The 72089-nt window shown below is 37.2% G+C and overlaps 5 protein-coding genes and 2 long non-coding RNA genes across 11 annotated transcripts in view; 3 read left to right on the top strand and 4 right to left on the bottom strand.

The window, feature by feature from the left end:
* Positions 1 to 2389: 2389 nt before the first annotated feature.
* On the top strand, positions 2390 to 5453 carry LOC131537481 (uncharacterized). Of its 2 annotated transcripts, none has more exons than XR_009270295.1 (5): positions 2390 to 3081; positions 3380 to 3557; positions 3639 to 3806; positions 4572 to 4667; positions 4770 to 5453. It is a non-coding gene; the product is annotated as an uncharacterized LOC131537481 (long non-coding RNA). The 2 variants fall into 2 exon arrangements; XR_009270294.1 differs by having other exon boundaries at positions 2396 to 3081; positions 3470 to 3557.
* Positions 5454 to 9609: 4156 nt separating this feature from the next.
* LOC131537789 (uncharacterized) lies at positions 9610 to 11761 on the top strand. 2 transcript variants are annotated; one of them, XR_009270386.1, is made up of 4 exons: positions 9610 to 9895; positions 11129 to 11198; positions 11311 to 11462; positions 11635 to 11716. It is a non-coding gene; the product is annotated as an uncharacterized LOC131537789 (long non-coding RNA). The 2 variants fall into 2 exon arrangements; XR_009270385.1 differs by having other exon boundaries at positions 11311 to 11761.
* A 5843-nt stretch (positions 11762 to 17604) lies between these two features.
* Positions 17605 to 20133, bottom strand: natd1 (protein NATD1). Its single transcript, XM_058770217.1, has 3 exons — positions 19843 to 20133; positions 18923 to 19041; positions 17605 to 18814 (listed from the first exon to the last, which is right to left on the bottom strand). Exons 1-3 carry the CDS (start codon positions 19937 to 19939, stop codon positions 18698 to 18700), a joined length of 333 nt encoding a protein of 110 aa, XP_058626200.1. The 5' UTR covers positions 19940 to 20133; the 3' UTR covers positions 17605 to 18697.
* Positions 20134 to 21744: 1611 nt separating this feature from the next.
* On the bottom strand, positions 21745 to 25723 carry phospho1 (phosphoethanolamine/phosphocholine phosphatase 1). The gene is made up of 3 exons (XM_058770281.1): positions 24372 to 25723; positions 23850 to 23887; positions 21745 to 23393 (listed from the first exon to the last, which is right to left on the bottom strand). The coding sequence occupies exon 3, from the start codon at positions 23331 to 23333 to the stop codon at positions 22482 to 22484; it is 852 nt and encodes a 283-aa protein (XP_058626264.1). The 5' UTR covers positions 23334 to 23393; positions 23850 to 23887; positions 24372 to 25723; the 3' UTR covers positions 21745 to 22481.
* Positions 25724 to 26065: 342 nt separating this feature from the next.
* Positions 26066 to 48547, bottom strand: znf652 (zinc finger protein 652). The gene is given in 8 exon segments (XM_058770207.1): positions 26066 to 28188; positions 28191 to 28591; positions 29911 to 30055; positions 31900 to 32015; positions 32173 to 32320; positions 35095 to 36323; positions 39795 to 40030; positions 47852 to 48547. Coding segments are annotated over 6 exon segments (2025 nt in total). The 5' UTR covers positions 36127 to 36323; positions 39795 to 40030; positions 47852 to 48547; the 3' UTR covers positions 26066 to 28005.
* A 4626-nt stretch (positions 48548 to 53173) lies between these two features.
* Positions 53174 to 59960, bottom strand: phb (prohibitin). Of its 2 annotated transcripts, none has more exons than XM_058771844.1 (7): positions 59822 to 59960; positions 59215 to 59317; positions 58908 to 59069; positions 58601 to 58743; positions 57404 to 57520; positions 57232 to 57327; positions 53174 to 54698 (listed from the first exon to the last, which is right to left on the bottom strand). In XM_058771844.1, the coding sequence occupies exons 2-7, from the start codon at positions 59297 to 59299 to the stop codon at positions 54486 to 54488; spliced, it is 816 nt and encodes a 271-aa protein (XP_058627827.1). In that variant the 5' UTR covers positions 59300 to 59317; positions 59822 to 59960; the 3' UTR covers positions 53174 to 54485. The 2 variants fall into 2 exon arrangements, with proteins under 2 accessions (XP_058627827.1, XP_058627828.1); XM_058771845.1 differs by lacking the exon at positions 59822 to 59960 and adding an exon at positions 59452 to 59472.
* A 1793-nt stretch (positions 59961 to 61753) lies between these two features.
* The window catches only part of mvp (major vault protein), a 13618-nt gene continuing 3282 nt past the window's right edge, over positions 61754 to 72089 (top strand). The window contains exons 1-12 of one of the 2 annotated variants that reach the window (XM_058771962.1): positions 61754 to 61912; positions 64406 to 64572; positions 65452 to 65647; positions 65929 to 66052; positions 67314 to 67445; positions 67683 to 67777; positions 68014 to 68250; positions 68732 to 68857; positions 69628 to 69831; positions 70758 to 70999; positions 71229 to 71426; positions 71548 to 71692. In XM_058771962.1, the coding sequence (XP_058627945.1) occupies positions 64436 to 64572; positions 65452 to 65647; positions 65929 to 66052; positions 67314 to 67445; positions 67683 to 67777; positions 68014 to 68250; positions 68732 to 68857; positions 69628 to 69831; positions 70758 to 70999; positions 71229 to 71426; positions 71548 to 71692 (1836 nt within the window). In that variant the 5' untranslated portion in view covers positions 61754 to 61912; positions 64406 to 64435. The remainder of the gene's footprint in view (positions 61913 to 64405; positions 64573 to 65451; positions 65648 to 65928; positions 66053 to 67313; positions 67446 to 67682; positions 67778 to 68013; positions 68251 to 68731; positions 68858 to 69627; positions 69832 to 70757; positions 71000 to 71228; positions 71427 to 71547; positions 71693 to 72089) is intronic. The other variant, XM_058771963.1, reaches the window with a different exon arrangement.

Genomic DNA, 72089 nt, shown 5'->3' on the forward strand with positions numbered 1-72089 from the left:
CCAGTTTAGCAGCTCTAAATGTTCTCCTATAATGCCTGATGAGGTTAGAGAACACCTGACAAGAGATCAGAGATCATTCCTTCATCCAGAATCACTCCAGACCCTTTAGATTCACAGCTCCATGATGGTGCTTCTTCTCTTCAGTTCACCACTCATTTTCTACAGGGTTCAGGTCAGAGGACTGGAATGGCCAGCAGAAGCTTGGTTTTGTGCTCAGTGACCCATTTTTGTGTTGTTTTTGAGGTTTGTGTTTGGATTATTGTACGGTTGATCCAAACATGGCCCATTATAAGATTTCTAACAGAGTCAGTCACTTATTGATTTTTTATCTGTTGGTATTTGATAGAATCCACGATGGCATGTGTCTAAACAAGATGTCCAGGACCTCCAGCAGAAATATAGGCCCACAACATCAAAAATACAGCAGTATATTTCATTGTACACATGGGTTACTTTTTATCCCTGTGTTCACCAAACCCATCTTGAGTGATTGCTGCTAAAAAGCTCATTTGTTTAGTTTCATCTGACCATAGAAGTCAGTCCCATTTGAAGTTCCAGTCGTGTCTGATAACTGAATATGCTGGAGTTTGTTTTTGGATGAGCGAGGAGAATTTTTCTTGAAACCCTCCCAAACAACATGTGGTGATGTAGGTGCTGTTTGACAAGTTTTTTAAAGGTTTTCTGACCCCGAGACTCAGCTATTTTCTGCAATTCTCCAGCTGTGGTCCTTCGAGAGTCTTTAGCCACTCAAACTCTCCTCCTCACCGTGTATTAGGACGATATAGACACACGTCCTCTTCCAGGCAGTTTCGTAACATTTTATGTTGATTGGAAATTCTTAATTATTGTCCTAATGGTGGAAATGAGAATTGTCACTGCTCTAGCTCTTTTCTTAAAGCCACTTCACTAATTTGTGAAGCTCAATTATCTTTTGCTGCACATCAGAAATATATTCTTTGGTTTTTCTCATTGTGATGGATGATTAAGGGAATTTGGGCTTTGTTTGCCCTCCTATTTATATTTCTGTGAAACAGGAAGCCATGGCTGGATAATTTCATGTTCATAATCACCCTGGAGTGCTCAAAATTGTGAATATACTTCAGAGATATTTTACTCATAAGAATTTCTAGGGGTGCCAATAATTGTCCAATGTGTATTTGAGAAAAACATTTATTTCATAATGATATTTCCCCCCATTTTAAATTCTTATTATCCAATGAAAGGTTAGATTTTTGTGATTTTTTTAAATAAAAGATCAAAAGGATCAACAATACAGATTAATTTTCACAGCCTTCTTTGATCATATTTACCAAGGGTGCCGATATTTTTGGCAATGAGTGTATAGATGTTTGTGTTTCTATGAATTCCTACTCACATGCAATACATTTTAACGTATTCAAACATTATGAAATGTCATACTTATTATCTTTGCCTTACTGTAATATTATGAATTTCAGTTATATTTGTGTGTATTCAGCATAGGCTGCATTTTATTGAGGGTTACAAGTACACACATGCAGTGTTAATCTTAAAAAGTAATTAATTAACAAAATCAAATAAGATCTTACAGGACAAATTTTAAATCCCATTAAATCAAACACAATGTCCAATAAGATTCTAAGCATCAAATAAAATCCTACAGGACAAAGTGAAATTCCATTAAAATCAATCAGAATGTCCAATAGGATTCTAAGAATCCAGTAAAGCCGGGCTCACACTGTGCGATTTTTTAAAAGTCCTTTAGGACTGTACTTGTCAGACTGTACGAACATGATGATCATGTCACACTGTGGGATCTCAGTTGTCATTAATGTCAGACTGTACGACAGTCAAGACGCGTTAAAAACGGCTGCGCGCAAGAAAACTTGTCTGGAGTTTTACATTATCAACCCATACACGTCCAGTGACCGCGAACTGCACTGCATGCGGGACCGAAATGTTGGCTGTCATGAAAAGTGTACGAACGGCGGTAATACCGGCGTGTTTAAGAAGAATAGTGTATGTATTCATACACATGCACATGAAAACAGCGGCGCAGTGTTTATATAAAAAAGAAACATATCAGATGAATTCCGTGAGCGGAGGACGGGAGCGCCGGAATTTATAGCTGAGAGAATAATTCTCTAGCATTAATTCTGCTCATAGCTTGCCTTGAAAAACGGAGACAGATTGACATCCATCGTACGGGTAGTCACACTGCAGGACTGTTTGCCAAATCTTCTGACACTGCCAGAATTTCGTCGGAGGTGAAATTTGATCGCAACGGCCATTAATCGGCTGTCGGTGAACATGTCAAACCAGCAATCAAAGACTACACTGTAAACCCAAACAGTATAACTAACTTATAATGGAAAGTACCTGGTACTCAAAATGTGCCAAAAAGTTTAGCTAACTATTATTTTTGAGTTCATTCAACATCTATCAGAGATTTAAGTTAACAGTAAATATTGTTTTGAGTTTTTACAACTACACTAAAGTTAAGAGTTTATGGAACTTGAAAAATAGATTAAACCATAATCAAATATTTTAATGTCAAACATACGCCCTCTAGTGGCGGTTTTTACCCAAGAGTGACGTCATCGCTGAACGTGCACGCGCGTGTTTCCACAGATACCCAGATGTTCGCGCATGCAGGGCAGTTGGATTCGAGAGCTGTCCAAATACATGTATTTTTATTTCGATGGCTACAAAAATATGCAAGTATTCAGCTGTTTCAAATAATGTTGCAGTCTAATTATAGTCGATATCGGCTACACTCACACCATCCACACACGTTAGGTTTTCCAGTTAATACAATGTGTACAGTTTTTCAGAATATTTAGAATTAGCTACCAGTTAAAGTGTACAAACATATCTAAATGTCTCTAACGTTAGGATATTAAATGATGCAGCGCACATGCATTATTTATGTTAACGTTAGGTCTTTCTGAACATTTCGTCGTGTATTTTTTCTATACGTGAAGTCAGCTGCAGGTTATCTGATGAAAGTACCTGTTCTATCTGTTTAAAAGTCATATAAAAGTCATCTGAACCTAACAGGCCTGTCGAGTCCACGTTGTTCCCGCAATTCCAGTTCCTAAGGTGAGCCAAGAACGTTATTGTAAATATAATCTTATTAGACTAACATTAAAAAACTGTTATTAAAAATTGCCTCACTGATGTAATTTTTGTAAATTTGAAGTTAAATGTTATTTCATTTTAATAAGGCCTATATGTCTTTAGGATTGTCACTGCCTGTTAAAATTCAAATTTTTTTGAAAAGTGCCAAATAAGGTTGTCTTTTGTTTTGAAAGATTGTTGAAAAAGGATATTAAATGATGCAGTGCATATGCAGTCTTACAGTTTTGGCTTTCTGAAAATGTTTGTATTTTTTGTATAGGTGGAGTCAGCTGCAGATCATTTGATGAAAATCCATGTTCAATCTGTTTTATTTGTGTTATCATTTCTTCGACCTTTTGCTGCATAAAAGTAACTTACGCAGGAATGAGATCATTACCAGTCCATCACCAGTGAAAGAGATCCTTGGACGCTGGCCAGCTCTACGTTTGAAATCACAGGTATAATTAAGTGTGTGTTTAAAAAGCGTCTTTAATATTTCAGTCGATTTGTTGACGTGCTTTTCTTGTCTTCTGTTTCAGGTATGTGCTGAATTTCAGCGCATTACCAACCAGAATTTGACAAACACATTTTACGCAGAGCTAGACCGCCACAGTTTTCGCCTGATGACTTTATATCGACAGAGAGCAGCGAAGACTGGAAAAACTGCTGATGCACTTGCTGAATTTCTTCGGGGTCATGACTTAAAGGTATCATCGCCAATTGTTGTTTAATGCTTCAACAGACAATGTTTTGACTTTATATATTGAATATTATCACTTGATCTAAATATATGTCTAACTATGACTTGGATTTATCATGTACTAAGTGATGAGTAAACATTTTCAGCATTTTTAGTATTTAATTTAGAATACACTTTATTAAGACTTTTTAAAAACTTCACTTAATTAAAAACTTCTGATGTGTCTTTGTGTACTTTTAAAGAGATAGTTCACCAAAAAATGAAAATTCTGTCATGAATTACTCGCTCGTTATGGAAGAATGCTTGTAACCAAACAGTTTTTGGCCCCCCCATTGACTACCATAGAAGGAAAAACTACAATGGTGGTCAAAAGTGCCCCAGAACTATTTGCTGTCCTACATTCTTCCAAATATCTTGTTTTGTGTTCAACAGAACAACAAAATATAAAGCATTTTTTCCTACTATGGTAGTCAAAGGGGTCCAAGAATTGTTTGGTTAGAAACATTCTTCCAAATATCTTTCTCTGTGTTCATCAGAACAAAGACATGTATACAGATTTGGGACAATTCAAAGGTGAGTAAATGATGACAGAATTTTTATTTTTGGGTGAAGTATCCCTTTAAGAGTCAGGGCTCTTACTGTGATCACTTGTTTTATGTATGCATTGATCAACTTTTTGGCATTCATTCCGTGTCAAGTTAGCGTTGTTTGGTTTTGTGCTGGCTAAAACGTGTGTGTTCCACTTTTAACATTGTTTTCAATGAACTGTAAGGATCAACATGATGTACACACAAGCTGAACAACAGTGCTCTGTGTGCTTCCTGTGTATCTGAGAGAAGACGCCTCAAAATTCTTTAAAACATGCACGGTAAATCGCTTATTCTGCATATTTCTTAGGATTATATTTCAGCATTTTTTTCACACCAGTAAGATAGCATTTGGTAATTGTTTCAATACTTTTTGCATCCAGATTGAAGATGAATTAGAAGAGCCAGATGTTGATTCATCAGTTGCCCTTTTGACCTTCGTCCGAGAACTCCCAGACATTGCTCTTCAGCACAATCAAGAGAAGATTTCGATCATCCTTGAGAATGAAGTTGTCATAACAGGCCTGCAGAGACTCTCTGATGCTTTCCTTTTGATGTTTGGCTTAATCTATGCATTGGATCTTTCATATCCAAAAGAGATGGCCAACACATTTGAGTTTATTCAGAAGGTTCTTTTGGGTCTTGATGATGGCAAACTTAAGCCAAGGGTGCTGGCTCTAAAGAATGACTTGCTGATTCATGCACAGTAATTTTATACTGTTTGCCTGTGTTGTGTTGTTTTCTTTGATATCAGGCATATGTGCAAGATTTCAACAAGAGTTCTTATTAAAAGAATGGTGCTTTGCCTAAAATGTAAACAAAAACAAAAATAGCAATTTCTTCTGTCACAAAGTTCAATAAAATTTGTAGACAGCAGATCAAGAAAGCTTATTCCTGTTTTGTATTCATTAAGGTAATATTTTAATTGATTTTCTTTGACCAGGTGTGCCTTTTTTTGTAGCACAGAACTGTTTTCACTGTTTTTGTTGGCATAATGGCTGTTTAGGTAATATTTAAATGTATTTTCTTTGACCTGGTGTGCCTTTTTGTTGCACAGAACTGTTTAATGTCTCATGTTTTATAATAAATTTTTGTACTTTGTTTAATGATTTTCAGATTTGTAATTTGTACTAAGTTGTAAAATTTAGATATTTGAGTACAGGGAACTTAGGAAAAACAAGGCAATCAGTTGCTACAAAATATTTAAGTAACATTACTACTACAATTTAAGTAACATAAATTATATAATTTAATTGAATAACATTTAAAGTTCCTTAAACTAAGTTTAGATAAATGAAAAATGTTGATATATATATGAGGGATATTTTAATTAAGTGAAGTAATTAAAGTTGTCAGTACTCAAAACTTTGAGTTGAACTAAAATAAAAATGAACAAAACCCTAAATATATATTTTGATTTAAATTAATGTTTATTTATAATTAACATTTACTCCAAATATCTTTCTCTGTGTTCATCAGAACAAAGACATGTATACAGATTTGGGACAATTCAAAGGTGAGTAAATGATGACAGAATTTTTATTTTTGGGTGAAGTATCCCTTTAAGAGTCAGGGCTCTTACTGTGATCACTTGTTTTATGTATGCATTGATCAACTTTTGGCATTCATTCCGTGTCAAGTTAGCGTTGTTTGGTTTTGTGCTGGCTAAAACGTGTGTGTTCCACTTTTAACATTGTTTTCAATGAACTGTAAGGATCAACATGATGTACACACAAGCTGAACAACAGTGCTCTGTGTGCTTCCTGTGTATCTGAGAGAAGACGCCTCAAAATTCTTTAAAACATGCACGGTAAATCGCTTATTCTGCATATTTCTTAGGATTATATTTCAGCATTTTTTTCACACCAGTAAGATAGCATTTGGTAATTGTTTCAATACTTTTTGCATCCAGATTGAAGATGAATTAGAAGAGCCAGATGTTGATTCATCAGTTGCCCTTTTGACCTTCGTCCGAGAACTCCCAGACATTGCTCTTCAGCACAATCAAGAGAAGATTTCGATCATCCTTGAGAATGAAGTTGTCATAACAGGCCTGCAGAGACTCTCTGATGCTTTCCTTTTGATGTTTGGCTTAATCTATGCATTGGATCTTTCATATCCAAAAGAGATGGCCAACACATTTGAGTTTATTCAGAAGGTTCTTTTGGGTCTTGATGATGGCAAACTTAAGCCAAGGGTGCTGGCTCTAAAGAATGACTTGCTGATTCATGCACAGTAATTTTATACTGTTTGCCTGTGTTGTGTTGTTTTCTTTGATATCAGGCATATGTGCAAGATTTCAACAAGAGTTCTTATTAAAAGAATGGTGCTTTGCCTAAAATGTAAACAAAAACAAAAATAGCAATTTCTTCTGTCACAAAGTTCAATAAAATTTGTAGACAGCAGATCAAGAAAGCTTATTCCTGTTTTGTATTCATTAAGGTAATATTTTAATTGATTTTCTTTGACCAGGTGTGCCTTTTTTTGTAGCACAGAACTGTTTTCACTGTTTTTGTTGGCATAATGGCTGTTTAGGTAATATTTAAATGTATTTTCTTTGACCTGGTGTGCCTTTTTGTTGCACAGAACTGTTTAATGTCTCATGTTTTATAATAAATTTTTGTACTTTGTTTAATGATTTTCAGATTTGTAATTTGTACTAAGTTGTAAAATTTAGATATTTGAGTACAGGGAACTTAGGAAAAACAAGGCAATCAGTTGCTACAAAATATTTAAGTAACATTACTACTACAATTTAAGTAACATAAATTATATAATTTAATTGAATAACATTTAAAGTTCCTTAAACTAAGTTTAGATAAATGAAAAATGTTGATATATATATGAGGGATATTTTAATTAAGTGAAGTAATTAAAGTTGTCAGTACTCAAAACTTTGAGTTGAACTAAAATAAAAATGAACAAAACCCTAAATATATATTTTGATTTAAATTAATGTTTATTTATAATTAACATTTACTCAAAATAACTAGCTATATGCTTACTAATGATATTTAAGTTTGCAAACTTAAAAAAATAGCAGCAATCAGTTGCCTTAATTTTTTTGAGTTAGCAGAATTTATCCGGGTTTACAGTGTACGGATTTTAGCCTAGGATTATAGGAATCTTTTAGGATTTTCAAAATTTGTCCCAGACGACCAAATCGTGGCCAAAATCGCACAGTGTGAGCCGGGCTTAAGATTCCTAAAGGATAAACTGAAATTCCAATAGGATTTTTTGACAAGGGGCAGGTTTCATTAGTCTGTCCGTTTAAACGTCTGCATTTAGCTTCAAATGGCGTTTTTGACGACAGTAAAAATGATTTGCATTTCGCTTCTGACATCCAAAGGCACAACAGTACATTTTATCTCTTATTCTGTGGATTTTTCCCGTTTCACTCTGCTTGTTACCGTGTGTTTCTGTCGGGGCCAAAAGTCTTCAAACGGAACGCGTGAAATTTAACCATGTCTACACGCACAATTTGTCCGCGTTAACACGGCAAATTTAAACGCGTTTCTTTTGTACATATAGACACGCACATTTTGGCCGTGTTAAGGCGGCGATTTTTGCCGCGTTTATTTGGTGCGTGTAAAGACGCACAGTTTGTATGGCAAGCCAAAAGGGTCAGATTTACGCTATAGATAAATCGCGTTAACATACAAACGCCGTCAAATACGGCGTTTTAAACAGTATTTGCGGCGCAAAATATGCAGTTGTGATTACAAACGCCGTAAAAACCGCGCGAAAATACGTCAATGGCTCGGTATCTGCCGGCCTTTTAGTGCACATGAAAAGCGCAGCTTTTTACAACGTTCATATTACCATATGAAGCCATAAAAAACGCCGTTTTAGTTGCACAGAGCGCTCGTCACTTATGGCGTTTTGCTTATAGTATAATGAGCCACGCCCATTGATTTCCACAGCCAGTAATATTGAACAGTTCTCACCCAATCAATGATGCACAGAACCAGACCAGAACAATTCAGCACAGATCATTTGTGGTAATCCAATTTGCATGAGTTATTTGCCATTAAATAAGCAGAAACCTCATATCATTGATATTACCTAAAAAGTTAAAGTAAATACATTAGAAAACTGCACGCTCTCAAAGACGTGCATTTAATACATGCGCGGAATAGTCACACACTGGACGAGAAGCACAGCGCTCACAGGTACAACTTACAGGTATTGCACCCAATTCAAGACAGCAGTCAAACAGCTCATATAAAATCCCACTTCAGGAATGAACAAAGTTGCATCGATGAGTTTGAAGTACGGTGTTTGTTTTTCAAAACGGAGCAAACGGAAAGAGAAAGGCGATCTATTAGCTCCCTATATAAAGCATATGGACAGAAAGACAAAGGTTTATGTCCCCACCTATCTCGAAAGCAAACCTACGCCCTTGTTACTAACTACAGTTTGCGAATTGGATTACCACAAATGATCTGTGCTGAATTGTTCTGGTCTGGTTCTGTGCATCATTGATTGGGTGAGAACTGTTCAATATTACTGGCTGTGGAAATCAATGGGCGTGGCTCATTATACTATAAGCAAAACGCCATAAGTGACGAGGGCTCTGTGCAACTAAAACGGCGTTTTTTACAGCGTCATATGGTAATATGAACGTTGTAAAAAGCGGCGCTTTTCATGTGGACTAAAAGGCTGGCAGATACGGCGCCATTGACTTATTTTCGCGCGGTTTTTACGGCGTTTGTAATCACAACGGCATATTTTGAGCCGCAAATACTATTTAAAACGCCGTATTTGACGGCGTTTGTATGTTAACGCGATTTATCTATAGCGTAAATCTGACCCTTTTGGCTTGCCATAAGTTTGACCGCATTAAGACGACATATTTGAACTTGTTTCTCAACGCGCACATTCTGGCCGTGTTAAGGTGGCAATTTTGAACTTAAGGCATTACAATCTATATTACCCTCATATTAATGCTTGCTTTAGTTTATGGCGTCATTAAGTAGGCCGAATAAATGTAATGAGATGTAAAGAGTTTTGTTGTTTATTTTATTTTTATAGGATACTCTCCCAGGTCCGTGTACCTTCTGGTCATTTTAACAGAAATTAAGCTAGATTTGTCTCTTTTTGTCATGGGTTAAAAATTGGAATATGTTTTAATATTAATTGTTTTATCCTTAAACATGTTTTGAATGTGTGAGCGGCTCTGAAACACCTTGTACACTGTAAAAAATTGGTGTAGTTTCTACAGCAAAATTTTACAGAATTTTACTGTTTAAACATTTTACAAGATGTAGCTGTAATTCGCAATGCATTATGGGTCAAATAAGGTTTTACAGTTGTTAACTGTATATTTCCATGTCAACTGTAATTAATTTACAAGAAGCAGGTGTTATCACTGTAGCTCCTGCTTTTTACACTACTTTACTGTAGTGTGGCATTATGGGATTGCTTGCGCATCGTTCAAATCTGAAATCCAGCCGACTGGAGCAGTGCCAGAACGATTGAAGATTAGAGGCTTTATTCATAATTCCTGGTAAATTCACTTAATTTTACTTAATAAATATATCCTTTTATATTTATTTAAGTTAATGTATAAGTGGTATCATGTCACAATAGCCTGCTATCACACTTTTAGACAAGCGGCCTTGGTATGTGCAGCCTTGGTAAACTGGAAATTGCTATCATAGCATAGTTAGGCTAATGCTGCATTTTTCTCATTGTGGCAGTTTAATTTTCTTATTGAGAGCATTTAAAGTAGTGTTTACCCAACTTTTAACGTAATGCCCAGCTCGAACGATTGTCATAGTAACGTTAACTTCTATCTGTCGAAATAACTGACCAACAGCAAAATATGTGAAATTTCATTTGTTTATGTGTTCAACTGTCCCATACTGACGTGACATCTTACTATAATTAGAAAAAACATGTAAATTATAAATTGTGTCTATTGCCACTAGTAGTTGTACTCTACATTAAAGCTTTTTTTTGTGAAATACATCTTTACATGCCCGATTGGACAAGTTAGCCTGATTAAAACTTGAGTGAAAAAAAAAAAACTAGGGAAGCATGGAAACGCGAGACTGATTCTGATTTTGCTAATGTTACATTCAACAAACAAATAACCTTAACAGCACACAAACTCACGGAAGAAACATGAGGTAAATGTTCAAACTGTTGAGTTTATTTATAACACATGATATTGTTAAGTAGCATAAGTGATCTGTTGCTGATTATCACGATTGCAAATGTTACCTAGTTCAATAAACAATTAGTTAACATTAAGTTACTTACTTTTTAGACACAATATTGACTGTTGTTTTATTTCACCAACGAAAATCGTTCCAAACGAAGATCAAAAGCAAAACTCAGCGGTGTTTTTACTGAATGATTCAGCATTCTGAACGAATCGGTATGATGAATGACTCAATTGACTCACTCATTAAATTATTTGCTGCCACCTAATGGTGGTTTAGTTTCACGTTTAAAAAATATCATTGCATTTTTACAACGTTTCTTATTTGTAATTTCAAAAATTAATGTAAAACCTTAATGTCATAACACAGTTGTAATTTTGCATTATAAATTATTTAATTTGATTGGTGGTATAGTTCTACAATGTATTGTTATAATTGAATTTATTAATCAAATGTAAAAGTTTATTTTAAAATATATGCCTTTTTGGCATATGTTCATTTTGGTCTCATTTATGTAAATGCATTTTATTTATTTTTTTAAACCACAAGATAATTTTCATTATTTCTTGTAGGTGCAAAGAATAGCAGATGATGTGGAGAAATGTTTGATGTTTCAAGACTCTCTGAAGCTGATTATATTAGGTAATGTATTAATTCTGTTGTAAATCATTTGATAAACTTGTATTTTAGATTACATTTTATATTGAAATACTGTATTGTAAGTTATATTATTGCTTCTATTTATTCATTTCAGGTGCACCCAGTGGTTTTTGACTAGGCCTATTCGAGGGTCACATGGTTGTGAATTCACACCTCAACTTTGCGGCTGGATTTTCAATCTTATTACAACTTCAGCCTGGCGTCCCGGGAGCAGGCGTCTTTTGCACACTTGAATTAATTTCAAAGGTAACATGTTTTACTTGAGTAATTTCATTTGTGAAAAAGATTACTTATTTAGTTTAAGCACTGGTAAATGCTGATTGTATTGTAAAAGTGGCATTTTTACATTTATTTTATTGAGCTAGTTTCATTCAATACTGAACTTTATTCTAAAGCTTCTGCTTGTTTTTATGTGCAGATGTTTTGTTGGAATCACAACACTCACTGGATACAAGACGGATACATAGAGGCAAAACAAGTGGAAAGGTCTCAGAGAAGAGGAACAACCCTCGTGTGTGCTCATCTCAGAAAGTTGATGGACTTTCAGTATGTATTTATTAAATTGTCTTTTGCAGGAATATTCTAAATTTAATATAACATAGCTCAAACAACAGAATTTGTGGTATAATGTTGATTCCAGCATTTTATTTTAATCCTTTAACCAAAATTATACAAATTCTGTTGATTGACCTTAATTTTTTTTATAGAAAGTAAATGTTCTACTCAGAATATGGCTTATTTTTTGTGATATAACAGTTATTTGTAGTTATTTTGCGATGCTATGTTATTTTTATGATAAGATTTTAACTGTTGAAAGACTGACATTTTTATTTTTACCAGTAAAAGCCTTGCAATGTCTTTGTGCCAGTTTTAATAAATATTTATTTGCAACATCTTTGACTTGGTTTTTATTCATTTGTAAATGTATTACGATAGTTCTCATGATAATTCATTTAAATCAGTATTTTACTGTTTACTGTTAAAATTATTATTTGCAGCATTTTCATTGTTAAATTATTACAACATCATCTTGGATTTAGGGGTATTTACAGGATTTTATTGGCAACTTTTGTTGCCAGGTAAATACTGTACTTTCGTGAGATTACAAAATATTGCTGTAAAATATATTTACAGGATTTTATTGGCAACTTTTGTTGCCAGGTAAATACTGTACTTTCGTGAGATTACAAAATATTGCCGTAATATAAATTACAAGTTTAATTCAATGTTACTGTAAAAAATACTACAAATTACTGTATTTCACATACAGCAATTAACTGTGATTTGCTTTGCAGTATTATACTGTAATCCATTTTACAGCAATTAACATCATTTTTACAAGATTTTATTGGCAACTTTTTTGCCAGTAACATCCTGTAAATTCTACAGTACGTTTTTTACAGTGTATGCATGTACATCCCTTCAGTTCATAATTCCAAAGTATAGCCTATAATTGGGACTTAAGACATTGCAGTAGACTAATTATTACTGTGAAAACTTAAGTAGGCCTAAAGTTTTATTATAAATTATTAATAAAAATAAATATTAGTTATTTTAACGTGGGGTTTGGGTTTTTCCCATGAAACACAAACTGTTATTATGTAGCCTAAATCTTTTTTTAAATAATAACAGTTAAAAGTGTTATATTTAATCTAAATGTGTAAATATAAAGCATTGTTTACTTTATCTATTACACAGTAATGAGTGCTGCTGCGCTCATAGTCTAATTACAACGTTTACTGTTAAATCCTGTTAGGTGCATGACAAGATTTATAGATCTGGGCCTGTAAGAATTAAATTACGAAGAACCACTGATTGGAGATGATTTTACTTTTACTTTGCCTCATAAGCCTTCTGCATGCTATATTTTTTCAGCGGCTTTGAAAAAGCGGTGGGGGGGACAGAATCGACTTTGGTGGGGGCATGTCTCACCCCCCTGCAAATTACGCCTATGATTATTATTATTAATGTTATTATTAATTATAAAACTTTGCTTATGTTTTTACTGCATTTTGAAGTCGCGCATGGATTCTGTTTTCCACGCTTACATACAGTAATGGACTTAAACCATCAGCTTTGAACCCGCAAGGGTAAACTGCACATCTACATTTGGGTTTTATTCTCTGTAGTCCGATCAGGCAAACACAGCCCGTGTGAAATGGTTCTGTGAGTGGGCTGTGGGTTTGTTGTCTCTGCAGTGTTAAAGCAGGCAAATCTGTCGAGCAAAAGGAATTTAAGTGGATATAATAAATATTTGCTAAAACTCACGTGGTCCTGTGTTGAAAATCTATGACGTTTCTTAAAAACTATGAACAGGATTGCCGCTAGCAACTGGGGCTATAGATAAAGTTAAGCAAAACAAGCAACATGCACTGATGTAGTATGACAAATCATGACATAAGACTGACATCACACACAACGTAGCAATGCATTATCCTCACGAACAAATATCACGTCTGACGTTTACATACGTATACGGCAGTGTACCATTACGACATTCTTCGCGAACAAACTTGACGTCTGACGTTTGTATACGTTGGGGGTATACGTATACAAACGTCAGACGTAATATTTGTTCGTGAGGATAATGCATTGCTACGTTGTGTGTGATGTCAGTCTTATGTCATGATTTTTTCCCCTCTCTTTAGTTTAACGGTCTTTCGCGGGTAGAAAAACCAACAGTTTATGGCTCTTTTAAAAATGTTTTAGCACACTGTCAAAGGACCTTTTCTGACTGCGTGCAGCTGGCTTCTTCTAACCACACTGATGAAGATTTGAATGTTGTGAATGTGATAATAAGTATGTCCAAAATATGCTGCGTTTAGCCTATATGAACGATGGCTGACTTGATGCAACTTGAAATTAGATGATATGGAAAAAAATTCCTCTTACAATAGCGATCAGTGGATGTTGAATGGATGGCTAATAAAACGTATGTAATGATGAATTTAATTCCATTATCTGTAAGTGAAAATTTAGGCCTATTTATAGTCCTAATTTATAGTCCTATATGCACTTTAGTTTGTCTGAATCACATGCACATTTAAAAAATGATTGCTTATAAATGATGCCCCAGGTGTCTCTTAGAAACATTATTTCCTACAGTAAAGAAGAAAATATGGTCAACGTATTTAGTGTATTGATGTTAATTTTTCGAACTGAGTAGGCCTACATCAAAAAATAAACTATCATTTGTTATAAATAAATATAAAACTTTCGTTCTATATTAGTACTACAATTATAATAAAAATTATAATTATACATATACATAAAAAAATATCTAAATATTAACACATATACAATTATAAAAAATGCAATAATACAATTCTGCTTAGGGCACCCATTTGGCCAGCAGCGGCCCTGCTAGATTGACCAAACTTGTCATATCCTCCGTGATCGACTGCAATGACAGAACATACAAAAAACGGGAGTTTAATCGTAATAAATATAATGCAAGAATAAGCTAAATAATATCAAAAATAAATGTAAATCAGTCCGATTATTCCTCTGGGAGCAATTTGTATTTTGAATCTTTTTAAAGGGGTGGTTTACTGCGATTTCACTTTTTTCATTTTAAATAGTGTGTAATGTTGCTGTTGGTGCATGAACAGTATCTGCAAAGTTGCTGCGCTGAAAGTTCAACGTAAGCGGAGATATCGTCTTTTAAAAATCAGGAAGTTTAATGCATACAAAAACGACTCATATGGGACTACAACGAGATACTTCCCAGGTTGCATACGTAAAAAACCCATAAATTTGCATCAACCCCTCCCTCCAGAACATGCAAAAGAGGGGGCAAGGCCATGTTCTGCGGCTTTGTCGAAGAGGAAGAGTTATAGTGGAGAGTTGTAGCCATGCCGTCGAAACGGTGTTATTTTCACCCAGCTGTCAGGTCTTCTGTGTTCGGGCTTCCTACGGATGCTGTAGTTCGTCAACAATGGTTAAAATTTATGTTTGATTATGTTCCTGACAATTACAATCCTAATTTAGCTCTCTGTGCTGCGCATTTTACGGAAGACAGCTTCCAGAATCAAGAGAGTTCAGAGTTCAATGCCGGATTCACACAGAAACTATTACTAAAACATGGAGCAGTTCCAACTTTAAAACCAGAGGCAGCAGTTGTTGGGCCACAACCTGTAAGTAAGATTTCATAATTGTAAATGTGTTTGCATGTATAATTTCAGATGTAATGTTTTAGTTTTATCAAGGACGTAAACAAATGCCAACGCTGGCTTTAGAAAGGGAATTTAGAAAGAAAATTTAGATGGGTTTAGAAAGCGGCTTACAATAAAGGTGAAATATATTAAAAATAAGGCGTTTTTTAACAAACGAAACACGAAGACATGTTATATTGCACCCCATAAACACAATCAAACAAAGAAAAAAAGCAGTAAACCACCCCTTTAAAGCTTGTTGTTTTGTAGAACATTACAGTTATATATGATATGAGAACAGTAAGCCCTGTAGAAAGAGAGTAGCCTATAGCCTACGTGTTATTTAAGAAAAGTATAATTATATTTTCAGAATGACATATTTTTTTTCCTCAAACATAGTCAGTGGGGTAAAATGCCCCCAGGGAGCAATGAAAAATTACTGTAGTTATTCTGTTTTGTACATCAAATCCTGTTTTTCCATCAAATGCATTCTAACTAGTTGGTTGAATAGAAATATTTGGATTTTATATTTAAAAATTACCTCAAGCTAGCATCAGGTAGCTAGTTAGCAAGCAGTTAGCATCAGCTAACAAAATGTTTCAGATAGGCTATTATAATTTTGCAGTAAATATTTAAAGCAAATTGCTTTGTCAGACTGGGGGACATTTTACCTTTAATCTGCATTTAATCTAATAACATGACAACTCTGGACATTTTTCATACTTTTAACTGTTATTATGTAAAAAATAAATAAATAAATAAAATAAAATAATAGCAGTTTGTGTTTCATGGGAAAAACCCAAACCCCACGTAAAAATAACTAATATTTATTTTTATTAATAATTTATAATAAAACTTTAGGCCTACTTAAGTTTTCACAGTAATAATTAGTCTACTGTAATGTCTTAAGTCCCAATTATAGGCCATACTTTGGAATTATGAACTGAAGGGATGTACATGCATACAAGGTGTTTCAGAGCCGCTCACACATTCAAAACATGTTTAAGGATAAAACAATTAATATTAAAGCATATTCCAATTTTTAACCCATGACAAAAAGAGACAAATCTAGCTTAATTTCTGTTAAAATGACCAGAAGGTACACGGACCTGGGAGAGTATCCTATAAAAATAAAATAAACAACAAAACTCTTTACATCTCATTACATTTATTCGGCCTACTTAATGACGCCATAAACTAAAGCAAGCATTAATATGAGGGTAATATAGATTGTAATGCCTTAAGTTCAAAATTGCCACCTTAAACACGGCCAGAATGTGCGCGTTGACAAATAAGTTCAAATATGTCGTCTTAATGCGGTCAAACTGTGCATCTTTACACGCACCAAATAAACGCGGCAAAAATCGCCGCCTTAACACGGCCAAAATGTGCGTGTCTATAGGTACAAAAGAAAGGCGTTTAAATTTGCCGCGTTAACGCGGACAAATTGTGCGTGTAAACACGGTTAAATTTCACGCGTTCCGTTTGAAGACTTTTGGCCCCGACGGCCTTCCATAGTTTCCAAGTAAATGCGCGCGCAGCTGCGAGTGACGTAACTGTGACGTCTACACGAAATTGGTTTATATGATACTTAAATGAAACTGAAGGGAATTAAAAACAAAGCTTTCTGGAATAATTTTTTCTAACCTCTTAATGTGTTCAAATTCCTTTATAATAAATTTAGATTTTACAGGGGAAAAAAAGAAAGAAAAACCCTAAATATTCATGGTAAAACATATTTTGAAAAATAGCATTAATTACAAAGTCACTACAACTGTATTAGAAAAACCCAAATTGAGTACAATTCACTGTTCAGCTATTTAAAGGGACAGTTCATCAAAAAATTAAATTATTTACTCACCCTCATGTCATTTAAAAATGTTTGACTTTTTATTTCTTTTGTGAAAAAATTATATGAATGATATGAAAAGATATGTAAATTGTTCACCATTTAATTTAAAAGTCAATGTCAGTTGACTAGTCAATTGTCTAGACCCCAACATTCTTCAAAATATCTGTATCTTATCATTTGTGCTCCACAGAAAAATGTCATATTGGTTTGGAACAATGTAAGGGTGAATAAATGCACCGTTTATGAAATGCTAAATAATAATAATAATAAATGTATATATATATGCACACACACATATATTTATATACACATATAAGTACACAAAATGATAATGCTAAAATTATGACAATGATAACTCATGGACATAAATACTCAAACCAAGTTTTATCTTAAAATTTTTTATTCAAAACCATGTAGAGTAATATTAAGAGTACAGAAGTGTGTAAAAACAGATTAATTTCAGGCATCATTAGTCTTTATTACATCACAAGTTGACATAACAGAGCCCAGTTGCTTTATTTTAAAAAAAAGATAGCCTTCATTGTCATCACCAGGAATATCATGGTCATCAATGGTGTCGGCACAGAACATGGCATGATGGTCTGCTCTGTGCGCTGCCTACCCTGCAAACAACCGATCATGCTCAAGGCAGTTCATCAACTGACTTTTAATAAGACCCCTGGGAATTTTGGGAGTAACTAACATACACTGACATTCCTACGCTCATATTCAGTTATTCAACGCACACACACACACACACACACACACACGCACACATCCAACCACATGTAACAGAATCCCCTATGCAGAGGTGCTTTATTGTTTTTATAAAGTGTGCATCCTGAGAGGTTCAGCCCTGCGAATATATGGGCAGGCGATTGTCTCCAGAGTCTGAGCTCCTCACTGGCCATAGTATTCACAGATACACACATGCAAAAGCACAAGATCAGCCTAGAACATGCACAGAAGAAAACAGTCATTCCTGACAGGACGGTTAGATTGTGATGTCCCTAAAACGCCACGCCAGGTTGAGTGTGCATGTTCTGTGAATGTGGGAACACAAGTACACGTGTATCTCTCTCGTGAGCACCACTAAATCTGAAGGTGTAAGGCCAGAGAGGCATATGGAGTCTAACGTCACTCTTATGATCATATCAAACAGTTGATATTTTGACTTCATAACTGGTGTCATAATCCTCTCACTTCTCTGGATTGGCTTGAAAGTCCGCTTGAGACACTGGGAAACTAGCCCACCTCAAAGTCCACACTCTTATCTGTCCTAAGAAAACGTTTCGTATTTTCAGATCTCTCCCCTTCTTAAAAATCGCACACTCACTCGCAAATCAAAAAAATAAATCTCTTTCTTTTGTGGAGTTTCAAGACCAGTCAGACAGATTAGGGAATCCCAAAAGATACCCATCCCACCCAATCCCAAATCATCCTATTAGAATTGAGATCTTCCCCATCTCTGGCTCTCAGTGAAGGACGTGCTCCAGGTAATGGGGGTGAGGGTTTTCTTTGACGTATTTCTGGATGTACCAGCAGGTTAAATGGGCTTTTAGGTCCTCCTCTACCACAAAGTCCATTGCAGCCTAGCAACAACAACCACAAACTATATTTAATGCACACCAATGAACAACATAACGTAATATCAACATGTATAAACCAGTTCACACTGATCTCGAGTAACCTCCTACAACCTTGGCAAGGTGTTTGGCGATCTCTCGTCCTCTGTAAGCCTCAGGAACCTCAGTATGCTGCAGATCCACTGTCTTCTTCCCCACATATTCATACAGCAGAACAGCCCTGTCATGGGAACCTTCAATACAGATGCAAATATATTAGTCAGCGTACATTAAACAAAGTTATTCGTGACCGTGAAGAACTGCTCAGTCAAACAGGATGCATGTTTGTGCTTTGTTTTTCATTTCCCCCGTTGTAAACGACCGCTTTCCGGGGAAATAGTCGCATAGTCGTGGGCTGGGCTTATGTCTCTATGTTAGCGTCAATTTCGTGAATGCAAACCCTTTATTTTCATATGAAACCCCGCAAGTAATAAACGCAAGTCTGTTCCTGTTCCTCTAGAATGACATTAACGTTGCGAGTTTGCTTTGTACCGAGAGAAAGACGATGGAACAGGAAGTAGCCTAAAACAAAGTCTGGATGGGATGGCTAGCGGGTAAGCTAGCAACTTAGTTACCGATTCATACACAGAGAAGAAAACAAAGCTTGCGTTAGAGCAAACGCGCGAGCTGTGACTGGTGACAGGCGAGATTTACTGCAGCTCAAAACAAAACTAATGATTGCTGCATGAATCCGACTCATTAAGCGCTTTCCTAAAAAACCTACAACCCAGAAACATAAAGAATAAGCTGATGGCGGAAAAAAAACTGTTCCATTCGTTCCAGCAAAACAACTAGTTAATGTCATATTGCATTTACTACTGGCCTGGGATCTAACCCTAAGTAGGACGGATTTTATTAGATAACGTGTTTACCATGTTGAGAAGCGAAATATAACAAACAAAAGGCACATTTTGCAGGCGAGCGCGCACGGTGGTTTGTTTGTCCTCCTCCCCCCGCGACCACCATCTCGTTATATCTGACGCATTATTACTGACCGTTCAGTCGGATGCTGAATTGCCGTCTTTTCTTATCGTGCTCCACTCGGAGAGGAGTGCTGATGTCCAGGACGTTCATCTGTGCAGCCTGGGCCATAACGACTGAGGGTCTGCTGTCTGGGGGAGCTGTGTGTCAGTGAGCCACGGCTGATCCGACGGCGATGAGAGGCGCATTCATGCCTCGCAGAGGTGAAGACGAGCATCTGATCCTGCGAAAACACACCATCTGCGGAAATCAGCTGTGAAGTCACGTGCTCGCCGCCGACCAATCAGGACGGGCGTGTTGTTTTGACACGCGCGGTCTCTTTAAAAAGAGCTAGCTGCGCGGCCGCCAGGTGGAGATAAATGTTTGCTGTTCAGTTTTTCTTTATTAGCGATATTTTATAAGGCATGTTGGGAGCTTATTATATAAACGAGTACAATATATTACAAAGGTATTTTAGAGAAAAAAATAGAAGTCTAACCAACATCAAAATATGTGACCCTGGAGCACAAAACCAGTCTTAAGTCGCTGGGGTATATTTGTAGCAATAGCCAACGATACATTGTATGGGTCAAAATGATCGATTTTTCTTTTATGCCAAAAATCATTAGGATATTAAGTTAAGATCATGTTCCGTTAAGATATTTTGTAAATTTCTTACCGTAAATATATCAAAACTTCATTTTTGATTAGTAATATGCATTGCTAAGAACTTCATTTGGACAAATTTAAAGGTGATTTTCTCAATATTTAGATTTTTTTGCACCCTCAGATTCCAGATTTTCAAATAGTTGCATCTCGACCAAGTATTGTCTGATCCTAACAAACCATATATCACCGGAAAGCTTATGTATTCAGCTTTCAGATTATGTATAAATCTCAATTCTCAAAAAAATGACCCTTATGACTGGTTTTGTGGTCCAGGGTCACATATGGTGATGTATTTATTTCATTCATTTTTAGCTGTACTTTGGCCTTAAACAGGCCTAACATAAGAGTGATATAAATGCTCATTTAAAATGAAATAATCAATTAGTTTAATCTCTCTGTGTCTCTCTCTAAGATGTGATGACGTTACAGTTAAAGTTTTGCATCAAAACTCACTCAGAGGACAAAAGATCTCGAGGATCTCAAGTTTTGTCTCTCTCTCTCTTCAGTGGCGAGTGTTACATGGTATTATAGCAGTTAACGCTTTTATTTCAGTCCTGAATCCAACTGTGCAAGATAAATGTCCTTTTTGTACTGACAGAGAAACAGTTTTTCACCGTTTCATGCATTGTGAGAGATTGAGATCTGTTTACAATGACTGTGTTTATTTTTGGATCTAAGTATTGTAAAACAAAAAGAGGAAAGGACGCTTGTTAAACTTCATTTTAGGACGAGCAAAAATGGCTATTAGTAGAAGGTACAAAATCCTCTATGATACATACGGTCAAGTTGAACTGGTTTTTAAAGGGCATATAAAAGCAAGTGTAAGGCATGGTTTTATTTTTTATCAATGAAGGAGGTGGATAAGTTTGAAGACATTTGGAGAGCAGAAAATTTGTTGTTGGGCTGAAAATGATGTATTGTCTTTTGCTGAGAATGCTGTATAATCTAATGAGGTGTTTTGTGTGGAATGTGAGTTTTATTAGAATTTTGTATTAAATAAAGGTGTTATAAACTCTCTCTCTCTCTCTCTCTATATATATATAGGTTCATATAGATATCTTTATAAGTTTTCTTTATAGCGGTTAAAACTGTATTTCCCAAAGTTTTTTGTGTGTCAGGTAGTCTGATTCTGTTTATACAAAACAACAGGTACTGTAAAAAGTGCTACACAAGTCAACATGACTTTCTGGAATTTGATCTCATTGACATCCTGACAACCATATAAGACATGACAGGTGCTGGGGTGTGGGGTCAAAACATACACAAGGTTGAGTAAATGGCTTTATATCCATGCTGGTGAGGTTAAGAGATCTCAGATCCATAGTCTCACATCCAAAGTTACTTTGCATAAGAGAAAGGAACAAACATAAAACCAAACACAAATTCTTCAAATCACAGGTTAAAAAAAAATGCAGCACATCCTGCCAACAGAGGATGGGTTCAAGTTTACTAATAAAAAACACAGCATACAATACACACAGTATTTAAACCACAAATACTAACCATTGGAATTTATTTCTCATTAGTAAGATGATCATTTTAGTGAATCACTTTAGCATTTTTCACATAAATAATCACCTACAGCACCTCTTAGATTTGCATCTTTAAAACTACAAAAAGAACAATATACAATATTTGAATTTATGTGTGAATGACAGTACAATACAGAAATTGGTCCCAAGCATGATAATAATAAAAATAATAATGCATTTAGGGATAGACACCACTGGCCAGTCTTAGTGTTAATGCAATCAGATAAAAATCAGAGGCTCAATCACACATACACACACACGTACACACTAACACACACACATTATCAATTCATTCTCGTATGGATGTGTCTGTGTATTTAAATGTAAGTTTATAGCGGTGTTATTTCAACTGTATCTTATTAAAAGACCCTTAACAGCCTGCCAGTTGATACATATTTGGCAACCCAAAAGAGTTTGGAATGTACTCTAGAAAGCCCATGTTATTAGGGCCTCATTTAGGTGTATGTATATATTTAGGGCCTCTCTAATATCTTCTTCAGGGTGTTGATGACATCCTCTCCACTGTTCCAGGGCACCACACTGGCCTTGAACTCTCCAGGTTTGGTTTCCGCCATCTCTTGGATCAGTTTGTGCATTGGAAAGTCCTGGCGCGGGAATGCTATATCGCCCGGTGACAGTGTGAGTGATGGGCAAAAGTCATTGGCCCCATCGCCCACGTACAAAACCTTCTGGTACGGCCGTCCGCCCCTCTCTCGCACACGCTGGGCCACGTACTGCCTCACCACCACCGCTTTGCACATGTTCGCCGGGCATCGCAGGCACTCATGGGAGTGGAAAGGGCGAAGCTGCAGCTGCCCATTATCATCAAAGTGAGCTGGGTTGGTGAAAATGCGCAGAAACAGTGGTTGGAAACCCAAGTGCTGCAGCCACGTCTCTATGAAGACTGTGTTGGCGTCTGACACACAAATTACTTCAAAGTCCCTTGAAGGCTGGGAGAGCAGGAAATGCATCAAAGTGGGGATGCCTGGGCAGGGAGGGAGTTTCTCCACTGTGCTTCGAATAGCTGCCGGGGTAACGCCCTGCTCGGAGAGGTAGGCCAGCACACGCTGCATGTACTCATTGTAGCGGCCGGAATGATAGGTATCCTTCAACCAGCCGGGCAGGACTCCACCAGGCGCCACAGTAACCATAGAGTCGTCGCTGCACTCGTCCACCAGGGTCTCGTCAAAGTCAAAGAATATAAGGAAACGCCTGTCGTTAGGGGGCGGAGCCTGAGCTCTGCTTCTGTGTTGGTGGGGCTCCTCCTCTCCACTAGGAGGATGGGATGGAGAAACACAGCAGTTGAAGACAGAGTCCCGCATCATGGATGGGAGGGAAGAACAGCACAGATGTCTTTTACGTCTCGGACTCGTTTTGCTCCACCACTGCAAATGAAAAGAGCAATCCAGTTATTCCAGAAATTCAAGCAGACAAAAAGAAAATGAAATCAGATAAACAAGCAGAATGCAGTAGCAGAAGAAAAAACAAGACATTGAAACAGCTGTGAAGTAAATTAAACTTTAGCCCTAATATTGAACAATATTGAATATTTACAAAGTCTTCATCAATTCATTGCGGAGTCTTGTGCATGCTCCTTCCATTTAAATAAAAAAAAGATTTTCCAACCAGATACAGAAGGTCAAATATTTACTTTATATATTGACAAATCTGGCATCAGATTATCTCTAATTCATTTATTTGGAAATGTTGTCATTTTATCAACTGTTTTCAGGTTGTGGGACGTATTGTGTCCCATGTCAATCAATATCAGTAAGTCGATTCACAGAAGTAGTTCTTAACTTTCAGACTTGTTTAACCAAACTTATGATGATGCAACTCACCCCTTTTCACCTTAAACTCGCCGCTGCGCAGTGTCAACCTATAACAGAAGAATACAGACAAATATGAGTTTATATTTACCAAACTATAGCCTACTCATTTACAAATGTTTCCATTAAGCGAGAACAGTCTCGTTAACAGTGAGCGTTCACAAAATGTGCTGTTAAACGATATAGCCGACTGTAACAAGTTAGATAACAGCTTGATCATTTTATGTCTCGCTCTAATGACTTGTAATCAAAAGCAGTTACGCAGTGTATTTCTATGACCTTGGTTTCACTTTACATGCATTACAGAACAGATGATGCAACAGAAGCACCTGGTTATTCCTTTCGATACTCGGCAAGTAGTTTTAAAGTTAAGCAGAATACCGTAATTAAATTGCAAATTAATTTCAAATATGTGCAACAAAAAGTATCTAATGTATAAGATAATTATAGCCTGCCAGAAAACCCACAGCATATAAACAGACAAAAAGGACAGCGCATGGAATAATTGTCAGGTAAAATAGCAGAATGGCATACCTTGAGCCGAACGTCCAGTTTAGATGTTCATCACTACCGATCTCTGCCTTCGGCTTCTGCCTGGCTTCTCAAAGTGCTGGAGATTTATGGTCCGAGGCTGTTTTATGGAGCCACAGTGACGCGCATCGGATGGGCCCCGCCTCTCATCCATCACCGCATCCACCGAGAACCTGGTGCGCTTCAGTACAGAACAGAGCTGCTAATTAAATAAAGGTTAACAGATCGGCCAAAACTGGACTGACATGTCGCAATGTAGCCTATTTATTTGTACATTTATATTATATTCAGGAGCATACTTCCGTAAAACCGTGAGAATGGGATGACCTGGTGGTGGTGGTGTGTGTGTGTGTGTGTGTGTGTGTGTGTGGGGCGGGGGGTATATTTTTGCTTAATTTTTGCAACGCATGCACTTTGTTGCATAAGTATATTTACACGCCACTCGCGTTAATAAAATTATATTAGCCTACAAAAGCACGTAAAAACATTAGCGCAGTAGCCTATTGGACGGTTCATCAAACAAACAAACATACAAATAAATAAAGAAATGCATATTCTGGTATTATTTATGACTAAATTAAAACTGAGAATTTTAAATGGATAATTTAAGGTGAGTGCAGTTTGTAGCAGGATCACTACCGTGTTCAGTAAGAACATCCCGTACTTTATAGTTTCTTCTGTAGAGAAATGCTAATGACAGCCTGTTAAAAAAGGCTATTTTTGGGAGGAGTGGAAAAGGGAACTGGTTTGTCATTATCATCATCCCTAAACAGCAAAGTCTTGATAGCTTATTTGATGGGGTTTATGTTAGTCTATAGGCCTATATACACTACTCTACATTCAAATGAACTCTTTCTGCAGGTCTATGTTGGGCAGAGGATACACAATGAGACTACTGATTTATTCCAAGAAGGCATCTGGGCGTAAGGGCATCCGTCAATGCAGTTCCAGATGTAACTCTACATAAGGATATCAAATATGTGACATTGCGAAGAAAAGCACTGAATGCAAATGTCCTTTGTTTCATTTTCATCACCAGAGTTCAATGAGTTCAGGACACTCTAATCACGTGCTTCACTGATGTATTACTTCTGCATTCAACACACACACACACACACACACACACACACGTTGGGTTTCCATGTTTTATGGGGACATCCCGATAGGCATAATAATGGTTTTTATACAGTACAAAATATTATCCCTTACCCTAACCCTACCCCTAAATCTATGCCTCACACAAAACTTTCTGCTATTTTAGATTTAAAAATAAATAAATAGCCATTTTCCAAAAAATGTCCCCACAAGAACAAGGGTTATGGATATTGCCATTTTTGTGGACACACACACAGAGAGTATATTTTTTATATAAATCTAACCTTTCTATCTCTCTCTCTCTCTCTCTATATATATATATATATATATATATATATATATATAAATAAATAAATATAAATGTTTGTTTAACTTTTAAAAGTGCTTGTCTCATTTTTTTTTTAAATCAATGCAAGACCAAAGGTACTTGCATGTAACTTTATCTAATCTGTACTAAACAAGGTCAAAGGTATAAAGAGATTGAGGTCATACTCACAAAACAGGCCCTTTCTAGTCATTAAAAATGCCCCACTTCCCATACTGCTTTTAGTCTCCCCCAAACAATTACAAATGCACAAATACACAAATTCAGACAAGTGAGCTGTGCTTGTGGCTAATTCAATTTTACTTCTTTAAAGTTAGCAGAAAGTGTTAAATGAACAATATAAAAAAAGGCCCAACATTAATGCAAGTCCATCATGGTGTCTCAAAAACAGGAAAACAATACAAAACAGAACTCAACGAAGGGCAGCTGTTTCTGTACCAGACACAACATTAAAAATAAAACACTGCTGAAGTCGAGAGGGTAGAGAAGTTGAAACAGACTAGCTGAGAAGAGATGAGTAAAAACAACTCACAAGAATAAACAATATTATGGTCTGCTTATTTTTCTTATCTAGCAAGGTTTATTAGAAAGTGCATTCCATCAACTGATGGAGAATGGAGAGAATCAGACAACAAGTAGCCCAAAACAAACAAACAAAAAAAAAAGGATATGATTGACAGCCACCTGAACCAATAAGAGTACTTCTCAGGTGAGGGGGGCGGGGCAAGAAGGCAAAACACAATTTCTTACAGGACAAACTACAGTTCTCTGACGTATAACAAAAAAATTCGAATCCCCTTGCGATTCTCCCCATTTTCCAACAGCCAGCCATCTTTCACATGTCAGACACATGATAAACAATTCTTTGTCAGTTGCGCAAACCTCTTACTTGGCAGTAAAGTGCAGAGGACAGATGCCTTTGTCTAATGAAAGAGAACAAAAATAATTCACAATCAATCAGCTGAGTCTGATTGACTCAAGACTTTCAATCACTTTATCTGTGCTGCTCCTAACGTCACTATTTAACACATAAGCAACCATCTTGACACTCACTCACACACTAATCATCTACATGATAAAGAATCATGTACTAGGAAAAGACAGAGAGCAACTAAAAAGCAGCTTTTGATACCAGCACCACAGACAAAAGATCAGTCAAAGACACACACACACACACACACACACACTCCGCTCCTACATTCGGTTGAATACATGATTAGAAACAAACCCTTTCTGCATCTTCCAACCCATCACACAGACTCTCACAAGCACACATCTCAATTCAACATAGAAATCCGATTTTCTTTTTAAAAAGTCTCACAGAGCATCTACTTTATACAAATAAAAATATTGGTTAAGTGAGTTAGGTTGTATAGAACATACAGTAAAACTAATAAATGATCTTGTTTCGCCTTTAATTGCAGTCTTCCTATGACACATCACAGCATTGGTCTTCCTTAACAGTCTCAACCTCCGACTGAACACGCCGGAGAGCTACAGGCATTACCCAGTAAGCATATTTTTATTTTACTTAATAAAAAAAAAGAAGAAAAATAATAATAGGAAAGACAACTCCAATATCTGAATAAAATCACTGACAACCACAATCAGGCAACAGAAACATTTCAGTCATTTAGACTACGCTGAGTTTACCGCTTAAGTGCTGTATACTATGTTTTGTGTAATGACTTGTATATGATTCATAAGTAGAATAGGAATATTTTTAGTTGTCGGGAAGACCTGCATTTCTAAAGAGGTTACACTGCATTTTTTGAAATCTAGACCTTTATCCTGTGAACGATTAAACCCGTAGAACCTTTGCAACAGCAGCTGAGTTGATAAAGAGTTAGAGAGAGAACCACGTTTGTGCCACTGAAATCCCAATGGCCTGTCGTTTTGATCGTTGTGACGGAGTTTGAAGCGAGGTGAAGTGAATCCGAGTAATGCTTTAAGAAGTTTGCGCTTGTGTTCTTGAGATCAGTTCACAGAGATCAGTCCTGTTTGGTCACGAGTGCTAGTGGCAAGTTGGTTTGTAGTATCAGTTCTGTATCTCTCACACACACACACACACACACACATAAACATTTCATTGCATTTCACTGAGTTCCAGCTTTCAGATTCCTGTGAGAATTAGATGCATGTGGTCCGTCTGTACGCTCTGTTCTCCAGCGAGCACCTGATTTCACATTAGTGAGTTTGTGTACGAGAGACTGTGTTTCAGTGGTGTTGCGGAGCGGCGCCCTGTCGCAGGTACGCATCCTCATGTGCGCAGTGGTTTATTGGCTCGCTCTTAAACAGGGCGGGGGGAGGAGGCAGGACAGAAGGCTGCACTGTGATCTGCTGAGGGGCGTGGCTCGTCATGGGGGCGTGTCCTGTGTGATGGACAGGAGTGTGAGTGTGTGCGGGTGATGTTGCGCGGGCACCGTCTGCATGTGCAAATGAGAGAAGCTGTGGGTGGTGACCACCCGTTGCGGTAGGGGCCCTGCCGCGGTGGGACCGATCATTACGGGGCCCACGGGTGTTGACTGAGTGGGTTGGGTTGGGCTAGGGATGTGACTTGAAGAAGGCGTGTGGCCGGTGAGGTGAATGGGAAGCGCCATGCTGGCAGGCTGAAGCGTCACCGGGCTGGTGACCCGGAAGCACTTCTCTCGGTGCGCCTTGAGCATGTTGGAGAAGCGGAAACGCTGGCCGCAGATTTCACAAGGGTATGGCTTTTCCCCCGTGTGCGTGCGCCGGTGCCGCTTCATGTTGGGCCGACTGGTAAAACTCTTCCCACAGATCTCACAGATGAACGGCTTCTCACCTGAAGAGAAAGAGAAAGATGGGAGTGAGAAATGAGATCTTGTTTCCGTCACTGGAAATAAAGCTACACGGGCAGCTGGACTTAAACATACGGTGTCTGATGTTATTACAGAGAACGTCTGGGAGTGTTTAACCACAAGAGTTTAAATGCATCTGCTACAAGGTTAGACTTGAAGAACCAGCTGAAGGATATGGGAAACATCAGAAAGAACAACTAATACACTACAATAACAAATCTTCAATAAACCCAATTGAATCAAGGAAAACAAGGGAAAAAATTCTTCAAGTCTAAAGTCTTTAGAATAGTTCAAAGGAATAGTTCACCCAAATGCTTTTTTTTTTTTTTTTCATTATTTACTCACCCTCATGTCACTCCAAACCTGTATAAGATTCTTTCTTATGTTGACCATAAAAGAAGATATTTTGAAGAATTTTAAAGAACTAAACAGTTGCTGGTCCCCATCGACTTCAGCAGGAAAATAAATACTATGGAAGTCAATGGGAACCATCAACTGTTTGATTACCAGCGTTCTTCAAAATATCTTCTTTTATGTTCAACATAAGAAAGAAACAAATAGGTTTGGAACAACATGAGGACAATGATGGGCAATTTTGATGAGGAAAAAAAAAAATTTAGGGTGAACTATCCCTTCAAGTCTTTTCAACAACACTAAATAAACAAATTAACCTTTATGAACACAACTGTTCTACTCTTGTAATATAATTTTTTTTTTAGCATTAAACATACGTCTTAAAATATTTTACAACTGCTTTTAATCTGTTTTTGGCATACAAAAAAACATTTTAATTCAGTAAAGCTAAATGGGTTTATGATGTTATATTAAACAAATAATGCTCCAATACATTTCCAACATGTTTGTGTTGGTCTGGTGAAAATTTAAAATGTTAGTATTTTTCTCACACTTCAGAAGACACTGATTCATCAACAGGGGTCATATGGATTACCGCTATGTTAGTTTTGTGTAATTTAACTTAAAAACTTTAAGGGACCCATACACTTGCATTATATGGACTCGTATGTAGAGATGGCTTATATTTCGAAATATCTCAGTTTGTGTTGCACAGAATAAAGTAAGATTGTTGCGAAATGTTCTGCTTGAAAAGTGTGCTTGTTGCAAATTTCATTTGAATTGTTATTTTATTACCTAAAGCAACAGCATTTAGATATATTTAAGCATGTCCAAATGTTTTTTGGGGCCACTGTAAATTAGAATAATTATTATTATAGTAAAACTCCCAAATGTGTGTGAAAGATAAGAAAACATACAATCTATTCATTCACCATGGTGGTCAACTCACCTGTGTGCGTCTTCATGTGCTCGTCGAAATACTGTTTCATGTTAAAGTCTTTGCCACACCACTGGCACATAAACTGCTTATGTCCTATATGGATGCTCATATGAGACCGCAGCTGGTATTTGTACTGGAACCTCTCGTCGCAGTTCTACACACACACACACACAGAAATAGACAGCGTGTGGGTGGATGCTGTTTCAGCCTCACTTCAAATCAGGGCCAGACTGAAGCAATCCCAACTTTGTAATACGAACATAATAACCTGTCATTACGGTTCATAAGCCTGTCATTGAAATACTATTTATAGGAATCAGGCCAATCCCACTCATTCAGAGTCTCTCACACTGCACCCTTAAGTGAAACCAATGAGCCCCACCCTGACCACCTTCACAGAGCGTTAACCCCCGATGCATTTTTAAGGAAAAGATGCCCCAACAAACAGCTGAGGGAAAAATCAAAAGACAATATTAGAGATGCAAAACGAATCTGCACAGTGTGAATTGACTCCGACACTGGTCTTAACAGTGATAACGAGACAAGTTTCCACTGACAAGCAGTTTGTCCATCCACACTACAGCTGCTTTTTTCCCTTAAATATTTGCAAAAATTGAATTACATTTGAATTCTAATAACAATTTCAGTTAGAAGGAAAAGATCAGAGAACACAAGATTTCTAAACCAACAGTCCACAAGAGGGCATCATAAATATAAACTAAACAACAATGTATCACTGTTTGAAGAAAACAGTTAAATTGATGAGTTAAAACTTTAAATTTAGTCTATATTTTGTGACATCATATTCATTGTGAAGAAAATAACATTCATCTGGTTACAAAAATCATTTTTCTCCAATGATGACCTTAGCTGTGTATTTTGTGTATTTAATCAGCGAAACTACCACTGAAATAAATGGGAATGTTAATGGATAGTTTTCTATTCTAACACTGGTTAGGGCAGTACAGAAAAAAAATACAGAGAAATTAGTGCTAAAAGAGTCATTCATGCTGAAATAACTGATATTTCCAATGCTAAAAGGAAAAAATTTGCTTAAAAAAAAAACAAAACAACAAATGCATTTTCTGTTGTGTATTTACACACATGCACACAGAGGTCTGGTTACTGACTGACAAACAGCACTTTCAGAATAGCTCTAGTCCAAATGGCAACACTGTGGACATAAATGAGCCAAAAGACGTCAGTAAACAAATGTAACAAACAAAATGCTATGAACAGTAATAAGCAAATCTTTATTCACTCCCTTATTCAAATATACAGAAATACAGTGTTGTTTGTGCATGTCAACATCCTGCCGTGGATGTGGCATCTTACAGCATTTGCCAAAAACAAATTAAAGCTGTAAATATGGACCGACTGGAAACGCACACATTTTTGAATATAATTATCATTTTAATATTGTTTGCTTAATACTCTGACTTTTGGAATGTATTTTAGAGTTTTCACATTAATAAAGAGTCACTGATGTTTAAAACTATAGAAAACAGTCAAATCCACAAATGAATGGGGGTTCAATTTGGGGAAGCCATGGCGCCAACAGAGGGGGATGTAAATACTGTACCAAATTCAACAGGTTAGACATGTGCCAATTTAAGGGAAAGGAAGACTTTCCACAGGAGGAAAAAGGGATTCATGTGGAGCAGTGGTTTGTAACTGGTTTTGGTCGAGGCCCCAGACTTTACACTGGACATCAAACAAGGATTCAACCTGTACCAACCTTGTAACCAGTATTACATCTTTCCTTTACCTGGTGTAATCAGTTTTTTTAATTTTTATAATTTTGTAATTTATGGTTTCTAGGATAAGCATGTGACTTAATCAGTCTATGATCTGTATGTCTATTAACATTAACACATACCAAATGCATGATTTTATGTTATTTGCATTGTATTTAGTTGAGTTCCCATTTTTTCCCTTCTCTCAGTCGCAATATCAAACCAGACCACTTGCGTATTGTGTCATTTAATGTGTTCATACCTCACAACGGAAGGGCTTCTCTCCTGAATGCTGCAGGGAATGCACTTTCAGTGACATGCTGCGCTTAAAAGACTTTCCACAGGTTTCACAGGTAAATGGCATGTCCTTTGTGTGAGCTAGAGACAAACAGAAGACCTGCTGTATTAGGCATACAAATGTTTGATATGCATTTTGTGGATGTATATACATTTAAAAACATATCATGATATTGAAGGTTTAAAGGTTTCACTTGCGCAGAGCTGAAGTGTGTCTGAGCACATTTACTGTACGTACCGACCATGTGCTTACGGACATGAGCCATGGTGTAGAATTTCTTTTCACAAATCTCACAGGCAAATTTCTTCTCGGCAAAGCCATGGACAATCTTAATATGCTCGTGGAGGGACCACAGCTTCTTAAAGGACTTACTACACGACACACACTGGGGCACAAAAAACAGAGACACACTGTCATACAGTACAAGAATAACATATTTAGCTGTATATCTACTCTCAGACCCCTTTTTTCTGAGTCTCAATGGCCCTCGAAACATGAATGAAGTCTCCCTCTGCTGGTCAGGACCGATTTTAAAGGGGTCATTGGATGCCCATTTTCCACAAGTTGATATGATTCTTTAGGGTTTTAATGAAAAGTCTGTAACATAGTTTGGTTAAAATTTCTCAATGGTAGTGTATAAAAAAAACTTTTTAACCCTGTCAAAAAGCCGTTTTGTAGCATTTTCCTTTAAATGTTAATGAGCTCTGCTGACCCCGCCCCTCTCTTCCGAGCCACTCTCTGAGGGACTGTTTACTTTAGCCACATTCTTCGTGAAACTTGCTAGTTATCACATTATTAGGAAAGGCGATTTGCAAAGATTCCTTGAAAAAACCCTTATACTCACTTCTTCTGTAGGTGAAGCTGGATAACGAATGATTCGCACGAACATAGATGCATCTAGGTAGATCAGGGGGTACATTCCCTTCAAAAACAAACTTAATCCTCTGCGTCTTCAGTGGCTCAGATGTCGGGAGTAAATTACGAATGCTACATACAACAGAACGCCTCAATCGCTTAATATGAGACATCTTATCTTCCCCTGCACCGGAGTTGACACAATGGCGGACAGCTCTCAGCTCACTCAGGGCGGGTCTAAGGTAAGACAGCCTGTACAGGGGGAGGGGCCTGTACAGAACTACGTCATTCTGATAGGAACCTCAGAACAGCCTGATTTGAGAAACCACTGGGTAGATTTTTATCATTAGAGGATGGATGTGTACACACACTTCCAACACACATTTATGTTCAAACAACTTGTAAAGTGATTTTTTCATCCGATGACCCCTTTAACACATTCCTAACCTTTAATGCACTTCATATTTCAAATCAGATCTAAGATGTATTTGAGAATGACCTCAGTTGGATGATATTGGACATTTAATTGCACGTTAGTTTCTCTAATTTTTACCTTTGCCATCACCAAACAAATACCTTTGCCACTGAAAACACTAATCATTTAATAATAACACTGCTAAATGTAATCTTTAGCAAATATAAAAATCATTTTAAAAATTAATATGCATCCTTCATACTGTACATTATAAAGTTGTAGTGCCTAAATTCAATGTTTAAATTTGTTTTTTTTTTGTTTTTTTAAATCTACACTTTCTGCATTTAGCAGATAATTTTATCCAAAGCGACTAACAATAAAAGGAACAATCTACTGCTTTGTTGGTATTTTACTTTACATAATTTAAATATTGGTCATTTATCAGCCATAACATGAAAACAATTATTGGCATAAACAAGAATTTTAATATCAGTGCATCCCTAATTACAATAATCTAATGATTACAAAGTCATATACTTTCAATTTTACTTAAGCATTTAATAAGGAAAAGAAAATGGAAACATTTTGCAACTTTGGCTTTTAAGCTGTAGTCAAATGTTAATTTAATATTATATTTTGTGTCGCACATACACTATCATTCACATTGTTTGGGGTTGGTAAGATTTTTTAATGCTTTTGAAAAAAAAAAAATTATGAGTCTTATGCTCACCATGGCTACATTTATTTGACCAAAAATACAAAAAAAAAACCAACAACAACATTAATACTGTGAAATATTATTACAACTTGAAAACATCAATTTATTCTTGTGATGACAACACTAAAATTGCAGCCATCCAAAAAAAAAAAACCCTAAGAAAAATCGAACAAAAATTTTTGGAATATCTTGTAGCAGCACCATGGACTCACTCTGTCCCTCACAGCCTCATTTCCAATTGAGTCACATTAAAGGGGTCATGAACTGAGTGTTGTACTATAAAAACATCCAGTAAATTTCGTTAGTCTATAAACAGCTTATATTGAAGCCAATCTGCCAAAACGACAGCTTGTGGAATGTTCTACTCTATGACATAATAGTATGGATAAGCACCGCCTCCACACAAGATGATCAACGCCTGCTTCTACATCGCTGCCTGTTTAGGCCCACCCACCGATTCACGCATGTAGCTCTTACGAGAGGCGAAGCAGAAGGCAAACAATAAAATTTATTTGATGGACTTTATTTTTAATTAAGTTCCAAACCGCATCAGTACGTGCTTTTGTTCACTTTATTTTACCGTGGATTTGTTTACAAACAAGGCACAATTCAACATAGGATTTTCAGAAAGACTGAAACTAAAAGACAATGCTGTGCCGACTGTACTGGATCCAACAGTAATGTCGCAACACACAAGTGTGAGTAACTGTTTTCATTACATGATCACTATTTGTCTGTAATTACAGATCGTTTGACATGTATTGACTTATTTATGCTTTTTGATCTAAATCACAGCAATGTCCATCTATGACAAATGTACGCTGTCAAACACGTCACAATACACAATTAAATTGAATACACAACTATTAGCCAATCACAGTAGTGGGTGTTTACTTTCCGAGTCTACAATCCGCCACGCCTATTCAAACAGCGTTCTGATGAGGGGGGTTAAAAACAGGACTGAAAATAGATTATTACTTTTAAATTATGTTTTTGATGTAAATATCTTGATAACATTATAAGTGGACCTCAGAGAACAGTACAAAATAATAAAAAAGGCAGTTTTTGACCCCTTTAAATATGTCCTCGGCTTGGACTAATGTCTATTAACAATACTTCTACTTCACCAAGCATGTGGCTTTTCAATACAAGTTTGGGAAGATGCTCTCACCTGGATGTTCTTCTCGCAGTCTGTCTGCTGGTGAAGAGCCAGTTCACTCTCCAGCACAAACTTCTTCCCGCACTTGTCGCAGATCTGCATGCGTCTGTGCGTCACATTCATGTGCTTCTCCAGGTACCAGCGGGTGTTGAACACACGTGGACATTTTTCACACGCTAACGTCTCTTTCTCCTCACCCTCTCCCTTGGCCCCTCCTCCTGCGACTGTCGCTCCTGAGGTGGAGGAGGCAGAGCTTTTAGGCTCCTTGGCAGGTCTACGCTTTTGAGGTGGGCCCTCTGAATTCTTCCTCCGCCCCCTGGTCGTAACGCCGGCAGTCGCAGTGGTTACGCTCCCAGTTGATGAAGCGACTACGCGGCGACTCTTTCGGCGCGGCGGAGCAGCGGCTCGACCCCTGTGCATCCGTTGCGCTCTTGTTCGCAGACTATTGTTTTCCTCTTCCTCATCATCTTGATCCTCCTCATCCAGATCCTCCTCTGCGCTGTAGTCATCTTCAACGCTGTCATCTTCTTCCTCCTCGTCTTCTTCCTCATCTTCCTCCTCCTCTTCCTCCTCCTCACTATTGCTCTTGTCGTCTCCTGCGGTGTTTGCATTTGCCGCGTCATCTCCTTTGGACACGTGCAGGGTCTGGTTATTGAGGTTGACCTCTACAATGATCTGTCCTCGTTTGAATTCGTCCTCTGCCCCGGCTCCCTCTTCGGCTTCAGAATCTTCCGACGTCCCACAGTTTCCGCTCTTCGTCTCAGCTGCTCCGGATCCTTCCCGGTAAAACGGTTGATTCGGGGCAGGATGGGGATTTAGGTCTGAGGGCATCTGTGACTCAGGCCTCGTAGCCATTGTGTTGTCAATGACCAAAGAGTACGGCTTGGCTGCAGCTTCTCGCTTGTACAGCTTTGCTGACAGCTCGGCATCAGGAGCAGAGGTGTTGTGGAAGTACGTTTGGGAGGGTTGAGTCATTTGCCCCTCCTCTTGAGACATCGTCTCCGGGCCGGACACCTCCTCCTTCAGTGTCTGGCAGGACTTCATCAGCAGCCGATCGCTCCGTTAAATCAGAGTGTTTCCCTCTTTAAGTTTGAGAATAACCACTGTTTCCTGTCAAGGGCGATACAGGAGGCAATGTACCCCTCCTCTCGAATGAATGAGAGGAGGGCAAGAGAGCGTAAAGGAGGAGAGATGAGGAGAGACACCTTAGCCTAGCCCAAACCGAGCCTCCATTACTTTCACTAGGGCATGAAAGAGAAAGAAAAAGGTATGAGAAAAGGAAGACAAAGAAAATGAATAAGACAAATATTTTAGAGCTGCATTATTAATTTAACTAATACCAAAGTTGCGATATGGCTTAGTGTGATTATCAAATTACAAAGGCTGTTATTTAACTGAATTAATAAATGCACTGCGTTTTTCAGAGTGAAGCGCAGCACTGCATTCTTTTACACACGAGCAGCTCATGATCCGGTGTTATCAGTGTTTCAAGGGCTTTTCACACTGAACACGAAAATTCGGCGCTAATGTTCGGTGCGATGATGCTTTTGAATCGAAACAATAGATCCCTATGGGCCCATTCACACCAGGCGTGATCATTCGCAGTGCAGAAAAAACGGAAAATAAATGTCCGTCCTGTGTGACAATTTTTTCCCTGTCGCACCGCGATGAAACGGGCCATCCAATCAGATTAGAGCTTAGATCACGTGCGTGGAGCAGCTGCTGTTGCACAAAAAGGCAAAGAGTGGTGGCGCTGTTTTGAAAACCAGTGTAAACAAACACCGAAGAAGAGTATTCCGAGAGAGAAAAGAGTGGATGCCGAGTTCTTGTTATCTTTGGTATCTGAGAACGGATTTATTCTCACATGTTCTTAATATAATTTCTATTAATTCTCCACTGAATTATGTGATCTGGAGTGTCCGTTTTCTTCCACGTGTGCGAGTGTTATGAGTCAGAGCGTATTAACTCTCTAGATCTTCCGTATGAAAAAAAAATCGAGTGAAATATATTTATACACATGAAATATGAGAGCAAATAGACATGATTATGACGATATATTTTCTGTATGCGTTTTGTATGCAGCTCATGGCATTTTTATAACAAAGAATGTTTATGACAATAAGCAGTGTGGCGTTATTAAACATACAAAGAGTGCTTGTCTGCCTATTATAGAATCAAAATCAACTATAGATCACAATCGGAAGTTATTACAAGCACTTGATGGTTTAAGGTGGGTTTTAAGCAAATACATTAATAATTAATGTACATAAATTTTCAAATGTGGCTTGATGCTACTTCTGTTTGTATTTTAAGATGTTTTCTTGTAAGCATTACAGATAGTTTGTGTTTCTGGCACAGAACCAAACTTTATTTATCTTTATTTATCTGTATATTGAGCAGCGGATGATGTTAAATCCATTTACGAGACACATATCTGAATGCATTGTTGGTCGGCGCCACCTAGCATGCAGGCGTGAATTAGCAGAAGGCGATCAATCGTTTCGCGCACGGTGTGAAAGCAACGTTCGTTGGCGATTCGCCTTGCTTTTTCGCATCGCGCTCAGTGTGAAACGGCCTTCAGAGTGGCTTGTTTCGAATCTTTGCATCTGCTCTGTGCCCGGTAGCTTATAAAGTGCATTAGAAAACATAACATACACTAATAGTCTTTCCAAACTTGTAATAAAAAGAGCTTATAAAGCGGTTACCGTCAACAAAAAAAGAGAAGCTTTATTGTCTCCTTACAGTTTTCCACCAAGATAACAGCTTGCTGGATTAACATTAAAAAAATAAAAAATTAAGATATTATTGTAATTTTACAGTTGTACTGAAAAGAATTATAAACATTTTCTTAACTCTTTACCCGCCAAACACAGAATTATCTGGGTTTCGGCGTTCTCGCTGTTATATGCTAGGGGCGCTATTACACATCTCCTAAATGAGTCTAGAAAGTGCCGATCAAAAACACAGACCAGGAAGACGCAGAAACGAGCGACCTCATATGTAAGCATATGCATATGAAAAATAATGCGATCATCAACACTAACCACATATAAATGAAAACTGCCTAATGCAGGGGTGTCAAACTCAGTTCCTGGAGAACCACAGCCCTGCAGAGTTTAGTTCCAGCCCTGCTCCAACACACAAACCATCTAGTTTTCAAATAAGCCAGAATGACTTGATTAGCTGGATCAGATGTGTTTAATTAGGGTTGCATCTAAACTCTGCAGGGCTCCAGCCCTCCAGAAACTGAGTTTGACACCCCTGGCCTAATGTTACAGAGTGAAATGTCAATCCAGGAAGTGGTAAAGACCTGTGCAAGCTTTGGGAGTGCCAATGGAAGCTATCTACTGCATCTTTGCTTTGAAAATATTACTGAATATGATCCAAATGTAGTATTTTATAAAAATATGATCCTCTGCTTTTTGCTCAAAATGTTTCTTTTTTAATGAAACCAACCAACATCTAAGTGTTGATGAAAAAAACAATGCTTGAAGCTAGAATAAAACAGATTTTTTGGTCACACTTTATATTAGGTGGCCTTAACTACTATGTACTTGCATCAGAAAATAAGCACAATGTACTTATTGTGGTCATATTGTATTGCAAAACACTTTTGCTGCTATTGAGGTGGGATGCACATAATAAGTGCATTGTACCAAATGATTCATTTAAATGTAAGTACACAGTAGTTAAGGCCACCTAATATAAAGTGGGACCGATATTTTTTTTTGAAAGTAGAGAGTTTGATCTTTATTTTGATGTATTGCATGTTCAGATATTCATACAACAAAATATTCTGGGGGCCAAGAAATTTGAGTGAAAATCAGCAAAAACGCTGGTGGTGGCTGGCAACTTTTTTTCAAAAATGCTGGCGGGAAAAGAGTTAAAGAGTTTTGTTCACGCAAAGATGAAAATTCTGTCATTAATTACTCTCCCTAAAGTAAAAAAAAAAAAAAAAAAAAAAATTATATATATATATATATATATATATATATATATATATATATATATATATATATATATATATTTTATTCACAATTTCTTCTCTTCTGTGTCAGTGTTCAACGTGTGTGCATTCCTCTGCTTGCAAACAAGACGCAGCACATCCGGTTTCTACGGCAGAACACCGCCTCCTGCATCAGCAGCAGTGTCGTAGACTGACGGGAAGAGAAGAATTTGTTGATTAAAGTTGTTATTTTTGTTTTCTGTGCGCACAAAAAATATTCTTGTAGCTTCATAAAATTACGGTTGAACCACTGATGTCACATGGACTATTTTAACGATGTTCTTTCTACCTTTCTGGGCCTTGAACGTGACAGTTGCATTGCTGTCTATGGAGGGTCAGAAAGCTCACGGATTTCATCAAAAATATCTTAATTTGTGTTCCAAAGATGAACGAAGGTCTTACGGGTTTGGAACAACATGAGGGCGAGTAATTAATGACAGAATTTTCATTTTTAGATGAACTATCCCTTTAAATACTATAAATCTGAAATACTTCATATTTTTTACAATAGGAGTATTTGTTTTGTTTAATATTTTAATTTAATAAAAAAATAACACTCATAAGAACAAAATAATAATTATTATTGTTACTATAATTTTTTAATGGTCCCATTGATATATTATTAAATTTTTTGTCTACAAATTACAGCCTTAAAAACAAGCACGGCAAACCTTTAGTCAACTCATGTAGTCTTAAAAGTACTCACATCCAAATGAAACTCGTCTTGGCTTTAGATCCAAACGTCAGTGTCTCAACAGCATCTCGGTTTCACTTGGAAAGACAATAGCGGCACCTCATCTGCAAATCTCAGCTGATTCAGACACAAAAGCCGCCTCCTCTCTGTCAGTGATGTGATGGCGTCTCAGCGCCGTTAAACTCAGCGCTTAGATCTCGCAGTCATTACCAGCTGCTCCGAATCAACACCCTGCAGCCAGATGTTACCTGAAAGAGAGCAAGAAACAATGTGACAGGTTGCGCAAGGAATGAAAGAAAATTGAAAGCAATTATATCAGGTGTCATCCAAGACATCACATTTAATTCAGTACATCAAAGCGGGTAAATGAACCACAACTACCATTGAAACAAGAGCAGTGTGTCATCAAACGCAGATATTCAAGAATGAGTACAACAGCACTTCATACCTCAACAACACCTCTGAAATTACAGTCAGTGCAATGACAATTACCTGTTAAACCTTCTGGTCTTCTAATCAGGTGCCATACATCCTTTATATGTATTCGTGTGTGTGAGAAAGAAGCTAGCAAGTGAATAAGACAGGGAAAAAGAAAGAGAAACGAAACTGCAGCCTGGTTAAGGTGTAGACATCTAGAATCTCACTACTAATCAGATACACACACCAAACCGCAACCGTTTCGTTTTTCAGTGTAAGTTTGTGTGAGCAGCTCAAAATTAAACCACAAGAAGTTATGTACAAAAAAAACACTCACACAATGTGGAAGAAAACCCTCACATATTTTCATATTCTGTACATATCTTTTTTTAATATTGACAAATACTGGACAGTATTTCACACTTCGTTACTGCCACCTAACATGCTACAACAAGCAACTCCCCCCGTGCTGAAGTAGTCAGCACGAGTGTTGCCATGTGGTGATGGCTGGAGTGTTGCTTAGTAGGCCTGTAGTGATTATTTAATTTAATTATTTAATCATGAATGTTTAACTGAGATTATTGTGCACTTGACATTCCAGTCCCATACTCCAATCCAACAGTTTAACAAATATTGAAGCACAAATGAGCATTTTTATGCTTTATTTCTGGTGCAGCAGTGCATAACAAGAGCACATAAAATTGAATATTTTAGGACAGAAATGTGTTATTATTGCATAAAATAACAATATTATATTCTGCTTTAAAACACCTCAATCAATAAGTCATTTAACTGCCTCTGAGATTGTCATTTCTAACATGTCATGTGTTTGACATGATCCAATATAGTCTAAATATCAATACCACTGTATGCTGTGAATATGACATTGACAGATTCTTGTTGTTACAGAGATGGCAGCTATATTGCAGATGCATAGATTATTTTATATATTAATTATTATTATTTTTTTTTTTAAAAGGAATGACCATTACCATTTCTCTCATATACTGTACACCTAGAGATTTGAACAATCACCTATATTAAATATTTATATACATAATTACACAAATTTCAAAGAATAAATCTAAAATTATAAAAAGATATATAAATAAACATAACTTACTAAATATAACTGTATGAAAATTACATACATAAGTGATTGAACTTTTTGTCTTTGATCTGTATGGCATTCACTCAACAGAGAGACAGATTCAACCGAAAATTGAGACAGTTACACACTGATGAACCAAAACGAGACCACAAGTTTCAGTGTGAGTGATTTGAAACGGGTGTGGGGAGGGAGTGTGCGCGCTCAAGGAATGATCTTCCCCAATCATTGGCTCCTTTATATGCCAATATGTGACAATAGACTAAGAAATCAGATATCAGAGTGACCCTGTTAATTCACCAAGATCAAAACACAAGACTCTACCTTACATGCTGAGTCATCACGATCAAAAACAACACCACCTAAACAAGTAAACGGCAGCCACAAACAGGAAAAATAGCTCTGTTTTTGCGTTTTACACTTAACGGCTTCAACCTTGACTTCCTGGCTCACTGTGAACATCTTTGTTCTGTTTGAGTGCATGTGTGCCAGTCATCGTCTTTGTGAGCTGAACAAATATTTCTGTGAAACATACACTGCTCTTCGGAACAATACTGCATTGTAAAACACTGGCTGTGTACAACTTGCATTACATGATAAAATCTAAAGCCTTGTGACTACCAAGATAATTGCCGTCTAGTCAGTTTGCTGCATGCTGCATCTGTGAAGAGACCAACAGCGTGACTCACATTAACCCACCTCTTTAAGCCATAGTGGGAGAATATACCTACAGTTTTTCAAAGAATTTCATTTGAGTCAACTATGTTTTTTTTGTAAAATTTGTCTGACAAATTTTATATTGCGAAAGTTACAGACATTTTCATGTGTCGTAAACCCTTTTGACTTATCAAGGTGTGTGTCAGCATCTAAAAGAAAAGGAGTTCATTCTATCCTGTGGCAACAACAAAAGGTGTGATGCAGCGTACGCATACATACAGTGAGCTATACTGTGAACGTATGCAATGCTTGAAAGGTCATGATTTATCATGTGTCTGAGGGTGGGAAGCATTGTTTGAATGACGAAAAGCGAAAAAAGTAACAGTTAGGGCAGTTAGAACTGAAATGTGAAGTCAGCAGAGAAAGGGCATAACGTCTAACGTATACAGTTCACCTTTGAGTCACCTTTAGGACAGATGAGCCTACTTTACGACACGTTCAAGTGATAGTTTACGCAACAAATGAAAATTCTGACATTATTTAATCTTCATGTCATCTATTTTTATACATAAAATGAAACATTTAATGCAAAATGTTATTTTAGACCCCATTGATTTTCACTGTACAGATAAAAAAATAAAATAAAATTAAATAAATTGTTTTTTGTGCGTCACAGAAGCGTGATACAAGATTATGTCCAAAATCTTGTATCACGATTTGAGTCATTTTATTTCATGGAAATGGTATATATCAAAATGTAGTTATTTTTGTTTTAAAAAAGGTCTTTATGATAAGTTTTGATACCATAGAAATGTCATAATTCTTGTCACCAGTGTCAACATAGCCTAAACTAAAATAATTTAAAAAAACTCAAGCTCACTGAAGACAAGTAAACAGTCAGCTATTAAATGAGAATAAGAAACTAATTGCAAGCAATAGGACAAAAAACTACAGTAGAACAAATAAATAGGAAATGCTACATAAAGTAATCAAATGTATAAAAACACTGCTTATTCTTCACTGTGGGAATTAAATGTATATATTCAAAATTACAAAAGTGATTTAGTCAAGAGCAGCGAGAGATTTTCTCCCTTTTGTTGTTTAATTACCATAAATGACAGACAACAAGAATATTAGACTGCTGTCACTTTAAGAGGTGCCCACGTAACCACTTAGCACACTGTGCATGTAACCGCGATAGAGACGACAGTCCAAAATCTCTTCAGGTTGACAAATTTCTACCGGTTAATCATGTCTCCTGGTATGTTACCCACCCCTACACAGAAGAAAGAAAGTCACAAGTTTGAACAACATTAAGGTGAGTTGCTGTTGATCTTGCGGTGAACAATTCATCCATGCATGTTTCCTTTTTAAACTTTATTTTGGCCATTAATCATTTAAACTTCCAGTGAAATTATAGATTTCTCTGTTAAAGTAATGTCAGACATCTTCAATCATTTGGATCTTAAAAGCTGCCACTTTCTTACAATCGACTGCAAGCTCACATTCAGATCTGCCTCCATCCAATCAACATCTGTTTCACTCGGATGTGTGTCACAATATGGAAAAAATATCTCACAACTTTAAAAGAACCATTTTTTTTTCATGAATCAGGTGAATGCTTGTTTTTGCATGCACCCAGTGAAGACATTACCATAGAAAAACTTTTGTGTAGGAATATTGTATTATTTTTGTAGTCTTCATCTCAGGTAATGCAGCAAACTAACAGCTCCGGTATCAATGTCTTCAGATTCAGCATAGCAGTAGGCTCTATGATTCCTGCTTGTGTTTTGTTTACGGTAACACAGTGGAGCAAAACCTAGAAAAACAGTTTCAGTTAAAAACAATTCAACTAGAGTTTTAAACCTTGCATGGTAACTACTGAGAGTGACGCCATACGCCTGAATCATGCAGCTCTCCTGCAGCGACAGTTTAGATTTCTGGAACGGCCACACATACATGCATAAACCTACCCACACAAATAAAACCATATACACATAAACAAACACCCACACGTATACAATTATACACACACACACAAACACATACCCACACAGATACAGCCATATACACACACCTCCACCTTTCTTCCTGTGCGCTTTGAAACTTTCTGAGAATTGGAGAGCGCAGTGTATGTGACCACATGATGGGTGCATAAGGGGTCACACATCTCAGAGTGTGTGCGTTGGAGTCACAGGAAAGTAGCCGGCATATATAACTCATACTACTGTATGTGTATTTCAAAGACTGGCCCGGCACACTTTTCACTGTGTAAATTCTGTTGTGTGTTTTAAATAAGATTGAAATCGTCACTAAAAATACCAAACAATGCTCTGCATTCATATTAAACAGACTTGCAAAGTTAATTCTTCGCTGAAGATCTCCGAAGAGCTAGTGACTCTTGACTTGAGTGCACCCATCAGAAGGATGCCAGAAATGCAGCACCCGGAGGAGCGTGAGAATCTGCAACACAGCATCTACAACACATCTGAGGAGGAAATGAAGGAAAAGCTCTACTTATTTACACAAGACGCATGTGTTTGCATCTACACATCTGTTGATGTCTGCAGCCACTTACAGATCTAGAGTTTGCATGCTCTGGTGCAATACAGAAGAAAAAAAGCAGAGTGAAATTCAGTGTGAAGACAATACCAATGCATTAATTTTTCTTGTTTCAAGACCGACAAGTGCAAGAAAAGTTTTGCAACGCCTCAGGCCGCTCCTCTCATCATCGTGAGTAAGTAGGTGGACGATAACAGTGACTAATCCCGGGCTTCCTCGCATATGAAAAAAATGCAATCTGCTTTGATGTGGGTGACAATCACTCAATCAAAATCTCCACAACCATTGAAATTACTCATCTTTTAGCTTATATATTCTGATCATATCTCCAAGGATTGAGGATCAAGCCCCATCTCACCTCATCCATTCAACCATGAACAAATTTTTCTCATTCAATCACGAAAACCATTTTAATTGATATTGTAGACAAAATAACCTTTCATGCTCTGATCTTAAGGTGGATTTAGTGCACAGGAAATGTTTTTTGGTAGCTACAGCCAATGACTTCAGGATTGATTTATGCAGGTTTTAATGACTGAAAGCGAAACTTCCAACTGCTAGTAACTCAAAATGCACCGTGTTTTTTTTTTTGCTCTTCAATTTTCCCTGTCTCCAACATCTCTGACCTCCTGACCTTGTGCTGAATTCCAACAGCAGCAGATCACCGATAATTTGACTAATTATTTAATCACGGGAGGTCAACCATGACAGTACTGTGAATCCACAATCTGACTTTCACTCAGAAAGGCTCGCGGGGTTCTTTGAGTGCTGTTATGCAACTGTATTAACCACAAGCAAGCTAGCTGAGTCACTCAATTCTTTTCAGATGCTCTTAAACTAACCCACCAACTGAAGGCCTTTAATACAGGTCACTCTTCAGCAGCCCAGGGAGAGCACAGAAAGGATGTCAGAAATGAACAACATCAAGTCTGAATGAAATGAAAATTAACCCTATTTATAATCTAAATGCATGTTATAGATCTTACTGTGAATGATTCATCCATGCGTTTTATTTATTTAAAAAAAAAAACATTTTATCATTCAGTCTGCTTAAACCATGGAAGATCACGTTTGTCTGTTTTACATTTTTGAGTGCAACATCCACATCTCAAAATCCAGTCAACAACTGATGTACAAAACCCAAGTTCCCACCCTACATTTTTTCATTAATCCACTAAACTCGAAAGTATGCCACAATACATACAGTATGTAGCTACTTCAGTTAGTGAAGTGCATATTTCTGCAACATCTGCCATTGGTTGGATAAACTAAGCCCCGCCCCAAATTCACACCATTGGTCAGAACATTCAAACATAACAGTGGGTCCCATTCATTAATTATTGCATAGATTTTGTATTTCTAAGCACAGGAGAATTCTCACGAAAGCAGCGTATGCACATTAATTTGTCCATTCTAATGTTAATGAATTTGGAGCATTCCAAGTTAGTCTTTGCATAAAATACGGCCAAACCAGGCTTTCTGCACAACCTTTTCTTCACAGCCCCTTTGTCACACTCAGAAAACATACTGGTATTGTTACACACAGAAACCTCACGGCTGGAACCGTAACAAAGCTTCGCTTTCACTATTTATGATGAAATACATGTGCGATATCAATATCATCTTACATCATTTTTGCATGTGTGGTCCCAATTTTTTTTGGTAAGTTTAAAATAAAATGCATTAAGAAAATTATTGGTGAATCATGATTTCATCATAAAAAACATTTGTAAGCAGATTTTTACATACAATTTTGTGCATGCACACTAAGTGAATAAAACACTTTTTTATGGCACAACAGATTTAACACTTTATCTCTGCATTCCAGGCTGGAATAAAAGAAAGTATTTTAACAAAAAAAACAACACTTCACCTTTAACAAGTTCAGATTTTTTCACAGCAGGAGAGCATCATCTCAGATGTGCTCGAGACACAGGCGCTTTGAAGCATAAAATACTGTCAATCTAAAAACTGCGAGTCTATATCAAGTCTTTTTGATCATCACTTTTTACGAAGACTTTTATATACAAAATCTTTCAATTTAAGAGGGGATTCATGCAGTTTAAATTCTTTACCTTATAAAAATAATAACTTTAGTAGTAGGAGGGCCCTGAATAAAATGAATATTCCCATGGTTCTTAACACATTGCAGCCTGAATGTATCAATGATATGTTATGAAGCCAGCATTATGAAAATGTTTAGCAGACTAAGTTGAGGTAAAAACAAGGTAGAAAAAACTAATACTTGTTAAACACCTGATATTTAACTGAAATGCTTCTTCAGATTCATGTTTCTGAAACACCTTGCTTTGTGGGTGCCATAGGACATTGTGAATTACACCAGCTCTGGAGAAAATCTCTTTGCCTAATAAGTTGGTGAGACTTCATAGCAGCTTGGGAACTGGATAAAGGGAAACGGGGGGAAACCTCACAAAATAATGAGCTAATCAAAGCTTTTAGGCTTGTCAGGCACACAAATGCATCACGGCTGTTCCAAACTGCGTTTAACAAAGAGAGGGGACAAAATAATAAGAATAAAAAATGAGGTAAAACAAACAGCAAAATTCCTTCGCCCCCTACTCCTACAATCAGCGCTAGCAGCTCGAGCTAACGCCGCAGTTTGAGAAGGGCCTAGCGCGCGCATCCACAACACACCTCCAAACTGCATCACGTCCACCCCAAAAAACGAGGATAAATACTGGCATACAGCGCGGATGGGCCAGACTATACTGTCGGAACAGTTAGAAAAGCAGCAAAGGGTGCACGGCAACTCACTGGCAAAGAGTAACTTTTTTGGGAAAGCGACGCAAAGAAAGGGTTAAACAGAAGGAAACATTGGTTGGTCGGCACGGCAGGCGTGCAGGCCGATCGGCTAGCACAGCTAACATCCCGAGTGCATGTACATACAGCTGTGTGCAATGGACTCCAGCTATGGCAGGACCTGCTTTTGCACATTGTTAAACGCGATTGCAAAAACCTCAACCGAGGCGATTTCAACCGAACTGCTTTGCAAAGCGCATGCAACGACAAAACGACTATTTAACCCTGTGGCTCATAGCAAGCTAACATCCTCGTCGTGGACGACTTTCACTTCTTGCACCCCCAAACCGCCCAGATTTATACTCCTTCAGAGATTTTTCTCTTTCATAGTGCTCGACTCGCGGTCTGCGAGCAGCTGGTTGCAGGAGACTCTCAAAGCATTTGTATGCAAAACAGCATTAGGCAACAAAACAATAACAATTTGGACGATTCCTGCTCTTTCTTAACAAAAACCTGCAGATCGAGCGGTGAAAATAAGTCGTGTCGTGCATTGACAGCTTCGTACCTTGACAGATGTCCGAGGGACGGTTTCTGTGCACGCGGCGAACAACTGTCATCGCTGTAAATAAATGCAAAAGCAGAAATTAACTTGTAGCAAAGACTACTCACCCGAGACACGAGCGCCCTCTCCCTCATACCGTCCACCTCAAGTTGTGTAGCGATCCGATAAAACACAGATCTACAAAAAACGACTCGCTTCAGATAAACTATTCCTCAGCGGACACTGAGTTTTGGCGAACAGTGTGAAGTCGCACACACAAGCGGACAAACTATCACAAATCGCTCTGGTTTGCCTCTAGACTGAACGAGCCCACCGCTGCTCCGGTTTACAAGCCATCGCTACGTGGCTGGCCTAGGTCTCGCGCATCAACCATCCTCCGAGTTCATCCGAGGCGCTCGAGCCGCCGCTGTCTGCACTGGAGAAAGCGCGCGTGGCGTCGGGGGTTTTTTTCTTCCCGTAATCAAAGAGCGAGACCAGACAGCGTACAGTGCGCGCGCCCGTCTTCCTCCCTGCGGCGAACCACCTCGATAAAAGTGACTTTTCACTTGATGGACCGTTTGCCAAACAAGACGAGAAATTGCAGCTGCCTGTTCAACATTGTGAGAAAGCGCCAACAATTTTGGGAGCTTTGTTTTCTAAACCATCACCACAACGGTCCAGGCCTAATGTGAACTTAATGCTGTCAGTACATTAAAATCCAATATAAATGTCAATAAAAAGTTATTTATTGGCTTTTATGCTTCCTTGAAAAACCTTTAACATCCTTTGAATCTTTGCAATGCACAAAAGGTTCATCAGATGTTCTTCACACTAATAATAAAATGTCTCTGTGGCATTGCAGTGAACATTTGTTTATAAACCTATGTGTTTTTTTTTTTTTAATTCACTGTGCAATGAAATAAAGGCATTTACTTTGTTGTACTGTTTAGACACTTTTAGATGTACACATAAAAAAATTAAAAAACAATCTTTCTCCTTACTTATTCCTTCCCTTGCTAGCTTGTACTTATTTAAACAATGCCTGAGACTTGGTGTTACAAGCACTTCCTTTGTCGAATTGCCTCTTCAAGATGAATCGCTTCATGTGTTCCCCAAATTGTAAGTCGCTTTGGATAAAAGCGTCTGCAAAATGACTAAATGTAAATGTAAATGTAGATGTTTTTTATAAGACTTATGTTTTATAAGATAGTTCCTGTTGCTACTAATGCATTAGGCTGAATCCAGTAAAAAGTGCTGTTATATAATTTCAAAGCTCTCCATGGCCTAGCACCAGAGTACATTTCTGATTTAATTAGTTTACATCAATTTTTGAGATCTCTTCGCTCAAATGATCAGCTGAGTCTAACAGGTTCTTGATTGCGCCGCTAATGTAAAGGTGATAGAGCTTTTTAGGTGGCCACTTCTAGACAACGAGCTTTCATTGTTCTTAAAAACCTCTCTCAAATTAAGGGCATTTCAGAGGGCTTTGAAAACTCATTTATTTTCTTTAGCTTTTAGCAGTTAATTGTAAATTGTATGGATTTTTGTTGAATTTTGGCTTCATATGTAATTACTTTTGTATGGTTCTTTTTGAAAGTGCTGTAGAAATAAACTTAAGCTGACAGTTGAGTTGAGTTGAGTTGAGAATGGATTTGATCGGTTAGACTTAAGAATGCAGGAACTGATAAAACGTTTACTTTGTATGCAATGTGAGTTGCTTTGGATAAAAGCATCTGCTAAATGCATGAATGTCATGGTAAATCTAGTTCTGCTCTTTATTTGATTGGCTAAACAGCATCTAAAGAGCTGATTTAGTATAAAATGTGTCAGTTCACAGTGTTTCAGAATTCTGTAAGTGGTGCAAAATAAAAGGGAAGCTGGCTTTTTACAAATGTCTCTTATTCACTTTCCTGCAAAGACAGGAATGTTTTTTTGCACTAATGCGACAAAGAGTAAAGGATGAACATTACATGTGTAATTGATTCATTATCTGTATATTTTATCATTCATGTGCTACCATAAATAAATTACACAAGGCTGTCTCCTCATAAATGAGCTAAATGAGTATTTTCTGGCTGGTTTTATTATTCTTCCTCATCAAGAGAGCACAGTCTGTGTGCAAACTAAATTGTATGTTAATACTCACAATTACAGCTATTACCACCAATTTGCTACTGCCATTAATTGACACGCCCCCCAATCCAAAGTCTAGACTTGAAGGGAAACCCACAAGACTTTAGTTCTTCTTTGAAACACAAACAAATCAAGTCAAGTCAAGTCAAGTTGAGCTTTATTGTCATTCCGCTACATGCGGGGCATACAGTGGAACGAAATGTCATGCATCACAGGACCACGGTGCTACATAAATACAGGCATACATCAATGAAGTAAAACAATATAAACCTATACACAACTATCATACTGATAGATTTGACTATAAATATACTATATATAAACATTTTTTTTACCTATACATAAACTAAAAAATACAAACTATACGAGTGCTTCAGATAAATACTGTACATGTGCGAAGAGAACATTGTGAGTCAGCATCTGGCTGGGGAATACAAGAATACAAGAATACAAGACATTTTAATGAAACCTGAGAGATATCTGTCCCTAAAAGTGTTCTATGCACAGCAATATGCATTTAAAGTGGTAAATATAGGAGGAATATGTCAAAGTCATTCATATGTGCCAAACTTCTTGCTACCAGCTGGTGGCGCTATGACTATTACAAAATATTGGCATGTAGATGTCTTCAAGCCAGGACTTTGATCAAACATATGAAGTTTGGTGCAGATTGAACATGGTATCTTTGAGTTAAGTGTAAAACAACTCATTTCCTCTTGCCAACAGGTGGCGCTATGATTATAACAGTATATTGGCCTTTAGATGTCTTCAGGCCAGGACTCTTATCAAACATGTGAAGTTTGGGGCAGATCGGACATTGTATTGCTGAGTTACAACAACTTCATATTTCAAGGCGAAACATCGAAGTCTGTCGGGCCGCCACGGACACGCCTTCAACGAAAACGTCTTCACAATTTAACGTTACAAAGGGCTTTAGATTATACTGACCAAATTTGGTGTAGATCTGTTTAAATCTCTAGGAGGAGGAGAAGAAGAAGAAACTGAGCAGTTCCAATAGGGTACTCGCACCATTGGTGCATGTGCTCAGGCCCTAATTAGGGCCCAAGCACAGGCGGTGCGAGGACTCTATTGGAACTGCTCAGTTTCTTCTTCTTCTTCTCCAAAATGAATTGCATTTTTGAGGGTCTAAACATGCTCGAAAACTCATTAAATTTTGCACACATCTGATTTACATCTGATAAGGGTTTGAGAAGTGCTTGGCTTGATAACGCCACCTATAAAATTTCAACAAAGTGCCCCTCAAGCTACGTTTCACACACATGTACGAAATTCGGTAAACACATGTAACACACCAATGCCTACAAAAAAGTCCCCCCCGGTACGAAGTCTGAAACCTCACAGGAAGTCTGTTATTTTGAATTTTCTCTGCAAGTTTTGTGCCGTTTTTGCCATTTTCAGGCGGTGTATTTAAATGAACTCCTCCTAGAGATTTAAACATATCAACACCAAATTTGGTCAGTCTACTCTAAAGGCCTTTGTGGTGTTAATTGCGAAGATCTTGAGTTTTCGTTGAAGGGCGTGTCCGTGGCGGCCTGACAAATTTTGATGTTTCACCATGGAAAAGGAAGTTGCTGTAACTCAGCCATGGAACAGGAAATGAGTTGTTTTACTCTACCTAGAACATGCAATGCCCAATCTGCCCCCAATTTTTTGTTTAATAAGATTCCTGGCCTGAAGACATCTAAAGGCCAATATTTAGTTATAATCATAACACCACCTGCTGGCAACAGGAATTGTCATGTTTTACACTAACTCAAACATACCATGTTCAATCTGCAACAAACTTTACATGCTTGATAAAAGTTCTGGCATCTACACGTCAATATACAGTTATAGTCACAGCGCCACCAACTGGTAGCTGGAAGTTTGGCACATATAAATGTCTTTGACATATTTCTTCTATATTAATCACTTTAAAAGCATATTGCCCACCGCTGTCTGTTTTCCTAAAGCCACCAGGTGCTGTGAGCCCGGGTGCGAGGGCCGTTTCGATGCTGCTTGCATCTTTAATAAGAAATTTACCACATATCACTCCTTCAGACAAAGTCATAAAGCCTGGCTTTTAAAAAATCAGACGTGATCATTTTTAATCTATAAAGTCTATTGCTCATTCTGCTATCATTGATTATATTATTTAACCCACTGTTAACATGTTCCATTTTCCTTTGCTCGCTGTCAGACGGCCAAATGTATGTTTGGATTCATTTATAAGCATTTTATTAATTGTTTGGTATGCTTTTTTAAATAGTGCTGTTATACAATTTAGGTGTGCGTTATTTTATTAACCCATAATTGTGTCTGTTGTGCTTCATATATGGTTAATGGCTAATTGTGTGAGAATGTTGATTGTTGTTATTGTGTTAATGTACTGATGTTTTGTTGTTTTTTGTTTATTCTTCTTGATACTTTAAAGGGTTCTGAAATATCTTGCCAAAGGACTGCAGTTGAAAATTAGCCGGCTGGCTAACACTGGCACATTTACAGAAATGTTGATTAATGTGTGTTGCCCTTTATTTAACAAAATAAATAAAAAAGGTTCATTAAACATTTATTTTTGGTTTAACTAACAACCCTTCAAAGGAAGTAACAAGTTTTCCACTTGTAATAATGACTTTACTAATTGGCATTCAGATGCCGTAATCTCATAAATACAATATTTCCAGCATGACATAACTCACATACACTGTTCCAGACTTTTAGCAAAGCCATTTTACCTATAAGAAACGGCACATTTATCCTGGTTTAGTATTGAATATCAGCATGGCTATTATTAACTGTGACACAAGGCCATTCTGATATTCAGTAACTGCACTCCATGATCTTACTTATCATATTCAAATGTGGGTGTGTTTGGCATTCTGTGACTGTACTTACACCTGTCCAGTGATGACACATGATGGCCTCAGCTAAACCATTAAAATAATCTCCGATCTTCATCTGCTTTCCTTCCATATAACGATGATGACTGACAAACAGGTCCGAGAGAGCAGCTGCTGTTTTAATTTCTTTTTTCACTACGCTGATGCAGAGATTTTAAACACTCAGAGTCAGTGACTCTCATCACACTATTCACTCCGAGCACAGAAGGACGTGAGGGAATCCATCATATTTGACTATATTAAACATTTGAATTCTCCGAATAAGTTTATAGCACATGAATTGTCCAACAAAAGTACACTGTAAGGCTTTACATAATACTGTACAATTTATTCAAACTCCAAATCATTTGAAACATGTCAAAGATAAACGTGTGTTGTAGATGCCCACAAATGTGTGTTTTGAGCACAAGTGTAAAACAGGAAAGAAACATCAACATCCTGTGTGTGAAGACTGTTCTGTCTGTGAAGTCGAAAATAGTGAATAATATGATTTCCACACTTAACTTCTCTATTTAATGTGCTCCTCTCTTCTCTTTTAATATGCAGTACTCATGCAACAGGAATGTAGATCTAACAACAGAATTACTCATTCCTGTGTCTGCTGTACTCCTGCAGTGAGGTTAATGTCTGACAGAAATAAAAATAACAGAAGGTGTGTAAATTGTTACAAAATATAAAGAAAATCTCTGAAAAGAAACCAACTCATATATTTGGCCTTTAAAATGTGAAAGGCAAAATAATTGAGGTAGAGGTTTATTTTTTCCAATAAAGAAAATCTGTATATTAGAGTAACTACAATTGTATTACTGCATTAAATATTTAGCCATTTGTTTCTTTATGCATTTCATCGTCTGACATCGTGAGGTGAAATCTTTTTTCAGAAATAAGCACTGATGCCCTCTAGTGGACACTAAAAGGCATATTTACCCTCTGAAGTGTGCTTCACAACCAGTGAGGAACAAAGTAGTCTGTATAACATTAAAAAATGTTTTTACGTCTACAAACTTTAATAGTGGATCTCTATAATAATGAGGCATTCAACTGTATTTTGAATTAGTATAAACGAATAATTGTTTATTGATTATTTTATCCATTCAGCACTTGTTAAACAAGGGCATTCCTTCGGCCACACACAACAACAAAAACACATTCAAACCAAAAAAACAACACAGTCGTTCTTGCAGAAGCAGAGGGTGAGACTGATGTCAATCATCCAGCACTCACTACTCATGAATGTATAATTTAATTTAGCTTTGCATGGTATTTAGATCAATTTCTATGTATGGGTTTCAAACAACATCGACTCCCATTTAGCCAAGGAAAACAAATCCAAATGCAAATATATGCACCTGGAGCACATTTACATACACACAGACTCTTCCCCTGGGTTCCCCTTCACTCTTTCCATATTCTGCAACCACCTTGTGGCAGTCTATCCTTTCAGGAAGAGAGCAAGAAAACTCTTGGACTAAAAGAGAGAAAAACGACGGATATCTTTGTCTCTTTATAATTTGCCTATAGGCTGATCAGATAGTTTCATGGGTTCTACAGACATCATTTCCGAAAGTAGCCAAGCTTAGAGCAGAAGAAGTGAAGTGAGTGTGTATGTGTCTCTAGTTGCCCTATCACTGCTGTAACTGAAAGAGCGTTCCCTGTCCGGACGGGAGGTAGGTAACATTGCGAGAGCGGCTGAGCTGGAAGGCGATGTCCTCCGCTGCCTCCAGCTTTCTCAGCTCCACCAGGCCATCACCAGCTACTGCCAGAGAATCAGCGATCAACAGCGCAGCCTGGGAGTCTCCTTCTGCTGATATAACGGTTGCCTGCTTCTGCTGCTCTGCCTGGGAGACAAATACAGAGAGAACGTTAAATCACCTGTTGTTTGAGGACAAATAAAACAGTATTTTTCATTTTAATATTTATTGAAATTAGGGGTGGGCGATACGACCAAAATCTTATATCACAATAGGACTAATTTTATATCACGATAACGATATATCATGATATAGTTATTTTTTTCTTTTGAAAAGGTTATGATATTAAAATCTTTGATACCATAGAATTTTCATAATCCTTGTCACCAATGTCAATATCAAACTAATACAAGCCTAAAAAGAGACAAAAAAAACTCAAGCTCACTGAAGATAAATAAACAGGCAGTGATGAAATAAGGATAAGAAACTGCAAGCAATATGACAAAAAACTGCAATAAATAAAAAACGCTATATACATTGTGTAAATTAATTAGTCTTCACTGTGTTAATTCTATCTATCTATCACATGTATTATGTATAGATTTCTAGGGATGGCTCGATACCATAATTTTGGCTTCGGCACGATACCAGAATGTAATACCTTAGTATCGCAATCGAAACTAAATCGATACCATAGGTGACAACTATCCAGCCTCAAAAGATAAGTGAATTGAAAACAATTTTATTAAAATAATAATAATAAAAACAGATTCATATCTTAATACCTTTGTATCAAACTGTAACAAAAAAAACGTACAGTTTATCATAGGCTACATGTTGATGTTGGAGAAAAAAATATATATAACTGAAGTAATAAAATGAATATATATTCAAATCTTCTCATCTTTTCAGTGCAAACAAAATGTCTCAAAATGTAACAAACCTACCGGGAATATAGGTTACATTTTGACTGAGTTTGAAGGAAAAAAAACAAAACAACTGAAGTAACGCAATTAATGCAACAAATGTTGCTTTATTGTAGTGTTATTCTAACAGTCAAAGTAATATTCAAAATCACGTTATTATTTCTCTCACTCTCAGATTGTTTTCAGATTTCAGCCTCAGATAGCCAAAGAAAAAGCATTAAATATAAATCTCACTCTCTCGCTTTCGGCTGCTTCATATTAGCGGTCGGCAGTGCGGCAGAAACATTCCCTTCATATTATTGATACTAAAATTAATATAGCAAAACTCTTGCTTAATTCAAATTCAAGTAATATTCGATTGTATGAAATGCAAGTGCATATATTACGTGACCAAAACTTCACTGGTTCTAGCGTGTCACACACGCACATTTGCACTTACTGTATCACATCTGTATGTGCATTGATCAGTTGTAAATAAAAGTTAAAATTAAATCTGAATTTATGAATGATGCACTCACCTGTCGATCTATTAATTCTCTGAAAAGATCAGGATGAGCAAGCGACAAATGCTTAAAAAATTTGATATGTTGCCTCCTGTGGCAACACATGATTTATAGCAACGCTTGCATACAGGTGCAGTGAGGTCAGTTCATTCACCTTTATCAGCTGTTTTGTATGCAAAGTAATGCCATATTTCACTTCTACTGTCCTCTTTATTTATTAATTTTGGGTGCCTTTATAGAGTTTCATCTGTTTGATCGCGTTGTTCTGTTGTCACGTTTACGAAACCGAGACATATAGCTCTAACAAACGTATATAGCTCTGTTGTTTGTGTTTCAACAGCTTAAAAACAGTTGTTTTAAAACTGCAGTGCTTCAAAACGCGTGTCAATGCTACAGATGGCTCCTCGTTTTGTCCTGGCTATATTGTCATATCGCATAGCCCTAATTGAAATCACTTTTAAATGTTTTAAAGAAATTAAAATAATTGTTATATACAAATATACACAACAGTTCAAAAGTTTGGAGTTGATCATTTAAAAAAAAAACAAAAAAAAAAACATACTTATAAGACGGATGCATTAAACTGACCAAAAGTGACATTTGTATCATGTTACAAAATATTTAAATAAATGCTATTCTTTTGAAATTTCAATTCAAACAATCCTGAAAAAAAAAAAAAGTATCAACACAACTGTTTTCAACATTAATAATAATAAATGTTTGAGCACCACATCAGCATATTAGAATGATTCCTAAAAGATCATGTGAAGTAATGGCTGCTGAAAAATCTGAAAACTTCAGAAAATACTTATATTAAATTGTAATAATATTTCACAACATTACTATTTTTACTGGTTTTTAATAAAATAAATGCAGTGTTGATGACGATAAGAGACTTTAAAAGTATTACATTATGCAAACTTTTGTACAGTAGTATACATGTAGAGTGTAGAAAATACAGTGGAATTATTTTGCTATTATTTTAATAGAAGCAATATTCCGAACTATTTAGGTAACTGATGATACATCTTCCACCAAGCATAATGCACATTTTATTTAGTTGATGCTTTTGGTATTTAATTCTATGCATCACTTACAACACCAAGAGTTATATTATTATTCTTACAATTCTACTTCAACATATAAATATTGCTGTACCAAACAGGAGAGTAACTCAGTTAATTACTAATCTCATTTTACTCGCATTTGTGGAATGTTCTCTTTGGCACTGTTACATTTTGAGGCTCTTACCTTTTCTACAACAAATCTGGCTCTCTCAGCCTCCTGCTGTGCAACCTGCTTCATCTCAACAGCCTCTGTGAACTCCTTGCCAAACGTCAGATGTGTCTGAGGGGAGGGAATGTGTTAAGGTGAGGCACGGCAGTAAAGAAAAACAGAAACAGAGAAAAGCAGAGGTCTTTACCAGGGAGACGTCATCTAGAATGAGGCCGAAGGTGGATGCTCTTTCTGTCAGATCCTCACTGACCTGCCTGGACACCAGCTCTCTCTGAGTGATGAGCTCACCGGCATCAAAACGGGCCTGTGGAAAAATTCACACAGATTAAAACTCCATTTAATCCAAGTATTCTACTTCATCTCCTGTCCTATATATGTTGCCCAACACCAAGCCCTGTATACACTACAGTTCAAAAGTCTGGGGTCAGTAAGATACATATATTTATGTTTTTGAAAGAACTCTCATCAAGGCTGCATTTATTTGATCAAAAACACAGTTAAATTGTGAAATATTACTACAATTTAAAGGAACTGTTTTGTATTTTAATATAATTTAATCCCTTGATAAATCTGAATTTTCAGCATCATTACTCCAGTCTTCAGTGTCACATAATTCCTGCTGAAATATGCTGACTTGCTGCTCAAGAAATTATGGTGCATTAAAGTCCTCCTGGGAAGTCTGCATTTACACATTGCAAAGTTGTAAATACGACAGGCGTGTTTAAATCACTTTGGTCAGAGCAAAATGGCGACGCACTTCTATATAAAATTCTTTTTTTGAATATTTAAATTATTATTTTTTTAACTCTACATCTAAAACATGATGCACACATGTATGCTTAAAGTATGTTTTTCTTTTAGTTTATTTTTATTCAGTTTATTAAGGTTCTGTAAATTGAATCGTACTATATTTAATTGTACAATAAAATTATATTTTGTACATGAAACTGTTTTATTATAAATGAAAAAAATAATAATTTCAATCATTTAACAAGCTTACTATCAATACAGATGCTGCATTAACTGCATCCAACATATTTACACACTGACATGCCCCCAACTTTGAGTATCCCACTTATAATTACAGTTTTATGGTGGCATTCCTGTGCATTCAATTCATAAATATGATCCAATGAATGTACCATTATTATTATTATCATCTATGTAAGTGGCACTGCTTAATATTTGTGGAAAGTGATTAAAAATTTTTTAAACAGGAAGTCCAAAAGAACAGCATTTATTTGAAATAGATTATAAATTTTATAATTTAATCCACCCTTGCTGAATAAAAGTATTAATTTCTTTAAACCAAAATCTTTACTGACCCTATTTTGATAACACTAAACAGCACACATGTTTTCACAGCGTTATGTATGACACTCACCACTACAGCCTTCAGAACCTCAGTGGTGATGGAGGGCAGCACTCTCTCATCATAGTCCTCGCCGATGCTGGTGAAAATCCGCGGCAGCTGTGTAGCGATTGGCCGGAAGAGGATCCTCAGCGTGATGTTGACATTCTGCAAATCTGAGAGGGACAAAGACAGACCATTGTGCAGTTTTATTAGTAAAAGCAAAAGAATAAACATATTGTGATGCAAAGAGACAGAATGATATAGACATTAAAGAATAAATGAAGAACAGAAGCCAGACAGAAACAGTAAGATAAATAAAGACTGAGGAATAACATACCTTTGCTACCAGTGATGACAGGCACATTGCGTGGACGGGACCTGCAGTCAAAGATGATTGGCTTCTGCACCCAGGGAATAAGGAAGTGTGTGCCCTCCCCAACGACAACATCCTGGACACCTCGAAACCTGTCGAAAATGACCGCCCTGTGTCCCGCATCCACTGCAATGAAAAACCCCACAGAGTTAGACAACAGCTCTTCAAATATAATTTAAAACCTGGCTTTATATAATAATTGTATAAACGCAAAACAATGTCATCACTGTTTTATTAGGTACATTACAAAGCAATTTAGCACTGAACTTACCATTGAAAAGTGCAGAGTTTACAACACCTCCTCCTATGGCCAAGGCCAATCCCAGCTTTCCAATGGACTCAAAGAGCTTTGCCATGGCAGCAATGCAACAGTCCTGGGGAGAGAAGCACATTCATCTTAAGCATCTCATTATGGCTTCTCTCATGAATGTAAAAACCCTTGAAACCATTCTGACTGGTTAGCCTCGACTCTTCAGCAGTAACACTGACACGAATGAAACGTGCTAACCTGTTCCCACTTTGAGAGGTTCAGACATGAAAACTGAAAAGCATTGGTACAACAACCTTACAATTATTAAACTGTCCTGGTAAAATAGGTATTCGCTAATACAATAAATTACATGAGGGAAAAACTAAGAGGGATTAAAATAATCCCGTTGTAGTAAAGTTTAAAGGCTAATTTAATTAGCCTGCTACACGCTAATGCTGCAACTGACATGCAATCAAGTCCCGCTGCCTACTTTAACCACCAAGACGCGCTAATCATGCTTGTTTCTCTTTCAAAACGCCACATTATTATTATCGGCCTTTATGTAAAGTAAACAAACACCAAGTCCATAATTAAAATACCGCTAGTCTCTTACAACGTGACTACTCACCTACTGCGCTGATAGATCACAGTGACCTCCACCGGAGCCTGCGTAAGAAACACATGAGAAGGTTGACTTCTGAGCATGCGCGGAACCTTAAACATAGACTTCTCTGATTGGACAGAGGGACTCAGAAGAGAACGCCCACGCGAGTAACGATAACTGTTATTGGTCGACGTCTGCTCGAGGGTTTAAAGACTGAACAACAGCATGTGGGTGTTTCAACTATGGCTCCCTTGGCACTGTTAACGTTTTGAAATGTAACTCCCCCAACAACCAGTAACAACGTCCATGTGTTGGATCAGAACACTGTTGTCTGTTTCAGTTGATCTTTGTGGTTTTGTGATGTTTATAATGTTTAAAAGGGGTCATGAATTGCCTTTTTTATTTTTATTTTGTACTGTTCTCTGAGGTCCTCTTATAATGTTATCAAGACATTTACATCAAAAACATCATAATTTAGAGATTATAGGCTATTTTCTGTCCTGTTTTTATCCCTTTTCATCAGAGCATAGGGGTGGCAGATTGTAGACTCAGAAGTAAACACTCGCTGCTATGATTGGCTAATAGTTGTGTGTGTTTGACAGCCTACATCCTTCATAGATGGACGCTGCTGTGATTTAGGTTAAAAATGCATAAATACTCAGTACATATCAAACGATCTGTTAACAGACAAAGCAATAGCGATCATGCAGTAAAACAGTTACTCACACTTGACTTGTGTTGTGACATTACTGTTGGATCCAATATAATCCAATATAATTGTACCTTGTTTGTACACATCTTTTTCGCCAGCACCTGACCAATTAATACTAGCACTTACCTATTCTATTCTATTCTATTCTATTCTATTCTATTCTATTCTATTCTATTCATTTTGGTCTAATTTATTTAAACAACAACAACAACAACCTTGCTTTGTGTACTATGCTAGACTAACTGAGACTTGTCACAGCACTGTTGCTCTCTTGTTGATCTGATTGCTTCTATAGCTCACCTCATTTGTAAGTCGCTTTGGATAAAAGCGTCTGCTAAATGATTAAATGTAAATGTTTGTAAATGAATCTGCAGTAAAATTAAGTGAACAAAGGACCAAGTTCTTAATGACGCAGTCTGGAACTTCCTTAAAAATAAAATTCATCAAAATAATTTGTTGTTTTGTTTCTTTTGTTTTCTAGACCTTGCTCTCGTTTTTTACACTACATGCTTGAATCGGTGGGCGGGGCTAAAGCAGTGATGTAGAAGCAGGTGTTGATCTTCTTCTGTGGAGGCGGTGCTTATTCACACTATTATGTCATAAAGTGTCACATTCCTCAACCAGCCATTTTATTCAGCTGTTTTTAGACTAACAAGAAAGTTTTGAGTTCGAGTTTTGTTTTTATGGTAGTGACCTCTTATATGTCAAAAGATCAAGGGGATTTAGATTTTTCAGTTCATGACCCCTTTAAATAAAGCCATAAAATGTCACAGTCAACTGTACAAGGAAATATACCATTGTCAAAAAATCCTATTGGAATTTCAGTTTATCCTTTAGGATCTTACTGGATTCTTAGAATCCTATTGAACATTCTGATTGATTTTAATGGAATTTCACTTTGTCCTGATTTTATTAAGTTAGCCTTTTTAAGTTCTTTTGTTTTTTACACCACTCTAACATTACTAAATATTTCCAATGTGCTGCTTGTAGCTCACACACCTAACCTCTAGTTTACCACAACCTCAAAAAAACAGGAAGCAATGGCAATCGTTTGATCGCAATGTTACAAAGCGAATACACAGGTGGATGATTAAGAGAGGGAGCTGCCACCCCCTTACTGTTGATGAACGCTTTGAAATAAAATTATAAAATTATTATATATTTGCCTAAATAGGCCTACATCACGATCTAGGATTGATCTCTATACCCAGCTACAGTAAGCCACGTGATACTGTGACTCTTGCTCCGGGAAATCCCACTATGGGTCCCCTCCTCCTTCCCGAGACGACACACCTCTACCAGCTCGAGTTATTATAAACCATCGCACAGCATTCATACAGGCGTCTTAAACTGATGGATCCAACCTCGGACTGGCAGCTTTAAAGACGCATTCTTCTGAAACTGTGAGTCTCGTTTATGTCGTTAGGGCAGCTACATTCATCTAACTTGCTTAGCTGTGAATTTTGCTGAGTTGTCATGATGAACGAATGAAAATGTAAAGCACGGAGGACGATGCATTTTCTTAAGCAACGCGGAACAGCGTTGCCTTTAAATGCAAAACATTGACAATCGTTGCAGTTTTCAGTCGTGGCAAACTGTCGCAGTTTATTTGGACTTTAAATTAATCTTTACACGCATATTATCAGATGAAGAAATCAAAATAAACAGTAGTTTAATTTGTGATATCGCAGGCTCGTGCCAACCTTTAGTCAGTTCTTTCAGATGCCATGGGATGCTGCAGTTTTTACCATCACTAAAGTAATAGATTAGTTTAATGTAATTCTGTAATTTCCGCGTTCATCCTCAAGGTGGCCAGCCCTCCTGCTGATGTCACGGCATGCTTGAGATTTGATTGATTGATTTCAGACAGTGTTTGTTTTAGGGGTGTTGCTGTGGAGAGTTAACTTGTGTATGCGTAAATGTACACATTACAGCCAACAAACACAAAATATGTACCAGGGACATAAAATATCTTTCTTTTTTTTCTGTTCTGAATGCAGCCATAACTACTAAAATGGGTTATGGTGTTTTGATAGTTATTTGAAATGTTAATTTGATCACTGTCAGGCAAGGCCAGATAAAATGTGTAGGAGGATTATCTACAAGTTTTGTAATAGTGTACAACCAGTGTTGGGGAAAGTTACTTTTAAAAATAATGCATTTCAATATTGTGTTACTCCCTAAAAAAGTAGCTAATTATGTTACTTAGTTACTTTTTATGGAAAGTAATGCGTTACATTACTTTTGAGTTACTTTTGCGTTATTGTTTAAATATGAGCAGGGCTTGATTGTTTGTTTTTAATATAAGAAGTTCTATTTATAGCAAATGTAAAAGCCCTTTCACACCAAAAAGTGTAATGAATAAACCTCAGTCTGAAGGAAAAGTAAATTCACGTCTGTACAGTAGAACGCAGGAGAAGAAGGTTCAACACTCTTCAACACTAAAAAACAATGACGCACAATTGTTAGTTTATCTAAAGTCATTTTGCTTATTAGTATGGTTGAACTGGATCAACAAAGGTCAGCAGCAAAGACATTGGTTAATAAAATAGGATTGGATACATTTGTGTTATTTAACATATTTAATTATTGCAGCTTTGCATCCTACAAAAATTCATTTTGATGAATACTAAATCTGTTTTTTTGCAAGTGAGATTAATTAATGCACATTCACATTTAGTCTGAAACTACAGTAACATCATGTTCACACAGCAAACACTTCTGATTTCTCACAACATGGGGACAGGAGACTTGTCAGTCAATAAATGGGAAAACAAAGTAACTGGCGTTACTTTTTTGAAAAAGTAATGTGTTACTTTACTAGTTACTTGAAAAAAGTAATCTGATTACGTAACTTGCGTTACTTGTAATGCGTTACCCCCAACACTGTGTACAACATTAAGAAATTAGTTGTAGAAATGTAACCCTGCAATAATGATATTATGACCTTATATTTTAACTAGACCTAAATGCGAGTCTCCAATTCACACTGAAACAGTAAAACTGTTGTTGATAAATTTCTAAGGTATAAATATAGGAGTTAAAATGGTGCCATATTTTTCTGCCTGTTGTAACAAAGTCCACCTTGCTTAATTTCAAAATAATATGCTCTTTGTCAGAAAGCAACAATGTCATAGGTGACTTTGTAGCACCTAATCCAATAATAATGAAATTTGCGTGGCACCAAATGACAAATTAATAAATACACACCAGAGAAAGGGGTGTCCATTACAATGCACACACAGTCTGAAGGGGTTAATGAAAAATTACACTTTCTTCTTTGAAGAACAGTTAGATTGCATGGCATTACTTAATTGAAATAATAATAAATAGCTGAATTTGCCAGCTAAACTACTTGTTACTAAACTACTAAACTACTACCCTCACTAGTTTAAGGTAAGGAGCGATGAAAGGGTTGGGCAACATTCTTAGAGGTTGGTGTAACAATTGAGTGGGTGTGTTTGAGGAGAATTTAGATTGACAGACTTTTCTTGCTGCAAACTAAAATTTATAATTTAGACTTGACAAAATCATGGATTTATCAGCATTTTATCAGTTATAATCCCAGTTTAAAAAGACAACAAGCTAAGTGTTGTCATCTGACCCTTGGCAGCGCTATCATGAATTTGTCCCACAGAGATAAGAAGCTGAGGTGTGTTCGCTCATAAGAACTAATTCTGCTGAGCTTTATATTATTGGATTTTTCATGCATAATACAGACTGACATAGACAGAGGTAGCTTTTTAAAGTATCGTGGAGCGAATGGAAGCCAGCATAAATGTTTAATCAAATTGTGGGAATAATATCACATGACCCTGAAGAAGTAGTTGCATGCACAGATCTCTCCGTCATTTTACTGCATTTTGGTCACTAATCTCTACATTCCTCCAAATTAGAGTTTGTGAGGAGTACCAGTGGGAAGAAACATGGACGCTGATCATCTGCTCGGTGCCTCAATCATCAGGATCCCACCTCACCACTACATCCATGTGTTGGATCAGAACACCAACATTGCACGGGTGGAGCTCGGCCCTCTCACCTATATACGCCAGGACAATGAGAGGTAACCTGGAAAACATCAGGTTAACTACTGTATGATGCAACAGCCCTTGAAATACAGGTTCCCACTGGTTTGAACTTTCTTAGATTTGATGTAAATAGATTTTTAATCTTAATGTATACAAAGAAATTTTAGTGGCTAAACTGGGGCATCATATGTAGGACATTTGCAAATTAGGAGCGTGTCCGGTTTCAAGCTGTGATGAAAAAGAGATTCATATGGTGTGTAATCAAGCCTATTTCAAATCCTCTATTGCCCAGAATCCAAACAACAGCTGATATGAACTATTTATTAATAGTGTTTAAGTCAGTGTTCCGTTTCATAGATTTAGTTTTAGTCTCTCAGTTTCTTTTTCACTCTTCTTTACAAAACTGGAATCTGAAGCTGTTTTTCAGTTTTTTTTCTACAAATACAAATCACCACTTCAGTTCAGAAGTTTGTGTTTATTAAAATTTGTTCATGTTTTTGAAAGAAGCCTCTTATGCTCACTAAGGCTACATTTATTTGATCAAAAATACAGTGAAAACAGTTATATTGTGAAATAATTTTTACTCCAGTCTTCAGTGTCACATGATCCTTCAGAAATCATTCTAATATACTGATTTGCTTAAGAAACATTTCTTATTATTATCAATATTGAAAACCGCTGTGCTGCTTAATATTTTTGTGGAAACTGTTTTTTTTGATTAATAAAAAGTTCAAGAGAGCAGCATTGATTAGAAATATTTTGTAATATTATGTGTCTTTACTCTGATATTTAATCAATTAAATGCATCCTTGCTGAATAAAAGTATAAAAGTACCAACCCCATACGTTTGAATGAGAGTGCATAAGTCCTGATATTAGGTGATTCACTGAACTCTTCCTCCTGTTTTCTCTCAGGGTTCTGTTTGCCCCTGTCCGCATGATCATGGTGCCACCCAGGCACTATTGTGTTGTGCTCAACCCTGTTGCCCGTAATGACGAAGGCCAAGTTCAGTTTGATGCATCAGGTCAAGCTAAGCTCAGACATGCTGACCTGGAGATCCGCCTGACCCAGGACCCGTTCCCCCTCTACCCTGGTGAAGAGATTCAGAAGGTATGAAGTTGAGAAACATGTTGCTTTGCAGCTTGTGGCTTAAGAGCTCAGACTTGTGGGTAGTTTCAACAGGTGGTGGTTTCCTGCTAAAAGAGGCATATCTGTATCACTCCTATGTTTTTTCCATCAGCTCATGTTAACTAGATCACAACGAGCACCATTTTGCAGCAGTTCTCTTATCATTATTTATTATAATCATTATTTCTATTAATTATTAATATATATTTTCTTCTTATTATTATTGTTATTAAATACTTGGTCTATTTCTCTGTCTCTCACAGGATGTGACGCCACTGCAGATTGTGTATCCGGACACAGCCCTGCGTCTGCAGGCCCTGCTGGACTTTGAAGAGGAGGGAGGAGAGAAGAGGATAGCAGGAGACGAGTGGCTGTTTGAGGGACCAGGTACCACTGCTGCACAACTAGCATTAGCTTTACAGAGTTTTGTGTGCCAGCTTGGACTAGTTTACCTGCTCAACGCAACTGACAGTTTAAAATAATGAAGTTCAGAGGGAAATAAAAGGCAGTAAAGTTGTTCCTCATGGGGCAATGCTACAGTACACTGAAGAACGCTCTTCAATTTTTTATTTCCTACACATGATGAGTGAAGACCAAATAACTTTCAAGAAGGTTTTTCGTGTATTTAGTTTTGCCTGCATTGTAAAATCCGATAAGTTCAGAAAACTGAGAAACATTTAAGTAAACCAACTCAAAGATTAAGTTAATTGTTAATTACATGTTAATTACAGTTTCATTTAAATATTGATAACTAAGTCATTGATAATATTGTTTGCATATTTTGCTTTATGGTTAAGTACTAGTTATCAGTAGCACACTTGCATGTCCTAATGTAACTATCAAAGAGACTCTCACTATATACTTGCATGTACCGGTATATGTTAAGCAACATGCAGCATAGCCTTCGAGTTTTGAAGCCCTTCTGCAACCTAACCACAGGCTCTATTCTTCACCACAATGGTAACCCTACAAATCTTCAGAATAATGGAAACATTAAACACTAACACAGCTCTTGCTATATTAATTCATGGTGGTCATGAAAGGGAAAGTGAATCTATTCAGCACCGTTTTTCAGATATTAACTACATTTTGCTAGAGGCAGTTAGCTGTTGAACAATTGATAGATTAAAACTGAGGTCAACATGAAATGCTGTTTGCAACACAACTTGCCTCCATAATATGACAACAGGATGCTTAATGACAAAAGAAATGTGAGATTGGATTGTGAAAAGTAGCTATTACATACCTGAATGGAGCCAGTGAATGAAGACAAACATTTTCTGGAAAGGCATTCATAGATAAACCCAGAAACATGCAGTAAATAGGGGTCAAATTTGATTCCAGCAGTAGCTTATTTAGGAATTATTATGGAATAACTTTCTAGCCTGATAAAAATAATTCCACTTCTAATCTAATACCACAAAATGATTAATTTTAAAAAACAAATAAACCTAACTTGACTTGACTTAAATTTTATTTTCATGTTGACTATGAATTGGAAAAAGTGTAATTTGTAAGTTAAATTAAATTTGCAAGTTACTCTCAATCACAGTAAAGTGCACTGCATCCATCGTAATGTATGCATGCATTATAGGTGACATTATATGGTGTAAGATGTCTAACCTGGTGAGTGTTTCATTTCCGGCAGGGACGTACATTCCCAGGAAGGAGATGGCGGTACTTGAAGTCATAAAGGCCACGGTGATCAGAGAGAATCAGGCCATTCGCCTCCGAGCGCGCAAAGAGGGCCTAGACCGCAGTGGAGTCCGCAGAGTTACTGGTTTGTGAAATAGTTCACCCCCAAAAATTCAAATTTTCATTACTCACCCTCGTGTTGTTCCAAACCTGTATGACTTTTATCCATCTGTGGAACACACAAAAGATATTTAAAAAAATGTGTATGCAATGGAAGTCAGTGGCCTTTTAGTGGCCAATTGCCTTTTATTGTATAGGCAAACATAGTTCATATTTTGCATGCATATTCAAATACATATGGCTGAAATTGTGTGTGTTTCAGGTGAGGAATGGCAGGTCAGTAAGGTGGGAGCTTATCTGCCTGGAGCTCACGAAGAGGTGGTGGATATCGTCAATGCTTTCATCCTCACAGACAAGGTACCCTCTTCTGTCCCTTTCCCTGTAGTTCCCAGGAGCATGTTTTATTTCTCCATTCACACTTTAACTAGACAGGTAATAAGGGATTGGGGGGTTAATTGGTTCAACAGAAAGGTTAACGTATAGCACATAGTGATTAAGGATGAAAGCTCTTCACTAATGAAGTCACAGCTTCAGAGCACAATTTAGCTCCAAGCTTAATTATCAACGCCTGCTTGTCATTCCCCCTTGATTAGAAAGCTTTGCATGTGCGCGCTATCCGTCCGTTCCGTGACGCCGGGGGCCAAGAGCGGCGCACCGGAGAAGAGTGGCTGGTGACCGTGTCAGACAGAGAGGCTCACATTCCCTCTGTGGCCGAGGAGGTTATCGGGGTGGTGGACGTAACGACTCTGAACAGCAGGCAGTACTGCGTGATTATGGACCCCGTGGGGGCTGATGGGAAACCTCAGCTCGGACAGAAGAGAGTGGTGAAGGTGAGCGAATCGTTCTGTGGTTTCAACACAGGAAATCACAGCATTTAATGTTAAGTGCCTATTACTGAAAGCCATCATTGCATTGAAGGCTGCTACACTAGATAAACAGGGGCCTAATAAAGAACTTTTAAGTCACACTTAAAAATATATGAATGAAACCATATTAATGTAAATGGCATCTGCAAACAAGCAAATGAGCAATTTTTTGCCAAAAATAAATCTGATGCAAAGTGTGCAAGATGTAAAGGTTACAACATGTGTAACAAATGTTACACTTTGTTTTCAAATTTAACATAAGACTTAAAAAAAAAATCTGTGATAATTATCGCTGGCTAATTTTTATGTTGTATGTTGAAACCACTGTAAATTCTAATAGAACCATACATGTAGATTATACATTAGATTTCTAATTAAAAGTAACTTGCATAATAACTTTGCAATGTAAATTTCAAATGTAACTTGCATCGACTATTTCTCACAGGGTGAGCGTTCGTTCTTCCTCCGGCCAGGAGAGCATTTGGAGAACGGCATTCAGGATGTGTACGTGCTGTCAGAGGAGGAGGGGCTCGTGCTGCGTGCTGTCGAAGCCTTCATTGACACTGAAGGGGTAAAGGACGTGTTTGATCATCCATAATGAATTACTAAAATCACTCATTTAGTACATAATTAACTAGAAATTGAGTTTATGAACAGCTGTTAAGGTCCCTGCATGTGCTGTGTTCTGAACACCTGCGCCCTGCAGTAGAAAAAAGAAGAGAGCTCTGATTCATGCAAACCAGGAGAGAAATGAGTGAAAATGCAGGGTGTGGACCGACTAGGTTGTTGGAGATTTCACAACAAAAGAAGACAAATAGAGAGTGGGTGTATTGTGTTTACAGACGTTACTTGTTTCACAGGTGCTGCTGTTGCCCCTTGTTCTCAATAGTTCATATAACTCTTACAGCATTCCCAAAATGTTTGTCTTTATTTTTATAAGATAAGACAAGAGAGTGCTCATAAATCACCTTGTCAAAAATTGTGTGAACAGAAAGAAGTTGATTCTGGATCAATGAATATATTGTGTGAATTTAAATCGTCATTTAACATTGACATGTAGAGCACTAATATGGTAGAAAGAGGGGCGAATCACTTTCTTCATTAATTAATTCCCTTCTTCCCCATCCCTATTATGAATACTTTAATTCCCATCCTCATATTTGTTTTGATAAACATGATTTTTTTCTTGTCATTCACCTTATACACACACGCACATACACACAGTCTGATCGTATGCCACTTGTGCTGCAGTGTCTGTCCCCACCTTACACTAATGTTTGCCATTGTTACTCCTCCCTCCTTCTTTCTTTCACCCCACCTCCCCGCTCCTCAATGCTTCAGCAGGAAGAGGTAGATGAAGAAGAAGAAGAAGAGGAAAGCCGAGCCAAAAAGAGGGGAGTACAGCGGCGTCCAGGTGACCGTTGGATGCTGCGCGGCCCAATCGAATACGTGCCGCCCGCCAACGTAGAGGTGTTGCTTAGACGAGATGCTATCCCGCTGGATGAGAATGAGGGCATTTACGTCCGTGACATCAAAACTGGAAAGGCAAGATTGGAAGATTATAAAGAATCGTTTGACCAAATGCATTCTTTAAATTTCTAAGATTTTCAGAATCACATTTGAGTGTTTAAACTCTTTTAAGAATAGTCACATGGGAAAATTAGAGGATATTTTGAGACTAGGCCTGAGAGCATAGAGTTCAGGCAAAAATGAAATTTTGTTAAGCTTTACAGAGACTAAAACTTCATTTGTTGTAAAGTGTGCATCTAATGACATATATTTGATTATAAGCCACAGCGGAGGGGAAGATTTTTTTGTGAATATTGCCTTAAATTTCAGATTATTCCACACACAAAGCTGTCATATGGCATCAGAATATTAAAATAACAGATATACCATTCAAATAAATATTATTATTAATATTTAGGTTACACTTTATTTTAAGGTGTACTTGTTACAGTGTAATTATACATTTAAGTAATGAGTAATATTAATGAACTACATGTACTTACTATAGGGTTAGGTTTAGGTGTTAGCGTTTGGCTTAGGGTTACTTGCATGTAATTATGCATAATTAATTGTTATTATAATAGTAATTACATGTAACATGTGGAACATGGACACCTTAAAATAAAGTGTTACCAATATTTATTTAATGAATAAATACATTTTATTAATTTTCTCCATTCAGTTTAATTTTAAGGAAAAGAGTAGCTTTTGTGTTAGACAGACAAACAATTATATGGGTTAGGAAATATTCCTTAATCTTTTATTTCAATTTAGTAAATTTAGAAGGTGTAACATAATGAATGTAACATAATAAGGCAGTCTCATGTTTGGAGAACTACAGTGTAGCTTGAGTTTGATTAATTCATATTGACAAAACCAAACAAGCTCAAGGGTAAATACTAAAACCTTACAAACAACACAATGAAATTAAAGTGCTTTATATCCCAACGTCTGTTTCTCAGGTGCGTGCTGTGATTGGCCAGACCTACATGCTAACGCATGATGAGGAACTGTGGGAGAAAGAGCTTCCAGCCAATGTGGAGACTCTTCTGTCTCAATCCCTTGACCCGCTAGCTGACCGCTCGGAGCGAGGAAGAAACTTTGCAACTGTGCAAGCTGATAGAGATAAAACCAGAGTGGTGTCCTATCGTGTCCCACACAATGCGGCCTTGCAGGTGTACGACTACAGAGAGAAGAAGGCCAGGTATGTTGTGATACTTGTTTGAGTGACAGTCATATGGTTTCCCAAGACTTTTAGGTCCATATTTAAGTTTTGTGGAATTCTTCTTAAAAGTATTTTCATTATTTATTACTTATTTGTTTTATTTAATTAATTTAGTTAATTGTTACATTTCTAAATGAAAAACTTAATTAGAACTCGGATTTCATAATTTGAACATTCTAAATCGGCTGCCATTCTCTTTCTCTCACAGGGTGGTGTTTGGCCCTGAAATGGTGATGCTGGGTCCTGATGAGCAGTTTACAGTTCTTTCCCTTTCCGGGGAGAAACCCAAACGTCCTAATGTCATCAAAACCATTTGTCTCCTGCTTGGCCCAGACTTTTGCACGGACATCATCACCATCGAGACGGCCGATCACGCTCGCTTGCAGCTGCAGCTCTCTTACAACTGGTACGTTGTGTCTGTGTGTGCTCTAAAGTCTTATTAGAAAACGTCTCGGAGTAAAAATCAAGTGCAAATAAACAATATGCTGATCAGAGGAGTGAGCTCACTTTCTTTCTCTCTGTGTCAGGCACTTTGATATCAAACAGTCCACTGAAGCGGCCAAAGCTACGGCTCTGTTCTCTGTGCCAGACTTTGTGGGTGACGCGTGCAAAGCCATCGCTTCCAGAATCAGAGGAGCGGTTGCCTCAGTGCAGTTTGATGATTTCCACAAGGTATGTGACACACCTTTAGACACCTTTATTGCTCTGATACCTCTCTTTGTTTAGTGCTCTGGCTTTTGCCCGTGATTGTAAGTGTGGCAATTAAAGTTAAACTTTGCACTACTTTTCAAAAGTTTGGGGTCAGTAAGATGTGTATTTTTTTTAATTAATTAATACAGCACATTTATTTAGCAAGGATGCAATGTTAATGTGCAAAGTCACAAAAAAAAAATTCTGCTTCAATTAAATGCTGTTCTTTTGAGGTTTCTCTTCTTTAAAAAATCCTGAGAAAATGCATCAAGGTTTCCACAGAAACATTTAGCCGTTACAACATTTATAAGAAATATAAAGAAATGTTTCTTGAGCAGCAAATCAGCATATCAGAATGATTTCTGAAGGATCATATCAC

This window comes from Onychostoma macrolepis, chromosome 03, assembly GCF_012432095.1.
Source record: "Onychostoma macrolepis isolate SWU-2019 chromosome 03, ASM1243209v1, whole genome shotgun sequence".
Lineage (NCBI taxonomy): Eukaryota > Metazoa > Chordata > Actinopteri > Cypriniformes > Cyprinidae > Onychostoma > Onychostoma macrolepis.

Coding starts and splice junctions, on each gene's coding strand:
- phb (XM_058771844.1), bottom strand. CDS start 59,299: ATGGCAAAGCTCTTTGAGTCCATTGGAAAGCTGGGATTGGCCTTGGCC. Junction 59,070..59,214: donor AAACTCTGCACTTTTCAATG/GTAAGTTCAGTG, acceptor TTTTCATTGCAG/TGGATGCGGGACACAGGGCG. Junction 54,699..57,231: donor CCAGATTTGTTGTAGAAAAG/GTAAGAGCCTCA, acceptor TTTGTCTCCCAG/GCAGAGCAGCAGAAGCAGGC.
- phospho1 (XM_058770281.1), bottom strand. CDS start 23,333: ATGATGCGGGACTCTGTCTTCAACTGCTGTGTTTCTCCATCCCATCCT.
- natd1 (XM_058770217.1), bottom strand. CDS start 19,939: ATGGCCCAGGCTGCACAGATGAACGTCCTGGACATCAGCACTCCTCTC. Junction 19,042..19,842: donor ATTCAGCATCCGACTGAACG/GTCAGTAATAAT, acceptor TCTGTATTGAAG/GTTCCCATGACAGGGCTGTT. Junction 18,815..18,922: donor TCGCCAAACACCTTGCCAAG/GTTGTAGGAGGT, acceptor TGTTGTTGCTAG/GCTGCAATGGACTTTGTGGT.